A 72,089-nucleotide genomic window follows, 5' to 3' on the forward strand; every position below is an offset into this window, starting at 1 on the left:
TATACAGCAGCAGGGATGTGTAGCATTAAGATTTCAAATAGGAGGGAAGAGCCTGAAGCCAGTGAAAGATGGAGAAGACAGAAGGCATGCACACAGGAGGCAGTCAGTCCAAGGTCAAGGAGAGATGTGGGGGAGTGGCAGCTGGGTCAGGTGACTTGGAGAACTGAGACAGGTAATGGGCTACTAGGAGAAGTCAATAGGGAGCATTTGGCTGCAGGGAGAATAAAAAACTGTGTCATCTGCCTACCCTTTGTTGATGGTTGGCTTTTGAGTTTTATAATTGCTACTTGGTAAAAAGAAGAAGAAGGAGCCTCAATGGGTAAGGAAACATTTATTACTTCTAAGGGAAAATGCATCTAAATAGGTAAGAAAGGGAGTAGAATAATAACCAATAATGTAATCAGAAGAAATTGTCCATAAAATAATGGCAGGGCACACAAATAGCAAGGAAGGAACTTCTACTTATGTCAAATGATAATTACATACACATGATTAGAACAAGTGTGACGATGCAGCTTCTACCTACCTTCAGCAATCATGTAGAAGAAAGAATAGATAATAGTTGTTACTCAAAAAGTAATACCACAAGTGTTTCAAATACATCACCACCAACAATAAAAAGTTACTTAAGGTTTTAAAAACCAAAAACCTCTCACGCATATATGAGGATATCAGTTAATCAATAAAAAGCTGTCAAATAATGAAAAATGGCTTTTATCCAACTTCTTATTGTCATCAACTTGGAAATTTATGAGGAAAAGGGTAGGAAAGATATTGAATTTCAGCAGGTAACCTGTAGTAGAGAGTTAGAGGATGCAGATGAGAATGTGAAAAGAATAACTACTAATATATCAATGTGCAGATTAAATGATGCTGAATAGAAATAACAATGACAACAAAAGAGCCAAGAGCCCACACGATAATATATACAACAAAACTTCAAGAAAAAGTGACAATTGTGGTAAAGAAAGAATGTAGTTCCCAAGAAGATTTAAACATTTTCTCAAATGACTGAACTTCAAAAAAAAATTACTACTTTAATATTTTATATTTACCTACTATTCTTAAAATATCCCTGGGGAACAACTATAACTGATATGTGCAGGCATTTAAAAATATGTGGTGTCATTTTTGTATACAATTTTGGATCATTCTGCTTTGAAAAACGACTTCTGTCTGACAATCAGCTTTTAGGCCTTTGTTCAGGGGAAGCCGCATTATCACATTAAAACCCAAAGGTCAGACATCTGTGAAACACTGTGTTAAAAGCCAAGAAGCTAAGGCAGAAAAATTCTTTATGCTTCATCTCAATATAAATTGCAGATCAAACAGTGTTCTAGATTGACACTGGCTATCCAATCTGAAATGAACTGTACTAGGTTTAACATCTAAAATGTCATACTGGGCATTGCGTATGGTTTTAATTTTCAGCTGCCCAGCCTTGTACTTGGTATTTGTACTTTCCAAATGTGCTTTTTGACCTTTAGATGATAGGATTTTATACCTAGAATGAATATGCAAAAGCTCTGTTACATTCATTGTAGCCAGTGATTATTTACTTGCTTATTCATTTTTTTAAAAATATAGCCTATTTTGTGAATAAACAATAAGACATATAATTTTAACTGATTTTTTTTAGCAGATGGTGACTTACAAAGAAAAATACTTGCAGCATTCTGTGCAATGGGAAATATTTGAAAATGGAAACTTAAAAACCATTTTTTAGCAGAATCAAGAATTAAGAGATGTAACTCTAATAATTATATTTATTGTCTCTGCCACATACTATATATTAAAGATTGCTAAGCTTCACAACACAGTTGTTTCAAATGTTCTCAATTTTGTCATTCTCTGTAAAGAGCAGTTTACTATGAAGATAAAATAAAAACCCCTACAGAAGTTCATCTTGAAAAAGGAAAAGTTTTTAAAAGGAGAATGTTTTATCTCTTGCCCTTCACATCAGATTTTTCCAGATTCCTTTCCAATATCTGTCCATCTAAAAGTAATGTTAAGGGGGAAAACTTTATTTGGAGCTCCTATTAATATAAATGAAAGCTAAACAAAGGGGGAAAAAAAACTTGAATTGGAAGTGATAGTCATGGAAGAGATGACTGTAAAAGGCAATATACAATAAAGTTAGATAATAGGCTATGGATCCTAGTGTTTGAGAATTAAGCTTATCAATTATTAGTTTTGTCAACATAAAACAATCCACTTCTCTGAGCCTCAATTTCCTCATCTGTAAGATGGGTTTGACAATGTTTACTTCAGAAAACGGTTGCAAGAAATATATTCGCTAATGCCTAAAAGCAGATTATACAATGTAAAATCAAGATATGTATTCTTACAGACTGGTGGTTGCCAGGGGAGTGGAGGGTGGGAAGGGATAGACTGGGATTTCAAAATTGTAGAATAGATAAACAAGATTACACTGTATAGCACAGGGAAATATACACAAAATGTTATGATAACTCACAGAGAAAAAAATGCGACAATGAGTGTGTATATGTCCATGAATGACTGAAAAATTGTGCTGAACACTGGAATTTGACACAACATTGTAAAATGATTATAAATCAATAAAAAATGTTAAAAAAGATATGTATTCTTTTCATACTAAAATCATTTCTTTAAATGAATTGCATTTACTGTCCTGTAATCAGGATATGAATATCTTTCTCACTATTGTCTTTGAATAGATTGTATCTGAATAGAATGTTCTACCAAAAGGAATAAATCAGCTATCCTTGAAGAAATGGCTGATTTAGGTGTGGTCAGAATGTGTACAAGAAGTTCGACTTATAAAACCAGATAACAAAAATGATATCAGTTATCAGGGTCATGTCAAAAAAGTTTCAGAGACCAATTTGAAGAGCCTCTCCTTGGATAAAACTTAGACAATTAGAGCATCAGTCAGAATGATAACATCAATAACTGAAATTCATCAAACATTTAAATCTATACGTACATAATGATATCAAAACAAAGCCAAAACCAACAAATTAAAGAAACAAACCAACACAAAACAAAAAAGCTCATTGGTCACTATTAGGGAATGACAGTTAACTAACTTGTTGTATTAAAAACTGAGTAATAAAGAAAAAGAAGAGTTTATCTTTCTTTAGTATAAAAACTATAACAGTGGAAATAAATAATTGATAGGAAAGCTATTTGTATAAAATTATGGCAATTACTTTTTAATTAAGAAATGATAAAAATAGAATATCACTATTATCCCACTCCTAGCAATGTAATGGCTTCTAGAAAAGATCAGTGGCTGTTAATACCACATAAAGAGAGACAACTAGATATCATGTATCTCCTGATAGAAATGCCCATCACCTAAGAAATGCTGTTGTGAAAAAATGGACCTGACTCTAAATCTAATTTCATTTTTCCCAGAAATACAGGAGACAATGTAACACATTTTCAAGGAATATGAGTAACTCTTACCATTTGCTATGTCTTCCACTATAATTTAACAAAAGGATGTCGAGTCATGGCATATGAGATGAGATTCTGGCTATCATTTATTAAAAACAAGAAATTTTGAGCAGGTTGCCACTTCTCTAAGCCACAGTTTCCTCTAAGAAAGTAACTGAACTCTTGGTCACCCCCTGTATTATGAAATGATAGGAAAATGAGAGGAGAAAAGTGTAAAAAGAGAGTGAAACTCTGTTACCTCAATTAGAGAAAATCACAGGAAAGACTAAAAATTAAAGGGAAAGTAATGTTTAGTTATTAAAATTGCACTGCTTATACTTTGGATTTAATAACCTGGTAGATGTAACCAGATTTGAAAAATGCTCAATATTTCTATGGAGTTTAGAGGTTTAAAAATACTTTCTCAGTCATTTCTCCAGCTGACCATCACAAAAGCCCATTAAATATGAAAAAGTCACAATATATTCTTTTTACAAATGAGAAAGCTGAACTTCAAATATTAATTAGCCCAATACTCACAAAGCTATATTTCATATTTTTCATTGAATTCATTTATGCATTCATTTACTTAATTAGCACAACTTTATTTAGTATCTTTTATGTTCCAGGAAGTGTACCAGATATTAGGCATATAGTGGTGAGCAAAAAAGACAAGGTATCTGCCTTCATAGGACTGATCTCACATTCTAGAGGGAGATGTGAACAGAACAAATGTAAACAGACAAATACATATACTATTATAATTTACAGACAAATTATATTCAAATAAAAGAAATGAGTGCTACACAAATAGCTTATGAAGGCCTTTGTAAAAGTCTTCTGTTGAGACTGAAGAGACAAAGAGAAGCCAGTCAAGAGAGGAATGAGAAGAGTACTGCAGGCAGGAGGACCATCATGTTTCAGATTCTCTTATCTCCTATTTACTAGTCTAGCCCAGCACTATCAGTGCATTGTGTGCGTTTGTTTGTGTCTGTTGGGGGAGTCTTCAGGTCTCACTTCCTCAGACCATAGCTTCCTAGCTAAGTTTACTATAAAGCTTTGCATGAGACTATAAAGTGGGAGAGACTGAAAGGGAGAAAGGTGAAAGGGGTCTTGTCTAGTATTCTTGGGTATATGGTAAGGAAATCTTGACTCCAGAAAACTTCCACTTACACATGGATTTGCTGGACCAAACTGCCTAGATTGAAGAGACAGGGGCCACATCAATAACATTTTCCATATATGGTGGCTCAATTCCACAAAATGTGGCACTCAGTAAGTTCTTTTATATTACATCAACAAGGTGAGATACCTCAGTGGGGTTTTCTGCTATGTAGAATATTTTCTCTCTCTTTTTTCTTAAAAACTGTATTCTGCACTAATCAACACTATTAGACTTGTCATAAAAATCATTGAAAATCTGTGTAAGTTCTTTGAGATTTCTTTCACTATATAACAGTCTCCTCTACCCCTGCATCAGGGAAGATAATAAAGCATTTTGGGTGAAAATGGGAGAAATGAAAAAATGAAAACAACTGTTCATAAAAAGTACCTCATTCTCATGGCAGTCAAATCATCAACATTTCTAGTGTTTTATTTCAAAGGAAGTTATGTCTGAGGAAGCAAAGAGAAATTTACTGAAATGATTATGTGCTTCCAGTAGGCATCTCCAACAGCAGCTAAATGTACCTTGCGAATTATGGAATTATGAGCACAGCAGCATTTTATATATATATTACTGAGACTGAGTTTGGGATTTGAAACTCCAGTATGGCAAACCTGAGGGAAATGATTGCAGACAATCACAGATGGGACAAGTGCCCCTTATCCATTGTATACAAACAGTTTTGCATACAGACCCTCAAATCTGGTAACTGAAAAATGGATTTGATTAATTCCTGAAAAATGACCTAGCCTCAATATTTGAACATTCCTACAACAGAAAATGTTAAATAGGAAAGTGTTATAGCCTTTAACAAGCAGTTTCTAACACAAGCCTAGAAGGATTTGTGTTTTTCTCTCTCCCTAGAAATTTCTGCCTCTTACTTAGTCTTGGTACTCTTGTCATATGTCTTTGTCTGTCTGACAAATATTTACTCATCTTTCAAGAATCAGTTTCAGCATCACCCATATTTTGACACTAAAAAACATTTCTTGCAGTTATTTGAACAAAGGACACATAACAGTTAATTTTACATGTTAACTTGAGGGGTGTTTTGGTTGAGATTAACATTTACATCAGTGAACTTTGAGTAAGCAGATTGCCCTCTATAATTTGGGTGGGCCTCATCCAATCAGTAGAAAGATGACTGAATAGATATAAGACTGGCCTGTTAGACTTTCTCTGACTTGATCCTGAACGAGGATTCACTAGTTATCCTGGGTCTTCACCCACTGGCCTTCTGACTAGAACTGCACCATTGACTTTCCGAGTCTTGAGCTTCTTAGCCCACTCTGCAGATTTTGTACTTCCTTGCCTTTATAAATTTGTGAAATGGAGACATGCTCACAAAAGAATACTGACCATGTGCTTTGTAAACATGGCAAAAGTAAATGGGATGGACTGAGACATCATCCCTCACTCTTACATTATTATCGGTCGTATTTGTATAGTACTATATTAGAACTTATCTTTTTATTATTGTATTAGGGTAATTTTTATATCAGTTTTTTTTTATATTTTTCATCATTTTGTTTTTCTTATTTCTGTGATGTTTCAAATAACTATGAGTTTTTGTTAACTTAAATTTACAGATAATAAACCTAAAATGCGGACTCCGACATTTATTCCTATAGGAATTTCTCATATTTGACAAAATATGATAGAACATATATACATACACACATACACACAATACTTGGATACATTTATAATCCACAAAATAGGTGGATTAACCCAAAATAGGGGTTAATTATTCAATATGGATTTATTAACATTTTTAGTACAGACCTGACATTTTTTGAACTTCTACTGGTTAGGATTACATTTGATCATGAGTAGCAAAGATTTGAAAAGTAGTGTCTTAACCAAACTAGACATAAATTTTTCTATAAAAGAAAATTGGATAATTTGGAGTAGATATTGTCAGGATGGAAACATTATTCTCTCTTGCTCCCTGGAAAAGTCTCCACGTAGTCCAGGCTGGCTATTAGAGCTTTAGCAATCACATCAACATTCTAAGCAATAGGTAAAAGGGACAGTTCCTCTTCCCTTCTAAGGAAACTTCATGTTACTATAAAGAATTTCTATTTACACTTCAACAGCCAGCCACTGCAAGAGATGCTATGAAGGATATTCTTTTATTGTGGTGGCAATGTCTCCAATATTTTGTTTAATTAACAAAAAGCAGAGATAGGATATGTAGAGGAATCCAGTAGTTTCTGCCATACTGTTGGGAGAATTCAAAGAAGTAAATTTCTCACAATTACAGAGAAATTCAAATCTAGTCAAGAAGTCAAAACTATAATGTATGAATCTACTTTAAAAGTTGAGTTCAAATGTTGTAATATGGATCATGAGGGATGGAGAACTTCACAAAAAAAAAAAAAGAGAGAGAAGCCTGATATGAAATATCAGCAACAAAATTTAGGCCCTGAATATATATTTGTCAAATGACTGAATTAGTAATCCAAAGGGTATTCTCAGCATCACTGCTGAAAGTGAACTCAAGTCCATCTCAATGTAATACAAATCTGTGAAAAACCACAGATAGGCAATTCATCTTGATGCACTGAATCACCTTTAATATAAAAATGTTGGCTCTCAGAACTACCTGACACCTCAAAAGAACATATAGTATAATCCCCTACATTTAGTCTAATAATGAATTAAGATTCCTATTTTAGAGGTAAGAGCCAGAGATATCAAGTGACTCAGATGTGGGAACACAGCTAATAAGTCATCACTTGGGATATAGAATACCTGGTTTGGGTTTATTCTTCTTTTCATTTTATTGCTTATTCAGTGAGTTATTTTTTCTACTTCATTGTTTGTTCAGATGTGTTAATCCTATTTGGGAGCTTTGGGTAATAGTTATGCTGAATAGACACTTATGAAAGTTGTATTAATCACATTATTTTTGAAGTGTATGTTCCATCTTTTCCAAAAGGGAATAAACGTGGAAAATTTTCACCATTTCTAAGGGATATGGTCAGCTATTAATTAGTAATAAATTTTCTAATGAATAAAATCCTTCCTTTTACCATATACAATATTATTTCTATTTGATAAGGCTTATAGCATCTCTAGAGACAAGTCCAATAGTCCAATATGTGGGAAATTAAGTACACTTCATTAATCTCTATGATATATTTGTGAGGGAGATTACTATTGGCATAAATTGCACATAGAGTGGAAACTTCAAAACAATTACAGGTGAAATTAGGGTTCAAAAGCCTTTTTCTCTTTATATCCGTTCTTCCTCTCAGGAAGAGTAGTGAAAAATAGGATGGAGAATAAAAATAAATTAATAAACAAAATGACACCCTGTATCAGTGTTCATATTTTTGAAAATGTTCAAAGTTTACTTATGACATCCCCAGCATAGTTAACTCATTATCCACGTTCCTTTGTGCTGATGGCTTTATTTTTTACAGATGACTGATGATTACAGTGTTAATTGAAGATTTTCCCTGAGCTTTGCATTGATTTCATAGGAATAATTTATTCTGAACACAGATAAGAAATTGCTTTTGCACAAAGATGAAAATTAGAGGCACTAAAATTTTTATTTGATGTTGCTTTGCTAGTGGACAAATTTTTCAGTAGACAATTTTATACTGTCTGGCTCAAGTTCTATAGCAACTCCACTAGAGTTTTAGAATGTGGTTCTCATTACACTCACTAGGTACTCCTTTGAAATTTTAAAGGGGAAACATTGTCAGAATAGAGGACAAATGAAAAGTAATAACATTATCAGTTGTTAGAGTCTAAAGTTCTTTAAAGGCCACTAAATCTGCTTCCTTCTTTTCGTACTTGAAGGCATTTCAGCCTGTGGAGGTGCAGCTCATTCAAAATCATGGAGCTGGGCGAAGATGGATCCAAGACTAGGTACCAGTCTCTTAATTATGGATCCAGTTCTCATTCTTGTTAAGGAAATAAAAATATATTTAATTTAACAAAGCACTAAGAAGATCATCAAAGATATCAGTAGAAACACTACACCCCCACTTTTCATTCCTTACAAAGTTTGATTTGTCCAGAAGCAGATTACCTTCTCCTCCTCTGTTATTTGAATTTCAAAATATTTTGCCCTTGTTTTCCCTTCACTTAGTTTATATTTTCATTGTGTTTCCATTGACCTAGGAATCTACAATTATGACAGGTTAGAATGTGACATACTCTCAAAACAATACAAGACAGATATGGTAGGGATATAATTTCATTAGTAGAAAGTGAATAATTATATACTGAATTTCAACTTGAAAACTGTTCAGTGAGAGAAATGCCTGAATACATTCCTCATTCCATTTCTTCATTAATTTGGGGATAATTATATTTATTTTGCACAACTAGATATATTTTCCATGAGAAACATATAAAGCTTCATAAGTATTAACTGTACCATTACATATATTTTTAAATTTAAATTAAAATATGTTGTTTCCACGTTTTTCTATTTAAATCCCCTGTATGTAGAAACATACATCCAATTGCCTTCCTTCTCCTCTATTGAGTAACTGAATGTGTGTGTTTAATAAAAAGAAGTAGTTATTAAGTAGGGGGAAGTTTTTAACTCAAGTTAAAAATCCTCAGTCTTAAAACACAAACTATTCTTTGTTTATATTATTTTTACTTTTAGTGTCCTTCCATGATCCATTTTTCTGGACTGGGCAGTTAGTTAAAAGCATTCCAATTACCTATAACAGGAAATACAATTTCATTTTCAAAGAACAAACAAAGCATGGTAATAAGACGTTGTAGGAATAATAAAATGACCTGATCAATTATTAAATAGTTAAAGAAATGTGGCCTTTGGGGCTATGGTTAGATAACTGTAGATGGTCCAAAGCTATAGAATCACATTCTGTTTCAAATTTCCTAAGCATGTGTGTTGGTCAACTCAGGCTGCCATAATAAAACACCACAGACTTGAGTGGCTTAAACAACAGAAATTTATTTCTCATAGTTCTGAAACCTGGAAATTCAAGATCTAAACACCAGCGAGACCGTGTTTTTGTGAGGCCTCTCTCCTGGGCTTGCAGATAGTCACCTTCTTGCTGTGCCCTCACATGCCCCTTTCTCTCTGTGTGACACTCCTGGTGTTTCTTCCTCTTCTTATAAGGATAGAAGTCCTATTGGATTAGAACCTACCTTTATGACCCTATTTAACCTTAAACACCTCCTGAAAGGTTATATTGGGAGGATTGAGTTTCAACATATAAATCTGGGGGAGACACATGGAATCCATAATAGTATGGCCTTAAAAAAAATCCTTATAAAGTTTTGTACACTATGTATCAAGAGCAGTGATTACAATTTGCATTTGGAGCCAGTACTCTTGGACTATCCATATGCATGTAATTGTTATTGTCCATCCTCCCACCAATTTTAATCTATATATGTCTGCCTAACATTGTCATGGCATTCTGGGTATATGAACAGTATAGCATGAAGGAATCTGAACTGTTAACTGATATGCAGATAATGACATTAGTATCTAATATTACGAACACACTGTGTGCCAGGCACTCTGCTAATTTATTTATATTTATCGTCTTATTTAATTTTCCTAACAAGTGTATCAAATCTTTGAAGTAGAATTACGTTCGTTGATTTATATAAGAAAATAATGATGCTTAGAGAAGTTAAATCCCTTGTCAAAAGTACCACCTCTACTTCTCTATGGCCTATGCTCCTGTTAAGAGTTTGCCCAGACCCTAAAACTTTGATAAGCCCTTGGCCCCTATTTAACTGATCAAAATCCAAAATGTAAAGCTCAATTTCTATAGGATAAGTCACTTACTTGTTAAAACCATCAAAGGTCAAAGCATCACAGTTTAAATTCTCTTTCAGATCCAGCAGTTAAAAGTCAAATACACATGATATGGCACATTCCTCTACAAGCATTTACAGTGCCCTCTCCACCCACTAAAATCCAAAATCCACAAGCCCTGGACAAATTAATTCCTCGAGTACTACATGTGTTCTGCTTCCCTAAATGTGAGTTTTACCCCATAAAATTACAGACCTCCCCTATTTTGCAGGGATGGGGCCTAGAACCATAAACCAGATGGCATGGACGTCACTCCATGAGCAAGTTCACTCTTACGAGAAGAAGTGAAAGGAAGGGGCAGGGCCAAATATCCTCTGTTTTTCTTTCTAAACTCACCAATTAGATGATAATCCTATCTCCCTTAAAGTGAAGTGTGTGAGAAGGAGAAAGAAGCCAGTAGTGCTCACATGAAAGGGAGCATCAAGTGCAGATAATAGGCATGTTTTCTTCAAAATCCTGCCTCTGTAGTAAGCACAATTTACACAGATTTATATTTACATAAATGCCGAAATTTCATTTAGCCAGAATTATACAGGAATTACATTAAAGAGATGAGGAAAGGGCTATGCTGTATGTGTGTGTGTGTGTGTGTGTGTGTGTGTGTGTGTGTGTGTGTGTGTGTGTGTGTGTGTCTGTGTTTTTAGGTCAGGTCATATAAGAGAGTTGCATCTTCATCTGCCATAAATGGATATAGGACGATTTTTAAAACAGAAAAATCAAATTTAAGCATATTTTACTATATGAAGGGAAAAACCAGAAGAAATAGATGAAGAGTTCAAAGAACTTGCTTCAAAGGAGCATAACTTGGGTGGAGCAAAGTACTTGTTAGGAAAATATCTTGTTTATTTTTTAAGCTTTGTAGTATTATTTGACCTAAATAAACATACATCTTTGCTTTGATACAAATTTTAAATACCATGGAACAATAACAGAAAGATTGAATCTTTGTCTGTTTTTCTAATGTTTACATATGGCCAAGAAAATTAAAAAAAAAAAACAAGGGAACAAAACAAAGCAAAACAAAGACGACTGGTTCTGGTAGTAGATAGAAACTTATGGCTAAGATTAAGACAACAACATTTCATTTCTATAGGTTCTTTTTTATAGAAAGGAAAAAACATAAAATGTTGCAATATTTTCAAATTGCATTTTCAGAGACCCATGCCAGCTCTCAAGTCCTCTAGAGCCGCACTGTCCAATATGATAACCAGCTACATGTGGCGATTTAAAATAATTAAATTTAAATAAATTTTAAAATTCTATCCCACACATTAGCCATATTTCACATGCTCAAAAGTCACATATGGCTTTTGGCAACATTTTCAGATAGCAGAAAAAAACATTTCCATTAGTGTACACATTTCTATTGGAAAGCACTGCTCTAGGTCTTGCTGTTTACACACTGAGTTTGCAGTAAGACCATGTCCTGAAATCCACTGTCTTGAAAAGAAAAGAGCAAACCTGCTAAGGTATCAATGTCTATATAAAGCCAAGTATTTTTGTATCACTTAGAAACAAGTCTGAAGTTGTAACCCTGAACTAGGAATACTTCATTCAGATTCTACAGATACTTGTTGAGCACCAATTCTGTGCCAGGCAGTGTGATGGATGCTAAGAAAACAATGTCACTCAAGATGCTCAAAATCTGGAAGAGTAACATCAGCAAAACGATAGAATAGAAAGCCTGAGACCTCAGAGCACTATAGAAACATCAACTTAACATCATATAGCCCCAAAAGCCTCTACAAGAACTCTAGAAACCAGTTTGGAAAATGTAGCACTCAGAAAAGCTCAAATTTAAGAACAGCCACAATGAAACAGGTAAGAAAAGTTGTTTCATTTCAACCATGTCAGCTGCTCCCCAAATTGTACAGTTTACAATTGGGAGGAAAAGCCCAACTCATAGCTTCTCCTTTGGGAAGGAAAGAGAAGTACAGAATGCACATTCAATGTCTCACCTGACTCAGAGCACTGACAAGGAACTGACATACCTTGGGTGCCAAGGGGCTGCAGAGAACAAAAGAGAATTCAGCAGCTTGTGGCAGCACTAGAGAACTTGCAATACTGCAGACAGAAACCACCATGGTTCACCACGATCAGGAGTTAGCACCCAGTTTGTGTCTTCCCCTGGAGAGAAAAAGAAAAGAATAATGCATGAGTCTAATGTTCTGGCTTTTGGGGGAAAACCTGAGGGACTGGTTTCCATCTCATCTGATGTGGCACGCTGACAGAAGAGTTCTAGCTTGGATACCTGGGGGATGCAGAGGGTTCAGTGGCTTGAGGCAGAGGAAGAGGCAGAGAAAAACAGCAAACCTTTCTAACTGGGAAATTACACGCACAAGCCTAGAGAAGGTACATCCTCAGAAAAAGTTTGAAAAAACTCAAAATCTAGCTGAGTTGACTGGTGAAAGTTTTTCCCTACATGAAGTCAGTCCATAAGACTGGGAGAGGTGCCTATTTTTTTTTCAAATATGCGGATCCCAACGCAAAATTATAAAACACATGAAGAAACAGGGAAATATGGCTCAATCAAAAGAACAAAATACATCCCCAGAAACTGACCTTAAAGAAAGTAGTACCATATTGTTAACTGTGTGCACATTATTGTAAAGCAAATCTCTAGATCTTATTCGTCTTCCTTAATTGAAACTTTATACCCAATGGTCAACTCCAATTTCTCCCTCTCCCCTACCGCTGGCAACCAACACTCTACATTTTGCTTGTAAGAGATTACTTTATTGATTACATATATGGTATCTAAAGGTAGAAATCATGTTATTTTTTTTACCATAATTTTAAAAAAAGGAATTAAAAAAAGATGCTCAGGATCCATCTGGGCTTTGAACAGTTAAATAAGACTATACACTATTGTTTAAAACAATGTAATAAGAGCTATTATAGGACAGTATACAGCGATAAGGGAGAATAGAGGAGAAGCACTTAGCTAACATCCATGCCTGTCAGGATTATTAGGAAGGCGTTCCAGAAGAACAAAAGCTAGTGATAAAATACTAGTGGCCCTTTCCATGTGAACATGCAGGTTTAGAACATGAGGTAGTATTTATTTCAGTCAAAAGGAAGAGCAGGTAGGAAAGATTAAAGGCAACACAAAGTAAGTTTTAACTTGTAGTGAGACGATATGGGGTGGAGGGAATGGTGAAGTGAGAAGGAGAGAATAAAAAGAAAAAAAAACTAGCAAAAATTTGTAATCAGGGTCTGTATCATGCAGGGACTAATAAAATACTACAGAGTCTGGTCACCCAAGCATTCATCTAATAGACTGAGTTTTCATATTTGTTTTATTCACACCCTGAAAAATGCTCTTCACATCATATACCACATGTTGCATGTTTTAAATATTCAATAAGGATACACTGAAAGACTTAATGTGGTAATGTAAATAAATGATTAGATTTGTATTTTAGAATGTCCTACTTATATTTGGGAAATGAGATTGAAAAAGGTTATCATAACATTAATTCTGAACAGTCTCTGTACTTGCATATGAAAAGAACAACCATAATACCAAGTATATTATAATGCATACTACACACCTGTCAAGGCTAATATATATATATATCAAAAACTATAGCTGAATGTCTGCATGCATGTGTATCAAATACGTTTATGATGCTAGTATAATTGTATTTTAATGATGTATTTATACATTTCTCCTCTGTTGACAGTTTTATTCTTACTTCCAAGATTTGTATAGCACTCATATATAAGGCCATTAGTGAGTTGGGGCAAAGAGAGTAAACACATGCACCCTCAGCACATTCCTAGTTACTTCTTGCATTAAAAGTTTAGGCGTTAATGGTATATCAATAAGGCAGAGTTATCAGTTAAATGAAATATCCATTAGACTGGGAACAGAAGTTCCAACAAAGGCACAGACTGCATTAACAGTTGGATGGGCATTATCCATGACATGTTTGTCCTTGATGTTCAAAGATAATAGCCAGTGGATGGTTTTCTCTTAATATATGAACATATTTGGAAAACCACAAGTGTGTGACCAGCTGCTCACAGGTGAAAGCACTATTGAGCTCTTCATTTTTGGCAGCTCAACCTCTTTGACTCATGCCCTGCATATGCCATTGATTGGGGAAATGTACAGAATCCCCTATTGTTTTACACTAATTCAATCGACTTGCTGCTGTTTCTCACTACTGCACAGCTGTATTAAAGAGTTTGCATGTTGCCTCAGGGATTACAACTATAAGCTTTATAGCAGAAAAATTTTAAGTAGAGCATCAATTGTGACTTTCAGAAAAACTGTTGGAGAGCCACAGCATACCATGACTGGAAGGGATCATAAATTTTAAGCAAAGCCTTTTATTTTATAAATAAGAAAATGTAAGTTTATGGAATTTAAATAGACAGCCAATAGTTCTACAATGATTAGTTACACAAGTAAGACTGGTGTTCTATCCGGTACATAATGTTGTTATTAGAGTAGTCCATTGACAATAGTATTCTTCCTTTCCTTTCCTTTTCTTTTTCCTTCCTTCATTCTTTCTTTCCTCCTTTTCTTTCTTCATTCCCTTGTTTTATCCTTCCTTCCTTTTATTTAGGCAGCCACTCATTTGCTAATTCATTTAGTCACCCTTTTTTGTCAAGCACCTAGTATGTTCCAAGATCAATGCTTAGAGATAAGTATGTAAAAATATAAGTTATAACCACAGGTATAAAAATAATAGCTAAGGCTTCAGGAATAAGATGATACAGACTCACTTTTCCCTGTTCCTTCTCTCTAATTACATACCCTGGAAAATACTACACAGCTGAGACATCTGAAAGCTGAAGAGAAGAATGTGTACAGGCTAGAGCATGCAGGATTAGAGCAATAACAACGTGGTAACTTCCCTAGGTTTTCTTTCCATCTCCCATATACTTTGGACTGGACAATGAATAGGACTGCCACAAGAAATGACCAACAGGCATAGAAGAAAAAAGAAGAAGGAAGGAAGGAAGGAAGGAGAGGAAGGAGAGGAAAGGAGGGAGAAAGGGAAAAAGAAAGAAAGACTACTCTTTCTAACCAAAGGTCTAGGAAAGTAGAAATCCAACAGAAACCTAGTGAAGAACCCCAAGTACTTCTCCATAAATGGGGTCTCTGTTGATTATCCAGCTCACCAACAATGGCAAAAGTGAAGCCTCAGCCATCCCAGCCCCTGCTCCATAGCTCAGGCCAGATGAGTGGTGTGCTCTCCCAGCGATTGCAGAAGCAACTTCTAGCCATCCTATCCCCTAGTCCAGAACCAGGACCCAGAGAGTGGTCCCATCTTCTCATATCTACTGCAGTGGAAAGCCCTGTGACTCTCTGTGGTATAAAGGGACCAGTTCCAGTGGTTTCCTGCCTCACTCCAGAATGCACAAATGGCACCAGTAGGGACTGAGCAGGAGTCCCAGCAGCACCAAAAAACAAAGCAGACAAGACTAAGACTGCAAAGGTTCAGAAAATAAACTTCCATAGGAATTAAAGCTCAGAGAAGTAGACTACAACTTACACACTAAACTTAAACAGGGCAACTGTCTGCTAAAATAGAATACTTAGATAAGAACAAGAGCCCCTTAACAAAATAAACAAAATGTTCAAGATACAATTTAAAAACACTCATTATACTAAGAAACTGGAGAACTGAATTTAATGAGAAAAGACAATCAACCAATGCCGATATGGAAATTAATCTGATACTGAAATTATCTGACAAGAATTTTAAAAGTAATTATCTTAAAAAATGCTTTAGAAATCAATTAAAGTTTTCTTGAAACACATGAAAACAGAAAATTGACACAGAAATAGAAGTTATATAAAATAACTAAAAGGAAATTATAGAATTAAGAACTACAAAAACTGAATTTTTTTAAATTCACTAGTTATACTCCATAGAGGGTTGATAAAAAGGACAGAATCACTGAACTTCAAGTCACACCAAACAGAAGTTTCCATAGAAAAATGTAAAAAGAGCAAAAATTCATATTATCAGAATACAGAAGAAGAAAAAGAGTGTGGTACTGAAAAAGTATTTGAAGAAACAATGGCTAAAAACTTGCCAAATTTGGCAAAAGACACAAAACTACATATTCAAACATGTGAGAACCTAAAACAACCTAAAAGAAATCTATACCAAAACATAACATAATTAAAAGTCAAAAAGTTAAATAAAAAGGAAAAAGTCTTAAAACTAGCCAGAAAAAAAGAATGCATCACCTATAAAGGAATACCAATTTGAATTACAGAGGACTTCCTATCTGAAACCAAGCAGGACAGAAGGAAGTGGCACAGCATTTTTTTTTTAAGGTGCTGAAAGAAAAGAACTGTTAATTCTAAGAAAGAATCAGAAACTCTATATCCAGTGATATAGCAATCCATCAGTCAAAAGAACACTTAAGATAATTTGTGCTAGCAAACCTACTCTTAAAAATGACTAAATAAAGCCCTCTAAACACAAACAAAATGGTAACAGAAGACATTGTTCTCTTGATAAACACGTAAGTAAATATAGTAGACTATTCTTCATCACATGAGTTTCTTTTACTAAATATTCTGATTAAAATAAAAGTTATAAATTTCTGATGTGGTGCTAACTGTATGTAGAGGAATATTTAAGGCAATTATATTTTTAAAGTGGAGACGGTAAAGAGACCGAAAGAGAAGCAAACGTTTTACACTTCATTCTATGTTGTAAAACAATGACATCAATAACTTGTGGTAAGCTATATATGTGTATAGCAATACCCATAACAAAGGTAGAAAATTATACAAATCAATATACTCAAAACCATCAAAATAAATAAAAATGTAACTCTAAAAGATGTTTAAGTAATCTAAAGAAAAGCAAGAAGAAAGAAAGAAAGAAGAAACACAGGAACAAATAGAAACAAATAATAACAAAATTAAGCTCCAACATAGACATAATTACTTCATATGCAAGAATGTCTAAATACACAAATTAAAAGGCAGAGATTGGCAGAAAAGATCCAATTCATGACTCAACTATACTCTATACAAGAAACTCACTCCAAATGTAACAAAACAGATCAAAAGTAAAAAAATAAAAAAAGTGGGAAAAACAATGAACATGCTAATAAAAATTACAGCTGTGCCTATATGAGTATTATAAGAAACAGTCCTCAGAGCAAATAAAATTACTAGGAACAAAGATGGACATTACACACTAATAAGAAGAAGCAATCCTAAATGTGTATGCACCAAACAACAAGAAAAAAATTGATAGAACTGAAAGAGGAAATAGACAAAACAAGTACAGCTGGAGCCTTCACAATTCTACCTTTAGCAACTGATAGAATGACATGACATTAAGTTAGCAAGAACATAGGAAATCTGAACACTATCAACCAAGAGGTTCTATTTGACATTTATAGAATACTTCAGGAAATAATAAAAATAAGAGCATAATGCATGGTATTGAAAATACAATCTACAAAGAAAAATCAATAAACCCAAATTCTGAAAATAATAATCTACATACTGATAAAACTCCAGCTAGACTAATCAAGAGGGAGCAGAGACATCATTACAGATCCTCAAGACATTAAAATATGATAATGAAGACTGTTAACCATTTTATGCCAATAATTTAGATAACTTAGATGAAATGGAGAAAATCTTTGAATAAAGTAATAATCCTTGAGTCATTGGCTTAGGCAAATATTTCTGAGATGAGATATATGAAAGTATAAATCATAAAATAAAACACTGATAAACTGGACTAAGATCAAGACTTTTGTTTTGTTTTGTTTTTTGTTTTTAAATTTGCTCTTTGTAAACGCCATGAAGAAACTGCAAAGATTAATGACAAACGAAGGAAAATTTTTTACAAAACATATATCTGACAAAAGTTTTTCTTGAGTTCAGAAAAGGTAAAGAATACTTACAACTCAATAATAGGAAGTCAAACTCAGTTTTTCTAAATGGACAAAATATTTCATCAGACATTTCACAAAGGAGATTCTATTTTTGCCCTTCTTAAGATACTAATTTTCCCTAAATTCTCACGCTAAGACTACTTCATTGAGAAGGACCATGATTTGATAGAGCCTATAACTAGCATTTTGGAAAACATAAATTATTAATTGAATTAATAAAAGATGCTTAATCTTATTAGAAACAAAGAAAAATATAATTAAAATAATACAATAAACTTGGAAAAATTTTAATGAGTGGAGGATTTTTTGTGCACATTTGATTGAAAAATTCAACACAGGAAATAAGTATTTGTATATCTTAATAAAAATATTGATATCTGAATATTTAATATTGACAAAATAACTGGCAAAAATACCAGTAAATCACTAATTTTAAAATGTCATAGAACCTTATGACACTGAAAAAATGAAAACCTGTATTGTAATCAGTGATTTAAAAAAATTTATTTACTTGGAAACTAAAATAACTAAGTCACTGGTTTTGAACATAGTTTAATTATGTGATATAAAGAGACATGTAAATGAGGAAAATACCAGAAGTTAGTTGAGTTTTATTTTTTAATGCATTCATTTAATGGAAATATAAAGTTACCTGAAGATTTATGACTTTTTTTCTCATCACGTTTAAACAGAAAAACATGTCAAATAGATGAGTAATTTCTATAGCAATATTGTAGGGTAGATGGATATGGATGAAATGAGGGGGAATCCCTAGAATATGCCTTTGTTATTCCCCTTGCTTTTCCAAGTCACCCACTCTGCACCAATGAGACACGAGCTGTCCCTGGCTGAATCTCCATGCCTACTGCGTGGTAAAAAACAAATTTAGCACTTAGTCTAGTCTATGAAGAGAAACAGCTAACTCTTCTTGAACTGAAAGGGAAAGATTTATATAGATAAGGTGAAATTATCAGCCTTTAAAATTAGAGGAAAGCAATGGGAATAATCTAAACACGATTATAAGTGCAACAGATACATAACAATAAGTTTGAGAATTAAAAATAATCCCTTTAGCTTTCAGGCTTTCATCATGGTGTTTTGGTTCATTACTGTCAGAAAACAAAAAGTAAGAAGCTGGAGGGTTAGAGATAGTGATTAGAAAAGATTCAAAAGGCTTTCATGGGCATTTACTCCTAGTGAGATATTCTTTCTCATGAGGATCTTTCAATTTAGTTCTGATGGTCCGTATCCAAACTGCATGGTTGCTGAGCATTGTAAGAGGAATGAGACTGAAATAGGGAATTGAGCAGAGTGTAAGACAGAATCTATCCATCTGGAACTAGCAAACCAAAGCAAGAATTGCCTTATGATCTGCAATTTAGATGCTAAACATGAAGATTCTTCCTAAAACGAGATGTAGTATGTTGATCTGAAAATTCCAGCAAAGCACAGCTGTAGCTAACATCAGACTATCACTGATGATTCTGAGAGTTATGGAAAAGTAGTAATAGCTTTATGTACTAAATGTTAAGCCTTTGGAAGGTCATTTCTCAGTTGTTGTTCTACCGAAACCCAAAATTAGACTTTTAAGTTTATTGACCAAGTTGGCATTGAAAAACAAATAATAGGAAACTGTGAAAGGTAAAAATTGTAAATCATGTTAAACATTAATGCAACTAGATGAGATATAGTTTATTGGAAAAAGTCTAATCCGTGTTGTATACATTTAAGCAGTTACTAAGTTATTTGCAGTTATTCATGTTCTGGCTTTATTTAAATATGAATCCCAAAAGCAGCTGATGGAAGTGGGAACTAAAATGTTAATAATATCCTCTGTGTTGAACATAGAGCAAAATATTTTCCAAAAATTCTTTTACCTGGTTTTTCACAGAAACCTGCTCATCATTATCCCTATTTAATAAATGAGAAAACAGAATTCTTGATTTCATTTAAATTGCCCAAGGTAGTGGAACCGAGAATGAACCCGAATCTCTATTACAAAAACCATGTTCTTCACCTTTTGCCATGAATTGTGCTATAAGAAACATGAATTTCAGCATCTGCAGGGAACAACTGATTTTGCCTGTTGAAATATATCTCTCTTAGCTAAGTTTAGGCTTTGATCATCTCAAATGCATTCCCTATCCCACTCACTTTCCCTGCAAAACATTTATGGAAAATATAGCTGAAGATGTACAATGTTGAAAATGCTGGTCATTGTAATGCTGTAATTGAAGAGTATCTAAAAATCTATTTGTCCTAAGATATGACCTCTCTCACCTGTTTTAGTGTCTGAAATTCTCAATAAATAAAAGTTTTTATAGTTTCAGAAATCATAAATATAAGGCATATATATTTTGGAGGTAAAGCACTACTATCACATGTAGGTAAAACAGAAGAAAAACAAAATAACAAAGCAATTTCAAGTCAATTTTAAAAACATTTACTGAGAACCAAATAGAGAATAAGATGGTAATGACATAGGAAAAACAGGTCTTCAACAAAGGCTGAATTTTACTGCTGCATACCTCTCAGGCCTAACTCCAGTTAGTTCATGTAATAGAAAGAGCTAAATCTGATGTCAGACATATTTGTTTCAAATTTAGCTTTGGACCTTACTAGCTCTGTGACCTTGGTACTTGGTTAGGCTTTCTCGAACTTCTGTTTCCTTTCTATTAGTTTGGAAAAATAAAAGCTAGTTCAGAGAGTTTCTATGTGGCAATTAAAGGAGAGAATGTTTATTTTTTAATATCTAGTTGAGTGGCTTGGATTAATAAATGTGAATTTCATCCATTCAGGACAAAATTCACACAGATGCTAGGTTAAAGGAGGACTTAATCCATTTTCTTTTCCAAATTTTAAAATTTGCACATTAGTTTAGAATTTGCCATTGCTTTTTTCAAAACACTAAAATGATTAGCACCTGAAATTTTCAGAGGGAAGATTTTCTTATATTTTTGAAGGAAAAAATACCTAACTGTGTCAGAGCAAATTATCTAGCTTTGCCAATATAGTATTACTGTATTCTACTAATGAAGTATTTAATCTTCTTGCCTGCTTTCCTTTAAACAAGGTAAAGTTATTGTGTCAAACTCATTGATTTGAATATTAAATGGGAAAGAAAGCTAAGTGGTCTACCTCTACATCTGTATTTAAGATATTTACTGAATTCAGTTTCATCAGTTTCAGAGAATTCCTGGGGACACTTCGCTGGTTCACTGACTTATACATAAGTATGCCAAGTATTCTCTGAAAATTATTGGCAGCCAAGTTTGTAATAACACACAGTAGTAAAAATTAAAATAAATTTATAAAAGAGACAAACAAAAACCATAATCCTTAACTTCCCACCTAATACAATGTAATTCATTAAAAATCCCAGTAGGCATTTTGGTAGAAATTGATAAGCCATTCCTAAAATGTACATGGAAATGCAAAAGATCCAGAATAGCTGAGTAATATCTGTGAAAGAAGAAAAATGTGGAAGATGGACACTTCCCAGTTTTTAAAGGTACTATAAAAGATGCAATAATCAAAACAATGTGGTGCTGCTATAAGAATAAGAATGTTGATCACTTAAACAGAATTGAGAGCCTTGGAAACACAGTATGTTTTTAACCAATTGATTTTTTTGAAAAGAAGTGCCAAGAAAATTAAATGAGGAAAGAATACTTTTTTTAACAAGTAGTGCTAAAACAATTGGATGTTCATATATAGAAAGATGAACTTAGACTCTTATTTCACATTGTACACACAAAAAAATAACTCAAATGAATCATAAATATAAGAATTAAAACTAAAAAGCTTTGAGAAAAAAACAAGGAAAAAAACAGAAGATGTCATACACACACACACACATATACATATATACCACACACATATACAATGGAATACTACTCAACCATAAAAAATAATAAAATAATGCCATTTGCAGCAACATGGATGGACCTGGAGATCATCATACTAAGTGAAGCAAGTCAAAAAGAGAAAGAAAAATACCATACAACATCACTTACATGTGTAATCTAAAAAAAAGGACACAAATGAACTTATCTACAAAACAGAGACAGACTCATAGACATAGAAAACAAACTTATGAACTTATGGTTTCCAGTGGGTAATGGGAGTGGGAAGAGATAAATTGGGAGTTCAGGATTTGTAAATACTAACTACTATATATAAAATAGATAAGCAGTAAGATCCTACTGGGACAGGAAACTTACTCAATATCTTGGAATGGCCTATAATGAAAAAATACAGTATGTATGTGTGTATAAATGAATCACTATGCTGTACACCAGAAAATAACACAACATTGTAAATCAACTATACTTCAGTTAAAAAAAGATAAATCATTCTTAAAAAAATATTTTCCGGGAATGTTCACAGCAGCATTATTCATAAGTCAATCACTAGAAACAAACTGACACAACATTGTAAACTGACTATACTTCAAATACAGATGGGGAAAAAAAGTAATAAATCTATCACAAAACAGTCCAATTTCCATCAACTAGTGAATAGATAAATTGTTTTTGTTATACCAACACATTACAATGTATTCATCAATAAAAATGAACAAATTACTAATGCATGCTACAACATGGATGATTCTCAAAACACTATGCTAAGGCAAGGAAGCTAAATAAAAAAACCAAAAAACAGAAAACCTAGATATTGCATGTTTCTGGAATGTCCAGAAAAGGCTAGTCTGCAGAGACAAAAAATATATCAGTGCTGGTCTGGGCTTGGGGATAGGATCAGGGATTCACTGCAAATAGGTAAATTGGATCTCTTAGAGGTGATGGAAATGTTCTAAAACTGACTGCACAACTCTATATAAATATAATAAAATCATTGAATTTTGCATTTATAATGGATAAATTTTATGCCATGTAATCCACACTTCAATAAAGCTGCTTTAAAAATTAAGTAAACCAATGGGAATTTCTTTTTCTGACAGCAAGACTGAAAACACACACACACACACACACACAAACCAGAGTATATACTCACTGGTTGATAAAAGCAAAAGTATTTTCTTCATTAAGAGTTTGAGTCCCTATGAACACTTTTTAATTAATTATTTGTATTGTTTGCCACATGTTTACCTTACTTCATAGATATTTCAATCAGATATGCAATTTGCCTTAATGCATTAAAACATGTACACCAAAGGAATAGTTATTGTCAAATTTTTAAATAAAAATTTCATAATACATTTTGTATCATATTCTAAAGAATTACTATTATCAAAAATAGCTTTCTTTTTTAAATTCAGCTGACTAAATTATTTAATTTCTAGGGTCTTGTTTGGAGAATAGTTGAAATACAGAAAAAACACCCATCAGCTAATGGTCTAAAGTGATATAAACATAGAAATATTCTGATGTTTAGGAAGGTAGCAAAGAGGAGATTTTTTTTTGACAGTTTTACCATAATAATGAATACAATTTTAATACTTTTTAATCATCTTTTGAAAATGTCCTAGTACATGTGTTTTATTTACCTGAACTGTTATTGCTTTAGCCTCTGAATTAATAAGTATCACAATGGAATTACATTGTAGTAACCTGTGAGTGATTATGACATGGAAAGCAAAAAATCAGTGATGCTATAGAGAAGAATGGCTAGTGTTAAAATACTAGGAGAAAATTAAATGGATTTTAAAATATTACTTTTTAGCTAAAGTTTATAGTGTAAGATATCCAAACACAAGTATGAACATATGTGCAGAGATATATAGATGTATATGTATATATGAATATACATACCTATTATATATAATGTTTTATTCATTAAATTTCCCATGATTCATTTAGATGATCTTGCAACAGGGCAGAGAAGATCTGGAAATACAACTTCAACTCCTAAAGCAATGCTGGGAGAACTGGATATACCAAACAGAAACTTCTGTACAATTAGAAATTTGTCTCCAAAGCATAGCATTTTGTTTTGCATCTTTTATAAAGTACAGGAGGTATTTTTTTTCTATAGACAATTGCAAACATATGCCTTATCTCATTACTTATATTACTTAAATACTCTATGAATATGAGATGAATCTGCCCCATAATCATTTCACGCATCCCAATAAAACAGTTGATATTTCATTTGAGTGATAATGTAAGTACTATTTTCAGAACCATTTCATATGTTCTATACAATAGAAGCTTCAAAATGACGAAGGAAATTTTCTATTTCTAGGGACATATGCTTCTTTTTAAAATTTTCCACTTGTTCAATGACTGAAGAGATGTTTCCATTTTAATAATGAAAATATAATTACCATATCAACTATATGCTTAAAGGAATTTGCTTTACTTACTTGCTGGTTGTGCTATTGATTTTCTGCAACAGGGGAAGATGATGAGCAATAAAAAATTTTCATATATAACCTATGGAGGGTATTATACTTTGACAAGCTGCAAACAAGACCTCTTTAAATTTATAATTACATACAATTTATATATTTGCAACTTCTATACTACAAATATAACTCTTCCTTAAAATTACGGATTTTTTTACCATTAGTTTTGTTGAAATTAGAGCAAATGTAAATATTTGTACATAAGTACAGGACATACCTATATAATGTACCTAAACGTTTACTTGAATCATCACTCTCCAATTGAACTTTCTGTTGGTGGAAATGTTCTAAAATTTGCACTGTCCACTATGGCAGCCTTTAGGCATATATTGCTATTAGGCGCTGAAATGTAGCTGATGGGTCCTAAGAACTTTCTATTTTACATATCTCCATTTCTTTGCTTTAATGCTTCTATATAATCTACTTTATATTCACTCTATATAATCTGTCTTCTGTGTTCTAATCACTTTATTGAACATCTCTCACAATGAATACTAATAATAGACATGTTGCTAAATTCAATTAGTAACTTTCATCCCATCTTACTTGACCTCTCAGTGTGATCTGGCATAGTGAGCTCTCAAATTTTTGAAAATTTTCTTGTCCCTTGTCTGCATCATATCACACTCAACTGCTTTTCTCTATATCACTGTAGAATTTTCTCTCTTATTAAAAGCCTATCTTTTCCCTGTAAATCCGTAAGATGACAACTATACTGGTTCCAGCCATCTGTTCTTTTTCACTCTACACTCTCAACCTAGGAAATGGCATCCATCTCCATGGTTTCAACTGCCTATTTGTTTATAACTATCAAGTGTGTATTTCCAATTCCACCTTCTTTAAACTCTAAACCTACTTGTCCATGTGTCTTTTTTTCAATGCCCACTTTGATAGAAACACATCTAATTAGTAGGTCAAGAGAAACAAGTTAAGGATCTTTCACAGACAGAATTCTCTTCCAGGAATCACTATTTGAATAAAGTGCAACACAATTCATGCAGTTGCACAGTCAGAAGCCTAAGTATCTTATTTGGTGATCAGTTTAGCAACTCCAATTTATCAGATCCACTAAATCACAAAATCTATAAATGATCCTACCTAAATACTTCAAGTTATTTCTGCCTTCACTGCCACTTCACCAAATAGAATCGCACAATCCAAAACTGTTCTCATCTTTCACTAAGACTACTGAAATAATATTACTTCCTAGACTTTTTTTCTTTCCATCCAGAATACAGGCTTAATTGGACTACTGAAATTTGACTTGTCATCTAGTAATGAGAAACCTTCCATAGCTCTCTATTACTCTTATGATAAAACTAGCATCCTTAAAATGGCCTACTAAGAGCTCATATAAACTACCCCTTATATAACAAATTATTATTAATAATTATTTACTAATAAAATTATTATTAATTGCTTACTATTAGTAATGAGCAAAATATTAATTGCTTAAAGGAAATTATTGTTTGAATACCAAATAATTGCTTAAAGCAAATTTTTATTCATTGCTGACTATTAGTTACGAGCAAAAGTATATCAAATTCTTGCCCTCAATAAGCTTACTGATTAGAAAATGAGATATTAATCAAATAATTCTACAAACAAATATAAAAATGCAGTTATGACCAGGATTTAGAAGTCCATAGAGCTTTGTGATCCTATGATAAAGAGGCTTGATCTAGCTAGGCACATAGGTGAAGGAAGCCTTGATCAATGTCTGAAAAAAACTGAGCAGAAAAATATGGAAAGATGAAGAGTTAATTATATTTTAAAAAGTTAAAAGGACTCCTTCCTTGGAGTACTAGTCATTTATATTTAAGATTCATTTTATGTCCCATAGTATGGGTTTGTTTGACTGATGTGCACTGGGAAAGAATGAATATTCTGTCATTAGGTTCAGTGTCGTATCAAATACTGTAAATGGCTTACTGAAATCTCAGCTATTACTATGGATTTGTTTAAGTCTCCTTGCAAGTCAGCTATGATTCATGATTTTGATTCATGTATTTTGAATCTCTTATTAGGTGTGTATAAACAATTATGATTATTAAATTCACATGATGAATCGGCCTTTTTATCATTATGAAATCATCTTTATTTCTGGCAAAATTTTTCCTCTAAATATACACATATATGTTAAAATAGCCATTCTAGGCATTCTGTTAATTAACATTAGTATGGTATATTTTACCCTTTTACTTTTATCTACTTATGTCTTTATATTTAATGCATTTAATATAATTACTTTTTCTTTGTATCCAATCTGATATTCTCTGTCTTTTGTGTATTTAAGGTACTTACACTTAATGTAGTTATTCATATATTTAGGCTTAAAGTCTATCATTTTGCTTTTTGTTTTTTATTTGTCTCACCTGTTCTTTGTTCCCCTTCTTCCCTGTACTGCCTTCTTTTGAGTTAGCTGGGTATTATTTAGATTCGACTTTATCTCTTTTATTGGTTTATTAGCTATAGCTCTTTACTTTCTTATTTTAGAATGTACTTGTATTAGTTTTCTACCACCACACAACAAATTATCACAACTTAGCATCTTAAAACAACACACATGTTATATCAGTTTCCATAGGTCAAGATTTCACGCAGTTTCCATGGGACAGAATTTTGCATTCAACTCAGGAACTTACAAGGTTACAATCCAGCTATTAACTGGGGAGTATCCTTTCCTGGAAATTCAATTAGGGGAGAATCTGCTTCCAGGCTTGTTCAGATTTTTTGCAGAATCCAACCTCTTAAAGTTGTTTGACTGAGGGCCTCAACTTCTTACTAGCAATAAGCTAAAATATATTCCCAGGTCCTGGAGGCCACCCTCAGTTCCTTGCCACATGATCCTCGCCTCAGGCAGTTTATAACATGCCTGTTTGTTTTTTTACAGCCAGCAGGAGAATCTCTCTCTTCAGTTTGCTATGGAGTATTATATAACTAAACGGTATCAGGAGTGACATACCATCACCTTTTCCTAATAAGCAGCCTAATTAACACAATGATACCCTATCACCATTCTATCATTTAAAAACAAGTGCCAGGATCCAACTGCACTCAAAAAGAAAAGATTATACAACGAAGTGGCCACCACGGGGTGTAAAAGCACCACTGCTTTGAGACTATTGTATACAGCTTTGATTTATCATAGTCTACTTCCATCTGATATAGAATTTTACATAAAGATGTGTAATTTACTTCCTTCTCCCCTGCACTTTTTGCTATATTTCACTTTCACTTGTTATAAAACTTACATCACATTATTGCTATTTTTGTTAATAGTTTCTTTATTATCTTTAAAAAAAGATTTAAGTATTAAGAAAGACATACGTTTTTACTCATGTAGTTACCATTCCTAGTGCTTTTCATTCCTTTGTACACATTTAGATTTCAATCTAATATCACTTTTTTCTCCTGATTAATAGACTTCTTTCACATTTCTTGTAGCACAAATTGACTAATGATAAATTCCTTCAGTTTAGGTATGCCTAAAAACGTCTTCATTTAATTATTATTTTTGAAAGGTATGTTTCCTATATGTAGAAATCAAGAGTGACTTTTACTCTAACAATACTTTAAAGATGTTGTTAACACTGTCATGTTCCTTGCAGTTTCCAGTAAGAAACTTACTGTAAGTCACAATACTTTCGTTTCTTCATATATAACACGTTCCCCCCACCCACCAAGCTGCTTTTAGCAATAGTTTTGAGCTATGCAATTAAGTTTATTGTGCTTGGGGTTTGCTGAGCTCCTTGGATTTGTGAATTTATAGTTTTCATCAAGTTTCAACTTCTGTGTTCATTATTACTTAGTTTTTTTCTTGGATACATACCTAGGAGTGGTTCATGTGGTCACTCTGTTTAACATTTTGAGGAACTACCAAACTTTGTTTTTCAAAAGCAGATGCACCATTTTACATTCCTACCAGCAACATGAGCAGTCCACTTTTTCCACCTCCTTCTGTCTTTTTGATTATAGCTCTGCTTATCTTTTTGAACAAAACTGGTTCAATATCCTTGTCTGTTGATTATAACATTTATTTCTATTCTGATCAGTGATTGATTTTTCTCCTAAATATGGGTATTCTTTTCCACTTCTTTTTGCCAAGTTTGGTCGTTTTCAATCGGATGCCAGACATTGCTAACTACACCTCACTGGTTGCTGGATATTTTTGTATTTCTATAAATATTATTGAACTTTGGTCTATCATATACTTGGGTTTTGTTAAACATTTGATCCATTTGGGCCTTGCCTTTAAGATTTGTTAGATGGCACTAGGGCTAATGCCCTATTAAGGCAGAATCTGTGCACTCAAACCAAGGCCCCACGGATTATGAAGTTTTCCAGTGTGACTGGTGAAAAGAGTTACTATTTCTGACCCTAAGAGACGTCTGGGAATCCTTAAAACCCTTTCGGGGTAGTTTCCTCAGACACATGACGCTCAGTACCCAGCAGAATACCGGAGAAAACTCTGCAGAACTCTGAGTTCTCTCTCTGAGCAACCTTCTCCTTTCTCCTACACTCTCTAGGGAACGTTACCTGCCTTGGTCTCCCCCAGAACTCCAGCTCCGTCCTGTCAACGCAGGTAATCCTCTGGACTCTGCTTAGGTTTTCTCTCCCTGCACCGCATCCTGGAAAACCGTTTAAAGGCAGTATGCTTTTTGAGCTATCATTTGTTCTCTGGGTCTCTAAGATCACTGTTACTCGTTACTGACGTCAAGCAACTTGAAAGAAAGACCCAGTGTTCTCCTACAGCAGCAGAATTTTTTTTTTTTTAAGGTAATGCCGAGAGTTGCCCCGAAAAGTCAAACAGCACAACGCTCCTCCTCTTTCGCTTAGTCTGAGGAGAACTGGGACGCGCGCCGCGGAGCGAACTCAAGCCACACCTCCAGCCTGCAGCACGGCCCAAGGGCTACTGCGCAGGCGTAGATCTTCTGCGCTCCCGCCGCGCTCAGCAGCCACTGCGCCTGCGCCAAACAGCTGCGCGCCAACGAGCGAATCTGCGCCTACCAATGAGAGCTTACGATGGTCCTTTATTCCCGCCTACTGACCGGATATCCAATCGCTTGCTTCGGCGCGCAGGCTGTGGTGCATCCAAAGTGGACAGAAAGTAGAACTGAAGCGCGGCCGGGGAAAGATGGAGGCGGCGGAGACTGAGGCGGAGACTGCAGCCCTAGAGTAAGTCTCCGCCGCCAGGTGACAGCCGGGGACGAGATAGGGCGGACCTTGCGCCCCCCCCCCCCCACCACGTAAATTCCTTGATACCCATCTATTCCTTACAGCTGTTGGGGTACGACTCTGCCGTGATGTCCCAACACACTCTCTCAGTGGGTCATTTAATCCTCATTCCTGCCTCCTAAAGGACCGCTCCAGCCCCTAACAAGGAAGATCTCTGGAGAGCCTAGACCGAGACATCCAGTGCCCTGTCCTGAGCCCCTCCTTAAGTATTCTGAGACCCCGCCCGCCCCAAGGCTTGTGTCCTCTTCGTGGAGGGCTCCTCCATTCTCTGTATATCTCCCTGACTGCTTTCGGAAACTTAGACGGTTTCTCTTCAGTGAAACATTCCCTATTTAAAATCACAGCTCCGTCCCAACATTCCTTACTCCCCTTGCTTTGCCTGTTTTCCTCAGGGCACTTATCTCCGTATGTCCTCCGTGCACTCACCATTCCTGCGCCTAGATGGCCCCCCCCCCTTGCTTTGCCTGTTTTCCTCAGGGCACTTATCTCCGTATGTCCTTCGTACACTCACCATTCCTGGGCCTAGATGGCCCTTCAAGCCTGTTTGCAGATACTAGTCAGGGCAAGATTCAGCATTAATATAAATATTCACATATGTGCATGTGCACACAAGTTCTCTAGAACTAGCACCCCAGGGGCCTTCAGTTTTCCCTGTTTTCTTGCCCCTTCAGGGCCCTGGCCAAGGTGGCAGACATCCTGGAGCCTATTGGTCTGCAGGAGGAGACAGAACTGCCTGCTCAGATCCTGGCTGAGTTTGTGATGGTATGTGCAAGATAGAAGCCAGCCTTTCAGAAACCAGGGACTGCTCCTGTTTCCTCCTATTGCAATACCGGGCAGCAATGATAGTGCAAGGAGGTAAGAATGTTCCCTGCCTCTACCCTCTGTCTAAACAGGACTCCCGGAAGAAAGACAAGCTCCTCTGCAGCCAGCTTCAAGTAGTAGACTTCCTGCAGAACTTCTTGGTTCAGAAGAACACTGCCCAGGGCCTGGACCCCTTGGCTTCTGAAGACACGAGCCGTGAGTAGGCAGGGGCTGCCCTGAGTGAAGAAGAAAGGGGAACATCAGTCAGGTCAGCTATTTGGCTGATGGGAAGACTGAGGCTCCAATGTTGCAGGCAGATAGGCCAGGCTAACTTATACCCTCATTCTATGTGGCTCTTCTCAGGGCAGAAGGCAATTGAAGCCAAAGAGCGATGGAAAGAGCTGAAGGCTACCTACCAAGAGCACGTGGAAGCCATCACAAGTGCCCTAACCCAGGCACTGCCCAAGGTGGAGGAGGTCCGAAGGAAGCAGGCACAGCTCCAGGAGGCCCTTCAACAACTCCAGGCCAAGGTGAACCCAGGATAGGGGGAGGGAAAGGCAGACAGAGAGGAGGAGGAAAAGGGTGAGCATGCTGGGTTGGACCCACTGGCTGTCTTTTAAAATCCAGCCATAAAAATACACTCTTCTCTTTGTTCCCATCCTTTGCTTACCTGCAGAAGCAAATGACCATGGAAAAACTCAGAATAGCCCAGAAGAAGTGGCAGCTGCAACAGGTAGGTCCATTCCCCTAGGAAAATATCTTTTTCCACCACTATGCCATTCCAAGGGCCAAGTCCTCTGCCTGGAAAACCTTCATCCTGTTTCCTCCTGTGAGGCATTATAGTATGGGTGCCAACACAGACTTGAATCTCAGCATCACCACTTAACCACTGGATGATCTTGGGCAGTCATCTAACTTTCTGTGCTTCTGTTTCTTCATCTGTGAAATGGAGGAAATAGTAGCATCTACCGTATAGAGTTGTTATGATGATTAAGTAATTAGTACAGGAAGTGCTTAAAATAGTGCCTGGCACATAACAGACTAAGTAAGTATTATCATCATCTTTATGCCTCTTCCCTCCAGAATGTCTTGTGCTGAAATAATTCATTCAGACCCTTTTCTCTAGGCCCCTTGTCCTGCCTAAAGTGAGTAAGGCCCCTCTTTCCATCTGAGGCTCTGAACCCCCAGCTAGGTCTAAGCTGGAGGAGTTGGGGGAATGACTCTAAGACCTCAGCATCTGAGGAACCATGTCTACATTTCCATTCCTGGTAGGAGAAGTGTCTGCAGCATCTGGCAGAGGTTTCTGCAGAGGTGAGGGAGCATCAGAAAGGAACTAAGCAGGAGCTTGATCGACTGTATCAGGAACTTGGAACTCTTAAACAGCAGGCAGGACAAGAGCAGGACAAGCTGCAGAGGTGAGGCTGGGAGCATGGGCTGTAGACCAGGGGTGGTCCAGCTGAGGTTCCCTTTCTTCACACCCACCTCCTCCTTCCAGGCACCAGACCTTCCTCCAGCTGCTATACACCCTACAGGGTAAGCTGCTGTTCCCCGGGGCTGAGGCAGAGATACCACAAGAGCTGGATCTTCCTAAGGATAAGCCCCAGCAGCTGACCCAGCCCCAGAAGCAGAACACTCGGGACACCATGGGGAGAGACAGAGATGTGTCATCCAAGGTGAATGAGAGATGGAACAGATGGGCAGGGAGCCAGAGATAAAAGCTGAGATATAGGCCTTACCCTCTGTCCATACTGTGTCTCTCCAAGGCTGACGGCCCACAGCCTGCTGGAGGTGCGAGCTTGCCATGGCTTCCTGGGGAACAACAACATGGGGAAGGATCTTAGAACAGATCAGACTCCAGCTCAGACCGTGGTGTCCTTGGACTGCAGGTATGGCAGGAGGGAGGGCCTCTGTTGTACCTGTCTCTGCTTCTGAGCTCCACTGTTTATGGAGGGGATGAGATGTGGGAAGGAGCAAGGAGTTTATCTTATGGTTGAAGTTTAGTACATTATCCCCTTGCCCATCCTACCCTGGGCTAATGTGTCTTCCTCTTTCCCAGCCGTCAGGCCCCACCCACATTGCAGGATGGACTTAAATTCCTTGAGGGCAGTCTGATTTTTGATTACATTTCAGATTGGAGCAGACTCTGGATTCTGTTGATTAAAAGCCCTAGAACTCTCTCAGCTGCCTGTTTGTTGATTAAAAGCCCTAGAACTCTCTCAGCTGCCTGTTTGTCTGTTTACCTTCATAGGTTGATGAGAAGAGTCGCACTCAAAGGCCAGCAACACCATAGGCACTGGGACTGGTGTGAATACAGAGGGTGTAGGGGGGAGGAGGCCCTGGCCTGGGGCCTAAGGGGTTGCTTGCCCAAATCGATATGACACAAACATGCTGAGCTTAATTTAAGGAGAAGGTGAATGCTTTATGCAGGTGGTTAGATATGGGAAAATAATTTTAATTACTGATCCAAATGTTTATTTGCCAGGTGCCTGTTTTGTGCCAGGTGCCTTGCCGTGAATGGGAGCTACAGCAGGGGGTTTATCTGACCAGTCCCTGGCCATGTGGAACATAATGAAAATGAACAAGAGAAATGGTCAATAGGATGATTTCAGAGTGTGTTAAAATAGGGTAGCAATCTAAAACAGAATAAGAAGATACAGAGCAATAGTGAGAGAATATAGAGACCCCATCTGTCTGTATTGCCTTGTGTCTATATGAGTTAGTATTTCTAATTGTCCTGTGTCTATGGGAGTTAGTATTTCTATTTGAGTTAGTATTTCTATTTGAGTTAGTATTTCTATTTGAGTTAGTATTTCTTCTTGTGTTTGTGTCTGTTGCTTTCAGTCTCCATTCCCCTGAGTGTCTGTTGCTGGGTGTGTGGACAGTGGTGGGGCACTGTTTGAGAAAGAGATTGCATCCCTAATTGGGAGTGTGGGAACTGCTGTGTAAGAGAAAAAGAGAGATCAGTGACAGTTCTCAGAGAGTGGAAAACTCCTTTTCCTTATAAGAAAATGACCTTCCTGTGCGAGAAGGACCTCAATATCTCCATGAGAAGGACACTGGAACCTTTTGTTATTGGTCAAGAGAGTTTCAAGAGACAGTGTTCCCTGTTCTGCCTCAGACTGGGATGCCTTCTCTCAGGTGAAGATTGAGATCCTTGTACACTCTGATGGTTTGCTCTGCTTTTCTGAGTTTTCTCTAGTTTTCTCTCAAATTGTCCTTTTAAATGTGTTGGCCCCATTTTTAAGATATGAAATAGGATAGGTATCAGAAGTCTTTGAGGTCCTGCATCATTATTGAATGAGGGGCTCAGAGAGGATTGAGTATATATTCTCCACAAGGGACATAAAAATACTTAGAGAGGCTTCCTCAATCTGCCCATCGTCCTCCCACATGGTCCCTTCTGTAGCCTTCTAGCAACCCACATGTGCAGTCCCCCATTTTTCCTTCCCTTATCCCTACAGTCTGTTTTGTTTGTTTTTTTCTAGTCTCATATATCCCAAAATGCCTGCAACAGAAAGGAGAGCAAGAATATATATACATATATCTGTCCCAGAAAATAAGTGTCCATTAAGGGAGACTGGGGTATGGGTTGGGATGGTATGGAGTTTCCCTATCTTTGCACACATAGTGGCTTATGGGAAGGAAGAGAAGATACTTATATGGAGCTAGGGGTGAATGATAATATCCTGAGATACTCTAAGCCAGGGGACAGGAGAAAGAGATTGGGCAAACGTGCAGTAATCAAAAGCAGAGGTCTGCAAAACTGCTGGGAACCAAATTTTTTTCAAGGAGTATGGAATGCATCAGTCCACACTGAGGCCAAAGAGTAGGGGAGGCTTGAGTATCTGTTATGTTTAAATCCCCTGAATTGTCCATGTGGCTGGAGCCTCACATTGGCCACAATTGTCTTGAATTACAAGCTTAGGATTTGGAACTTGGAACTTGCTTTTAAATAGAAGCTGGACTTCAGCTTCCAGCTGTTCTTGGCTCTCTCTTAGGCTCCCCTAAAAGCTATACCAGTTCATTGTTAGTTGTGCAAGGTAGATATGTGCAAGAAGGGAAACTACTCCTGGGAACTTGTGATCTCTTGCACAAAAACCTGGATTATGATTCTACAGAGACTGCTGAAAAGGCCCTGCTGCCAGCCAGAGATGGTTTTTTTTCTTCCTTTTTTCTATTCAAAGGAGGGGCACAAACCAGTGAAGAGTGGAGAGTGGGAGTGGGGAGGGGACTGGGGACTTGGCAGTGATTCAGCACAATCAACACTCTATTAGTCTGTCTTGACTAGAAGTCTGTTTGATAACCTAAAGTGAAGATTAAGCTTACTTTGTGAAACGAATAGGAAAATTTTCTTTCTGTTCTCTGTAAGAATAGTATTTTCCTTTTTAAAAATACTTTCTTTTATGGTAAACATTTTATTTATTTTCTTTTAGTTTCAGTTTCATATTTTCTTGGTATTGTCAACTTTTTCTAGTAATTTTTCATACCCAGTTTTTAAGTTTATTGGTATAAAGTTGTCATCTTTTTTACCTAAATCTGCTGCCTGTTTTAGGATGACCTAATGTTGTGTTCCTGATACTTTTTTTGTGCTTCACCAAATTTTTTCTTTGATCCATCCTTTCAGATTTTCGTTCATTTTCAAATATTCAAGTATTTAAAAATTGGCTTTTGTGATCTGCCATGTATGTTTGTTCTGATTCATTAGTTAGTAATCATTTCTGGATCATTTTCTACCTTATGTTTTTAGGTGGAGAATATGTTTTGTTTTGGTCTGGTCTTTTGGTAAACTATTTTTATCAGATAATAAACTTGTATATTTGCATCTTTGTTTTCGCAAATAAATGTTTAAGGCTATAAATTTCTTCTGATTTTCTGTTAGTCATTTCTCAGTCATTTGATTCATAGAATTTTTTATTAAAATTATTTCTGTGATTCATGAGTTTCTTAGAAAAATAAATTTGAAATTTTTTACTCTATGTTTGTGAGAAGATAACCTTTCTGTTTATTCTAGTTTGGTCAGAAAATGTCATCAATGTAATAAAAAACTTTGAAATTTGGTGAGGGAAACAGCTGTAACCTTGAATGAGTTGTTTTATTCCTTTTTTTTTTTTGTAAACTTTTTCATATGGATTTTAAAAGAATGTTTTAGAATTGTCATGTGTAATGTTTTCTGTATGTTTATTGTATTATGCTTGTTATATTTTTTTTACTTTATATCTTGTATATACTTAATTTTTTTGTTTCCTGAGTATCTTTTGAGAGAGGTGTGTTCAAGTCTCCATATGATAGTGGATTTGTTTATTTTGTTAACTTCTGGTTTATTTCAGCAAAGCTAATCTCTCTCATTCTATCTTTACAATGTTTAAATTTATAAAACTAAGTTCACTTCAAATATTCTACTCCATCATGAAAAGAAACTGTCTTACCATTTTAGAATCTTTCTGTACTTAACACATCCATTCCTGTCTTCTAGAATTATGTAACTTCTTATATTGCAATTCTTATGTCTCCTCTTTGGGCCAAATAAGTGTATATTTTGAAATACAAACAGTGTGAAATTAAATAACCTAATTTAATTATTATTTCCAGCCTAGTGTTTAAATGACCCTTTTGACACTGTGAACATTGGGCTCTGAGGAATTTAGTGTTTGAGTTTTGATACACTTTGCTCTTGAAATCCTCAATAACCTAGGCATTAAGTCTGAGAACTGGAGTCTCAGGAATCAACATATTTTATGTTTGTTTTGAAGCCTTTTAAACTTGTTTTGGGAGGGTGTAAATTCCTCTGTGTTGTTAAATTGAATTGTATAACTGTTGAAATAGTTATTAAAAAACTGATTAATCTTCATGGAGCTCTGCATTATACAAAAATTAGATTTTAGATGTCATATTTAAATGCATTTCTAAATTTTCAGTTGTCAGATGGACTTTAGCAAGTACACCTATGCAAGATATGCATAATGCATTTCATCATGCATTTTATAGTGATTATACCCATGTGAAAGTGTTGATACTTATTTAAATGAGTTGATTACTGCATACCTAAAATCATGTTTGAGGATAGAAAAAAGAAGGGGAAAATCTAGACATGCTTTCAGAAGGTGACAGAATTATTGGAAATAAGAGATTGTCACAAGAAAACATTTTAAAAGGAATAGACCATAAAATACATATGTATAACCTAGTACACAAATATTTGTTTTTATGTACTATAAAAAATCATAGGATGAACAAACATGAGTTGGAGTAATCAAAATGGGGTTTATTTTTATGGAAGAATGAATGAGTTTGTTTAAAATATCCTATAGAGTCTCCATGTTATGAAATTGTATTGTAAAACCTTTGGGCCTAATCTTAACCAATCGTAAACAGTAAGTGTGACAATTTTATTAATTAAAATACTCGTTTTAAAATTAGTTATATTAAATTTTCATTCTGTATATAACTTAGTAGACAAGAAGTTACGCTTTACATGTGTCTTAGAGAGAAAATACTTCTCTTTAGGGACAAGCCTGTCCACAGTCTCCAAATATGTGAGGCTCACATTACCCTGGCTAGATAGTCTAGAAATAAAAAAGGAATTTGAAGTAATTTGTTTCTGAAGTTTAGCATTTTCTGTGGTTGTTTCATTTGATTACTCCATGAAGATAATAGACTCTGGGGTTATAACGTGCTGGTTTCTTGTTTGAAAACTCTAGATGATGACTAAAACATCTAGCTTTATTCCAGTGTGCCATTTTCAACATGAGAAAGAAATAAGGGGAAAAAGAAAGAAATGGTAAATTTAGTTGAGGAATTCAGTCATAAAATACTGAACATTTGTGTGTGTGTGTGTGTGTGTGTGCATACATACATACACATACATGCATATATACAGACATACATAAAACTGGCAGGGAATGTAGATTAGCTGGAGGAAGTGAGAGTGACTGCATTATCCAATATATGGATATCAGGCCTTTTTTTTTCAGATATAGATTCTGTCATTAACCATTTGCTCTCTGTAATTCCTCTCTACAAGAACGTATATATCTTTGCATCCACAAATGAACACACTCAAATGCCTTCAAATTTAAAAGTAGTTAGTAAATGTTCATTGGATTATCTTTAGGGAAGACTTCCCTAAGAGCTGCCTCTTGAGTTCAATTTCAAACAAATAAAATTATCCAGAGGCAGATTTCATCATTTATTGAATGTTAGCTTTGTACTGAATATAAAGTTCTGAGAATTAAAAAAAAATGATAAAGACAATCTGAGTTTAAATTTGGAGGCAGAAAAGAAAAATCTGAAAAACTAATGCTAACAAAAACTGTTTGTCATTGTTTAGGACTAAGAATTGAAATGTTTTGGCAGCACCAAGGATAATCATGGGCACTAAGCAGAAGGAACATCATAAGTAAACGCAAGTGGCCAAGCAGCACTTAGAACATAGTATATGTTCATAGATTACAATATTCTGTGTCTTTGAATTTAGTTGCTGGAGCGCTATCATTTTCCCTTTATGATAGCATATTTCTTTGACTTTTCATGGCGTTTGAGGATATGTGTTTCTGCTTTTGCATTTGAAATAGCAGACAGCTTCCTTAATTAGGCTTTTTTTTTTTTTACTTTGGATCTATTAGAAACCTTTTTTATTGCAGAAAGTGGCACAGGTTTGTGGTTTCTCCTATAGGAGCTGGCTCTTGGGGAAGCCCTCTGGAGTGGGCACAAGGAATCAACCACAGAGTTAGGAGGGGTGCGGATTTAGCTCTGGGGTCTTGGGGGTGTCCACAGGGCCAGTAGGGGGATCTTCAAGTGGGGCCCACCCAGACGTTCATGAGTGGATCCTGTGCTGAAGTCTCAAAGCAGACTGCAGGAGACATGGCACTTTGATTTTCTTGTCAGCTTCCTTTCCCTTTCTCTTCCTCTCCCCAGTCACAGAGATCTCTCCTCAGAAATCCAGCTGCTGCTAGAGAGAAATGGGCCCCTCCATCCATAGTCCTCACAACTAATGTTGATATCACTCTTCCAGTAATGAATGAAATGATTCTGGCCTTTGAGATACAGAGATACAGATTTCCTCTATCTCTAGAAACTTAGTTCCCAGCAACTAGAGTGCAATGTAAAGGAACTATCTTTGTTAAATGGCTTTTCAATAAAACAATTTTGTCCATTAAACATGTAATAATATTTAATTTCAGTTTGGAAACTTAGGTTATAGAGCTGTTTGATGTTGTGTTTTGTTTTTTCTTCCTAGCTATCTTGAGCATTAAATATTTTTTTGAATATATGTGCAGTTACATGTATTCTAAAATGTGAAGTCAGGCATCATTTTCTCTTTATAAGTTTAATTTAATTTATTTTGTGTTATTTTTTAAGGAGTCATTTATTTCAATCATGAAGACACCTGGAATCTACAGGAAACTCATCTCATTTTGTTGTAGTACTGATTGCTATCAACAGTTTGCTATTTTTCACCTAAGTATCCTGTTTATCTGTAAAGAAGCTAAATGACAGCCTGGTTCATTTTTAAATTGTGTATTGGGAACAGAGTTCACACTTAGTACTGACTTAGAATTCAAAAGATGTTTGCTTCCTGGATGTTTGTCTTAGTTTGGCAGTGTTAAAGTTTTGTGATGAAATGTGTACTTGTTTTGTTCAATCTCGATGGAAGTTTATCTAATATTTTCTATATGGTTAAGTATATGAAATTATACATAATATAAAACAGAAAAATGGAAAATCTAAAATCCAGGCATCACTGTCTTCACAGAAGTATGTTTGTTTGGCAGATATCTGGGTAAAGAATCTCCATCCTTGTAACAAGTCGTCCAGAAATTTCCATAAAATTTCATACTTTAGTCCCCAGTCCCTTGATTTGCAATTTCTTTAACCCCTTGAGACATTTTGTATTAACATGTAATATCTGTCTTGCTGTCTCCTTGGTTTTATTCCTCCTGTGCTACTGAATAAGAAACCAAACTCCTAGTATTGCTAATGCTTTGTCAAGCAGTGGTTACTTGCTTCTTTGCAGATGGCTTTTGCTGAAGAGCCCATATCTAGGAAAACAAAGAGAAAATAACTTTCTAATTCTCTTTGCTTATTTAACCTATGTAATCCTAAGTATATCTAACGTGAGAATAGCTCTGTGAAGACCATCAGAGTCTCTTGAACATTTTATTTCTCTTCATGAAATGATCTTTCAAAAATCCACTTGAATGTCCTGGACTAAAAGAATGAAGGCCTGAGAGAAGTGAGTTAACCACTTACGGTATAACTATAACACAAACAATTCAAATGCCTTTTGATCACAAACATCATTGAGTATCTGGCAATAGGTTTATAATTTGAGTTTAAACAAAAAGTTGCTGCCATATTATGGTGTGCCGAATTTTAACTGGCTTTGATCCCTCTAGGTGTAAATTGTTCTGTATAAAAGCTAGCACTAATCGCCTTTCTCAGCTCCCACTGGTATAACTGACATCAGTAGTCAATTCTAGCTCTTGGCCCTAACGGCCATAAACAGGACAGACCATTTTTTCCCATCTCCCCTTCCACATTACCCAATTTAGTTATTGCTAATTATTAGATGTTGGTATATAACATAAAATAGTTTTGCTCTACCTACTAAAATATGTTAAAAATCAACCTACCATAAATAAGCTATAGAAATACGTGAAATGGGGAGCTTACTCCACATGAGGTGGAATAGTTCCAGAGAATGTTTTGGTAATAGTGGGATGTGAGACAGGACTTTGTAAGTGGTATGTTTTGTCAAGGAGTTTTAGAGTAAACTACATTCTAGACAAAGAGAAAAAAATTCAGTTACAGGATATAAAGAATAAGAATATGTCCAGGAACAGCAAAATGGTAATGTGGCTGAAGGAAAGATGTGTGTGGATGTGTTACTGGGACAGAATTGTAATTGGACTGGAGAGGCAGTTGAACAAATTGCAGTAAATAATGTCCCCAAAAGTTTGAAGGTTAGAGACAAAAGCAAATCAGTATTGCAACTTTAGTTAAAAGTTTATCCATTTGCCTTCTTAGTTTTGATTTTGTCACCTACTTGATTGTTCTTTTCAGTGAAAATAGCAGGTTTTTATCAGTTTACAATTTTTAAACAGTATGGTAGTCAATTATAGGTATTGAACATCTCTATGCTTTAGGCATTAACTAATTTATTATTGTTACCATTTATAAACTAAATAACTAAGGATTAGATGCTTTGCCTAAAACAAACAAACAAACAGCTATTCAAATTCTGGGCCATTATGCTCAGTTTCTTTCTACATGTCATTGTTACCACACACAAAAAAACTTCACTTTCTGAAAAGTCACTGTAAGAATCCAAATATGTTATCTAGGAAGACAGTGCAGCTAAGCCTTTAGTTTGATATGCAATAGAGTCATGTGGAGGTGGGTTTTTTTTTAAGTTATAAACCCATATAATCCAATGTATTTTTTTTAATTGAAGTATAGTTGATTTACAATGTTGTGTTAGTTTCTGGTGTACAGCATAGTGATTCAGTTATACATATATATTTTTTCATTAGAGGTTATATTATAAGCTATTGAATATAGTTCCTTGTGCTATACAGTAGGACCTTGTTTATCTGTTGTATATATAGTAGCTTGTATCTCCTAATCCCAAACTCCTAATTTATCCCTCCACCCCTGTTTCCCACTTGGCAACCATAAATTTGTTTTCAGTGTCAATGAGTCTGTTTCTGTTTTGTAAATGAGGTGTTTTTTAAAATGTCAGTTTCAGTCCTCTGTTGAAGATTCTAATTCCCAATTCCTGGTTCAGATTTTGCATATTTAACAAGTGCTCTGATCATGATGGAGTGAATTTACAAATCATTTTGTGAGAAACACTACACTATTTTCCATTAAGACTTTAGTATACATTATATTATCAACTTGCTGTGTAGTCCATAAGACTATGAAACAAAAGATAACATTTTGAAAAGGACTGGAGATCTAAAAAGGAATTTAGAATTCTGGTATACCAGGAAGTGTTGGCTATTATGTTACAATGATGGGAACACTAGATTCTATCATAAGTCTGAAGTCAAAAAAGAGGTGTAGCCTGAGGCAGAAGGCTGATGATAAAAGAGTAATGCAAGTGAAAACAAACTTCTGCTTTAGAGGGTATTGCAAAGTAAATTATTTAAACTCATACGTGTATATTCCACACACACAAAGGCCAGGAAAGCAGACACATTTGGGTAAGGTACACAATTTTGTATATAAATTTTGTTTTGTTCTCACAGAAAATAAATTCAGGAAATAAAAATTTTGCGTAAGAAGAGAGAAATTGCCCAAATTGTTGGTTGTTTGCTCAACTCCCACAGCTAAGCTGTATTTCCTGCCCTCCCTCCTTCAGAGTAGGTGAGGCCATGTGACTGGACTATAGCCAAGAAGATGTGGACAGAAATGATACATGCTACTTCCAAGCCTGGCTCAGGCGACCCTCCCTCACACTACCTCTCATCCTTCTCTGTCTGTTTGGCTAAATGGAGAGGACAGTGAGGATCTTGAGGAAAGTAGAGACAAAAAAAATGGAGGAAGCCTGGGTCCTTGTTACTTGGATGCAAGCAACCTGGGTAAGGACAGCTGTTTTGGACTGCTCTGAGTAAGTTAAAAACCAAAAACACCAAAACATTTTGTACTCTATGAAGGTACTGAAAAGTTGAAGTTATATCAAATAGCTTAAAGCTTCTGGATCCAGTTCTGGTTTCCTCAGGCAAATATTTCAGGAAAATCTCCTTTTACCTTTGGTAATAATAGACGTTTACTTGTCTGGAAAAAGCCACTTCTCAAAGGATTTTCACCTTAAGTAAAAAAAGAGAAGTGTAGGCTGCAAATAGAATTTTAGTCAAAGGGATGGATACTAGTTTCATTATAGTCTCCATTTCCCATACCAAAGTTGAAAAACTTACTACATTAGAGCTTCTCTCACTATTCCATCTCTTTCTCATTCAGTGCTTAAATCCCAAAATGTACCTGATTTGAAGAAATGATTGCTGAACTATTTATAGCTAAAAATAGTCATAAATTATTAGTGTTCTTAGGAAAACTGAACAGTTTGAATCATTTTGTCTCACTGTTAGAAGATACACAATGTTTACAAACCCTCTCAACATGACTGATGAATTCTCCCCTGTACCGACCCCTGCTCTAAACACCAGACAACAGTTTTGTTTGGTAGGTTTATAATATGCTTAGTTAAAACTAAATCAGGCAAACTGCTGAATGTTGCTTCTGAGTTTAAAATATTTTCTTCTAGCTTCTTTGGGAATTTTCTTTTGTTTACTCAGTTGCTGCATTTTCTCTGCTGAGACATTTAATTACACACATTCATACCAGTATTCATGCTCCCCCTTTTTACTTGCATCACTTGCAATACTTTATCTCCTACCTCTCTGTCAGACTCCTTACTCTACCCTGAAGAATCTATGAGAGGATGAATGAATCACCATCATAAACAGTTCTCAAAATTTGTTTTTAAGAAGTACTTGCAGTATCATAATTCAATGTTATTGTTTTGAATTCAAGTACATTTGAAGATTTCATGCTTTGACAGAAGTTTTTTTTTAAGGCTATAATTTTCTTTTGATCTGCTTTCTAATTTTCATAATTCACATGTCATTTTTTACATTTTAGTATTTTCTTTGCAGTTACTTTCCCCAACCCCTCTCTGCCCTCACACCTTCCCCTCTGCACCATCAAACATGCACACATGGAAATGAAAACTGTTCAGGATGGTGGGGTTTGGGCATTTTTTCTCTGGAAGAGAAGAAGCTGGATCATGTGATAATTCTGTTTAATTTTTGGAGAAACCACTATATTGTTTTCTACAGTGGCTGTACCATTTTGCATTTATTCAAGCAATGCACAAGAGTTCCAATTACTCCATCTTCTCACTAAAACTTGTTTTTTTTTTCTTTTTTTATTATATCTACCCTAGTGAGTATGAAGCGGTATCTCATTGTGGTTTTGATTTGTTTTTCCCTATCAATTAGTGATGTTGAACATCTTTTCGTACGCAAATTGGCCATTTCTTTGGAGAAATAACTATTCAAGGCTTTTCTCTTTTTTAATCAGGTTTTTTGTTGTTGTTGTTGAGTTATAGGCGCACTCTATATATAGTCTTAAATATTAATCCCTTATCATATGTATGATATGCAAATATTTTCTCCCATTTCATTGTTTGCTTTTCATATGTTGAACTATTCTTACATTCCAGGAATAAAGCCTTCTTGATCATTGTGAATAATCCTCTTAATACACTCTTGAATTTGGCTTGACAGTATTTTGTTGGGGATTCTTACATCAATATTCATGAGAAATATTGCTCTATAGCATTTTTCCCCCCTTGTAGTGTCTTGTCTGGCTTTATCAGAGTAAATGCTAACCTCATAGGAAGGAAGGTTGGGAAGTTGTCTTAGTCCATTCAGACTAAATAAACTGGGTGGCTTGTAAACAACAGAAATTTGTTTCTCACAGTTCCGGAGAGTGGAAAAGCCAAAATAAAGGTGCCAGAAAATCCAGCGTCTGGTGAGGGCCCTTTTCCTGGTTCATAGCTAGCACCTCCTCACTGAGCCCTCACCTGCTGGAAGGGAAAACGGATCTCTGGGACCTATTTTATAATGGCACTAACCCCATTCATGAAGATTTCACCATCATGAACTAATAACCTTCTAAAAGCCCCACCTCTTAATACTATCAACTTGGGGGTTAGGATTTCACTACTAGAATTTTGAGGAGACACATTCAGTCTATAGCAGAAATGTTTCCTCCTTTTCAATATTTTGGAAGCATTTGAGAAGGATTAGCTTAATTCTTTAAATGTCTAGTAGAATTCTGTAGCAGCACCATCTGGTCCTGGGCTTTGCTTTTCTGGGAGGTTTTGAGTACTGATTCAAGCAACCTCCTAATTAAAGATTTATTCAGATTGGGTGGCATAAATGTGTGAATATTCAAGTTCAACCAGACAGAATAAAGAATTGTTGGAAAGATTAAATAATACATCTATGTCACTTGAATAATACATTCTATAAATGTCAGTTTTTGTGATCATCATTATGGTATTCTATTAATGCTAAAATGCTCACTTTTACATTTTAATATCTCTAAAATCAGTATAAATCTTATGACCAATTCAATTTGAAAAATTGACATCTTGATTGATAGCTATTCTCTTAATTATCTCATAGTGAATCCTCATTTTGGTATACATGTGCTATGTCATTCATTCCTTTGTTTCCATGTTTCTGTCTCTGTTGTATATAGAACATAATAAAACAGTGATTTGCTGAGGTCTTAGCTCTGTCATTAACTTACTGTGCTACCTTAGGCAAGTCACTGAAATCATGTGAACTTTAGTCTTCTTTCATAAACTAGGTAGTCAAAACTTCACACTCCTCATCTGTATATTAGGGAGACCAGTTGTCTCTTCAGATCTAAAGTTTTACAGATTTGATGAAATATTTGAAACAAGGCCATGTCACAGTAAGGCATGTAGACATTTAAGTTTGGAGAACTGGTCGGGTAAGAATCTCCTGGAGAAACAATTTTGGACAATAAGTAACTTTCTGGCCTAGACAGAATGAAAGAAAGAGAGGAGAAAACATAATGGCACCAGCAAAAAATAATTCGGATCTTTTCCTCCAGCATCAGTGAAGATAATTTTGAAATCATGTTAGTTTCCAGGACAGAGTATGCCAAAGGGAGAATAATCACTGTGCAGCCTGTGGGTTTCCCAAAAGTGAAAACAACGATATCACAGTCTTGATATAACTAAGAAGTTAGGAGAATGAGTGTAGAGGATGGTTCAGCTGGGGTACATATCACAGGGTTTTGGCTACTTCTAGGTTTCAAAAGTACTAGGTTTTGGCTACTTCTAGTCTGCCAAAGTTTCAGTAAAACTGGGAGATTTAATAGAAAAGGCAAGTGCATTTACAACTTACGTACTGCTTGGAATCAGAAATAAAGCAATAGCGTTGTTTTCTTAATTTCATGTCTTAATATGCTTTATAACAAAACATGTGTGTCTCATATTTCAGATATTCCCTGAAGTATAGAGGTGAAAATAAGTCACCACAGAGGATTTCATATCATTAATTGTCTTTGGTTCAAATCCCACTAAAGAGACCTCACGATAATATTTGAGTACAAGTAATTTGTCTGGGGGGTGGTCCTAAGAAGCTTTGGATTTGAGTGTGAAATAAGAGAGGGAAAGGAAGGAAGCGCATACATAGTATTTAGTGAGCATGTTAAGTGTTGTAGGTAATTGGGGCACACACCAACTGTGATCTCTGGGTAATGATTCAGAATTGTCCTAAGTGTCAGGAAAGCTGGGATAAATATGCGACATTTTCAACTGTTATGCTTTGGGGTCGTTCCCAGAGGTATGAATTTCTTAGTAGTTACACTCTGCCCTGTGCATGGGTAGAGTATGTTCTCCCAGACAGAGAAAGCTATTAGCATCAGGCACAGGACAAATTAGTGCTAAAAATTTTTAAGTAGAATGCCAGCAGTTTCTTCTAGTCTACCACTTGCACTCCTTATATCTATCTGTGTCTCACATTGTATTCCTCAATCTTACCATTGCTTTTGCAAAATCAAGGCCAGTCAAAATTTTACATATTTACAAGAGAATTTGTGAGGTAAGATATAGTGAATCCTAAACATTTTTTCCTGATTATTTAAGACATGAACTCTTAATTTTGAAATAATAATTGAAGATCACAGTTTTAAGAAATAATATAGACATTCCATATTTCACCCAATTTCCTCCAATTGCAATTAGCTTAGAATCTATAGAATTATTTTTCCCTTTTATATAAGATTCCATCCAGATTGTTTTCAACCTCAATCAATACATCTGATGATCTAGATTGCTTGCTTAACAAAGTAGTTTAGATATTTAACCCTGAGGTACATGGACATCTGGTTACTATGAATTTTTAAGTCTTTTGATTTCTACAGTTGGCAATTTAAGGTCATCACCAAGCATGGATGTACCAAGAGGTGCCCCAGTGAATTTTCTGAACTCAATATATACACATGTTTGTCTTTGCTATGTCACAATCTCCTAAAGATTAATTACTTCCAGTAGTATAGTATTTCATTTCTGGCCACCTACAGGTCTACTGGCAAGGGAAAATAGAAAGGACTAAATTGTTGTCATAGCACTTTTTTTTTTCTTTTAGCAAAATTCATTTCTCTTCTAGGAGGAATATCACTTTGCCCAACCTCCTTCCAAAAGTGAACCTCTAGTTCCATAGTTTCTGATTTTATAGTAAGAAGTATAAATTATCCATTGGGTCACTGGAAATGACAGTGGGATAGGTCTCTTCTGCCACACCACTTGCTTCCTTGACCCATGTGCTTTAGCATCAGAGATAGAGCACCATTTCTGCATAAAACTCCAACCCCACAAGTGTCGTTCCCAAGCTATCGACTTAGCTTCATCTTGAAAATACGCTTCCAATATTCTACTAAGAAAGAAATTTCTGTGTGATAAAGTATAGGCTAGAACAAAAGTGAATCCTATGTTTATGGCCAGTCTGGGGTTCTCAGAAGCATCCACTCAAATGTCCTCTGCCAGATATCAAGATCTCAATGCTTCTCTATCAGAGCTCTGACTTTAGCATAGGTGACTTATTGGGGTAGGAGTTCAACTTCATTGTAACTCCTCATTCTAACTAACAATAAATTTTAATCTTGATTTTCAACACATTCTACTCTTTGACTGTAGGAAGGGAAAATGAAGTTCTTAAATCCTTTAAGGGAGGTCTGTCTTGCACAACATGCCCTGGGTTAAATGGCTGGCCTGAAGCTAGCTAGCTAGCTAGCTAGTTATTTATTTGTTTGGTTGTTTGTTTGTTTTAATTTCAAGGATTCTTTGGCAGTTACCTTTGGCTTAAAATCTTGTAATCTTTAGAGACATTATAAAAGCTATTGCAGCCCCTTATACCATACCTCATCCCAGTTCATTAGAGATGTCTTAAAACTTTTTTGCTACACTATTTCATATGTTAACACCATGCAACTTACCATTAGCAGTGGCAACCCTTAGTGTTCTGTTGCAAGATCCCATAACCCTATTCTAAAAAATCTGATTTCTCAGACCACAGGTTGCATCAACTGTTTTTGTTTGGGTCTCACTAAAAGAGATCCCAATACATAAATTTGAGTGCAGGTAATTTGCTTTGGTGATGATCCCAAGAAGAACTGTGAGGAACTGGGTATTTTGGATCTGGAAAGGAATGAAACAAGTACAGGTACACTAGTGAACATGGTACTTTCATAGATGACTGATACTCAAACTTCTTTTGGGACCCCAGGGAGACAGTATATACAGTTTTCTCATCTGAATAATGAGGAAGTTGTATCATCTTTGGCTGAGAACATGTCATCATCTTGGCAACTTCGAACTGCTTTGCATCTGTGCCAAGAAAGTTTCCTTGAGCAGAGAGAGTCATCACTTATAATAGAAGGAACTGCAGGTTCTTACAGTAAGGAAAAATTAATATGTATAGAAAAGATATGAGTACATATGGACATGAGATTATTAGTATCTATCACTCTACTCTTTAAACAAATTAATGAAAAATTTTCTAGTTGGAAAGTTATTTACTTTAAATATAACAAAGAGATGGGAGTTATGCTTTGTTTTACACCTTTTATGCATTCAAGTGCATTAACCATCACAGTACTTTTGAGGTGAGCTAAAATTTCTAGCATCACAAGTAAGGGCAATAATCCTAGGATAATTGAGAGCAAGTAACTAAGTATAGATTTTCACCAAAATTTGTCTGAACTCAATGACTGAACTCAGGGGCCAGGTCAGATCATTTTCATTATGTGATATTAAATTATGCAATTAATTATTTCTTTTTCGATAAAGCTGAACACCATAAATAATTAAGGAAATTGTTTTTTGTCCAGTTTAATAAACTGGAAATATGAATTTCAGATTTTTAGACTCATTGGTGACTGATAATACAAGGAAAATGATCCTGGTAGAAAAGATTCAGTCTTTGCAACTCAGAGTTTTGTCCATTTATCCACTGAAGTCACAGATTTCCCTTGGTGGAGAAAAGACCTCAAGAAATATCAAATGTAGGTGGATGTGAAAGGATGTATGTATTTAAAGTAAGGTTTCTGAGAGAGAATTAAAAGGATACAAAATTCTTAATCGATCTTGCTGTACATGGTTTCTAAATTTAGGAGCAAAACATCTTCAGGGATTTTGTCTTTATAATCAACATCATTATCATCAATCATCATCATCATTGTCATATCAGAAGAATGTTTAAGTGATGATAAAAAATAGTGAAGAGAGACATCTGCACTCATGCAATTGAATCTGAAATTTAACAACCAGCCTTTGAGCTCTTTCTATCTGGATTTCTTGTATCTTTATTTCACATTTCCAGACTTGTTTGTGTTTCTGTTGACTAGCTCTGCTGGAGAAATATGCATGTTTATAATTTGGGCCAATGATTTGCTTTACCAAGATCCCTTTGTTTTGATTTGCTTAAATATACTTAAATACAAGCAATAAAGGTATTTACTCTTGTAGCAAATTCAGTGCTTAAGAAGTGTGATGCTCTATTCTTAACACTTGAGATACAGTGACAAAAGCAAAGAAAGTTCCTGACTTCAGTGATTTATAATTTAGTGGAGGACACTAAGCAAGCAAACAGAAAATATGGATTATAATGTGATACCATATCATGAAGGAAAAAAAATGAAGCAAAATTTAAAGGGACATCATGAAAAACTTTTATATTACATAGATGGTAAACACTGATAAGGTGACAATTGAGCCACCTTGTCATTGAGAGACAAGAACAAAATGGGGCAGAAATTCAAGTATGACTGAAGGAATTAGTGCTCTGGAAGGAGAAAATAGTGAAGCAAAGGCCATGAGACAAGAGAGTCTTTCATGTCTTTGTGGAATAGTAAAAGACTGTGATGATTAAAGCACAGAGAGTAAAGTGGACAGAAATACAGAATGTTTGAACAGAAGCTCAGGACCAGCTTATAGGGAACTTTCTAGTCCATGAGGAGTTCTAGTCTTCATTTTGAGTGAATTAGGAAAGTGGTAAGAATTTTGAGCAAAGGAGTGAAATGGTCTGACTGATAGTTTGAAAGAGCATGGGGAGAATAAAATGTAGGAAGGCAAGAGATGATGGTGCTTGGATTGGGTAGTACCATTGAAGGTGGTGATAACTTGTGAAGTTACAGACATATTTTGAGATTGTAGCTGACAGGGTATACTTGTCCTTGAGTCTTGGCATGTACATAGCCATATTAGTGTTTTATAGTGAACTGAGGGCATGCTGTGGCCCTGCTTTATTTGTTAGAATTTATCTAGCTAAGGTCTTGGTATTCCTTCTCATGACACCAGGTGGCATATCCAAAGTAATGAATAAGATGAAATAAAAGAGCTAACAGGAAGAAACAGAACAGAGTGTTTCTCAAAATTGAGAGAACCCTGCGACTGGAGAGAAGAGGATGAAGTAACTGTAATTTAGGACAACTTCAGGCTGTAGCTGTCAAGCCTACCTCCTATCATTGCTAGTGATTCCCTTGTCTTGGTTGCTGGAAGTGAAATCAGCTGGGTCTATGATTAAATGTATCTTTTCTTCACCTTGACGTTCAAGGCTGATAAGGGAGTCTTGATGAAATGCAACCAGACAGGCATTTAGATAGGGCTCTGTTGGGGAGAGAGCCTGCTGAACTTCCAGATGTAGGTCAGCTTCCCCCATCACTCATCAGCATTGAAGCAGCTGCTCTCACTGACTAATCACATGCCTCAGGAGATATCTGCCTTTGATACTGAACTGTTCCAATTTTCAGGATCAGAGAATCCTGGAATTTAAGTGCTGAGGAGTATCTTAGAGGTTATTTTATCTGATAGAGACAACAATTAAGTTGTAAATACCAAAGATAATATTCTATCACCACACAGCGGGATAAAGCCAGAGCTGGAACCAATGTACACTTTCACTGGCATATGTAGACTTTCCTTTAAGAACCAATCTGAATTTATAAAGATTTAACAAAGCAGGAGTTGTAAATAAAGGGTAAATGGGACTGAATTCTATCTTTAACACCGGAACATGTAATCATCATATGAGTTTGTTATTCCTAGCTTTGACAAGAACTATTTCATCCATCTATTTAGACACATGTCTGAAAGTATAGTCCAGATTTTCCCCTTTGTCTTATTCTGTGCCTTGCTGAGAATTTTAAAGGAAATAGGTGCTATGATGGAATCTGTCCAGGTCAAGACGACAACATAGGAAGGTCTTGAAATTCTTTCCTCCAGTGGACCCACTGAATACGCAACTACACACAGAGCAATTCCCTCTGAGAGAAATTCAGGAACTAGATGAATGACATAGGAGTACCTAAATATATAAAGTAAATATTAATGGATCTCAAGGGAGAAATAAACAAAAATACAATAATAGTAGGGGATTCAATACCCCACATTCAAAAATGGATAGATCATCAAGACAGAAAATCAGTAAGAAAAAACTGATCTTAAACTACAAGTTAGATCAAATGGACTTAACACACATATGCAGAGCATTCCAACAGTGGCAGAATACATATTCTTTTCAAGCACACATGGAACATTCTTCAGGATAGATCATATATTAGGCCAAAAAACAAGTGTTAATAACTTGGAGAAAATTTAAGTTATATTAAGTATCTTTTCTGACCACAGTGGTTTGAAACTATAAATAAATTGCAAGGGAAAAACTGGAAAATTCACAAATATATGGAGAGTAAACAAATGCTACTTGAACAATCACTGAGTCATCAAAGAAGTGAAAAGGGAAATCCGAAAGTATTTTTAAACAAAGGGAAATGGAAACAAAATACCAAAACTTATGGGATGCAGAAAAAAAAAGTTCTAAGAGAGAAGTTTATCACAATAAATTCTTATATGAAGGAAAAATTTAAAATCTCAAATAAACAACATAACATTACTTCAGAAGCAACTAGAATAAGGACAAACTAAGCCAGACATTTATAGAAGGAATGAAATAACAGATCAGATCAGAAATAAATGAAATAGAGACTAGAAAGATAATAGAAAAGATCAATGAAACTTAGCTGGTTTTTTTTTAAATAAAATTGACAAAGCTTTGCTTAGACTAACAGAGAACATTCAAATGAATAAAATCAGAAATAAAAGAGAAGACATTACAACTGATACCACAGAAATACTAAGGATCATAAGAGACTACTATGAACAATTATAAGTCAATAAATTAGATAATCTAAAAGAAATACATGAATACCTAGAAACATACAGCCTACCAAAACTGAATCATGAAGACACAGAAAACTTGAACAGATAAATAATGATTAAATATATTGAAGTGTAATCAAAAACCTCCAAACAAAGGAAAATCCAGAAACATATGACTTCACAGGTGCATCTACCAAACATCTATAAAGAACTAACACCAGTCCTTCTCAAACTATCAAAAAACTGAAGAGGAAGGAACACTTCTCTTCTACAAGGTCTGCATTACCGTGATACCAAAACCAGACAAGGATACTACAAAAGAAAACTTGAGATCAACATCCCTGAAGAATATAAATGCAAAAATCCTCAACAAAATATTAGCAAACTGAATTCAACAATTATTAAAAGGATCATATACTAGGAACAAGTGGTGTTTATTCCAGGGATGCAGGGAGGGTTTAATATTCACAAATCAATCAATGCAATACAGCACATTAACAAAATGAAGGGTAAAGCTCATATGATCATCAAAATAGATGCAGAAAAAGCATTTGACAGTATTTAACATCCTTTTATGATAAAAACTAAAAATTTGGTTTAGAAGGCACATACATCAGCTTAAGAAAGGCCATATATAACAAACCCTCAGCTAAAATCTTCCTCAGTGGTGAAAAGCTGAAAGCTTTTTCTGTAAGATCAGGAAAAAGGCAAAGATGCCTATTTTCACCACTTTATTCAACATATTACTGGAAGTCCTAGCCAGGGTAATGAAGCAAGAGAAAGAAATAAAAGACAATAAATCGAAAGGAAGAAATAGGATTATCTCTATTTATAGATGATATGATGATATACATAGAAAACCCTAAAGACTTCACCAAAAATCTGTTGACACTAATAAGCAAATTCAGTAAACTCATAGGAAACAAAATCAATGTACCAAAATCAATTCTGTTTCTATACACTAAAAACGAACTATCAAAAAGAGAAATTTTAAAAACAACCCCATTTATATTAGCATCAAAATCAATAAAATACTTAGAAATAAATTTAACCAAGGAGTAGAAATATGTGTACACTGAAAACTAAAATGTTGATGAAAAATTAAAGAATACACTAATTAATGGAAAGATATGTATATTCATGGATTGGAAGAATTGATATTGTAAAGTGTTCATACTACCCAACAAATCTACAGATTCGATGCAATTCCTATCAAAATTCCAACAGCAGTTTTCACACAAAAGGAAAAAAAAAACCTAAAATATTTATGACATTACAAAAGACTGCAAATAGCCAAAGCAATCTTGAGGAAGAAGGACGAAGCTAGAGACATTGTACTCCCTGATTTCAAACTATATTACAAAGGTATAATAATCGAAATAGTATTGTATTGACATAAAAAACAGACACGTTGGTCAATTGTGTAGAACAGAGAGCCCAAAAATAAATCCACACATATATGGTAAATTAATTTTCCTCGAAGGACCCAACAGTATACAATGAGAAGTCTCTTTAATAAATGATGTTGGGAAAACTGGATATCCACCTGCAAAATGAAATTCAACCTCTATTTTGCACTGTACACAAAAAATCATCTCAAAATGGCTAAAAAACATAAGACCTGAAATTATATAACTCCTAGAAGAAAACAAAAACTTGCAAGTCAAGTATCTGGTAATGGGTCAATATTCAAATATAAAATAAACACACAACTCAAAAAATAGTGAAAAATGGGCAAAGGACCTGAATGGACATTTTTCCAAAGAAGTCCTAGAAATAACCAAAAGGTACATGGAAAGGTGCTCAGCATCACAATCATCAATGAAATGCAAATCAAACCACAATGAGCCATCACTTTAAAACTGTTAGGATGTCTGTTATCATAAAGGTGAGAGATAAATGCTGATGTGGATATGGAGAAAAGGGAATACTTGCACACTGTTGATGGGACTGTAAACTGGTATAGCAACTATGGAAAATAGTATGGATTCCTCAAGAAATTGAAAATGGGACTACCATATGATAAAGCAATCTCACTTCTGGATATATTTCCAAAGAAAACAAACTCATTATCTCAAAGACTTACCTGTAACCCCCAGTTTATTACAACATTATTCAAAATAGCCAGGGTATAGAAACAGCTTAATTATCTGTTGAAGGATGAATGATAAAGAACATGTGTTATATGCATATATATACACAATGGAATATTATTCAGACTTGCAAAAGAAAGAAATGCTGCCATTTGCAACAACATTTGACAATGGACAGCATTATGCTAAGTGAACTAAGCCAGACAAAGACAAATACTATATGGCATCACTTATATGTTGGATCTGAAAAAAAGAAACTGCACTGATAGAAACAGAGAATTGAATGGTGGTTGCCATGCCTGGGGTGGGATGAGGGAAACAGGGAAAGTTTGGTGAAAGGGTACAAATTCTCAATAACAAGATGAATAAAGTCTGATGACCTAATGTATAAGATGACGACTCTAGTGACAATACTGCATTGTAACTGAAATTTGCTAATAGCGTATAAGTTAATTGTTCTCCCCTTGTCTCCCCTAAAAGATAAATATATGAGGTGATAGATGTGTTAATTAACTCTATGGTGAGAATCCTTTCACAATGTTTACATGTATCAAATCATCACATTACACACTTTAAGTATATTACAATTTTATTTGCCAATTACACCTCAGTAAAGCCAAAAAAAAAAAAAGAGGAGCAAAAAAAGTCACAATGTACCAAATTTCCACTCTCCTAGAAAACTGTACATAAAGTCCCCAGAAAATTCATATTAAACATTTACAAATCATTCTGTTTTTGTGGAGAATTGGAATGTGAAGTGAATACGTACGCATTAGGGATCACTGGGTACAAAATTTGTGATAGCCCAACTCTGTCTCAACTGTGAGAAATAGAAATAATTACCAGTATAATTTGCCCAAACTGTCCATAAAAACACTTTGCCTCAAGGCCAGGATTTCTATCTACCAACCCAAATTTCCTAGAAGATATTTTTCCCAAGTATGTTGTGTAGAAAAATGTAAATTAGTTTTTTTATCTTTTGACCACTCATGTTCACTCTGGTTTGTCAGAGCCATTGTGATGTAACGTGTCACATGCAACTCAAATGGGGCTTTCAATTATGAGTTTTTTCATTTGTTTCTTTCATTCATACTTGCAACCACCAATAATGGTATCTTGTCTTGCTTTTGTGTGTTGGCACATGATTTATATTTGAAATAGTAATGTTAGGTAAATTAATTGCAAAAAATCACATTTTACGGAAGAGATGAATAACCAGCACTTATCAAAGAGACCTGAGAGTGGAGATGACAGAAAGAAAAGCTGGAGTACATCAGCAACCGAGGCCGTGGTGACATTATGACATTATACAAATAAGTACCCAAAAATGTGTGCTTCCTGTGTTATCTCCCAGAGTATTCTTTCTCATTTTATTATGTATTATTTATTTTGTAAATAATGACCCATTAAAGTAATATGGAAGGTCAACATTCACTCTTTTTCTTAGTCAATAACATTAAAATTGCAAATGAATGTTATTACCAATATTCATTAACTTAAGCTAATAGCTATTTCTTAGATACCTACATCTATGAGCCACACTGTGCTAAATATATTACATTCATTTTATCTGTTGCTAGTTCAAAATTTAAGATATTTTACCTATATCTTAAAGATAGAGAAACTGAGGCTCAGAGATGCTATGTAGCCTCTTCTGAGTGACCAGTTACATGATGAAGCAGGAATTCCAATTCAAGATTCTGACTCCAGTGCCTACTTTGTTTTCCCCTAAATTTTGTAGGTTCCAATGAAGTCTAAATACAAAAGAAATTATTCCTTGAAGAGCTGAATATTCAGTAATTAGTTATATAATTTAATGAAACTGCTAACAGCAAAACATTATTTTCTAAGCATCTTCAGGAAACTTATTTTTGTGAGGAAAAGTCTATTTTTTCTACTTCATGTATTAAATTCTGTTCTCTTCTTTGGTCTTAGGGGAAATAAGAGAAGCCACGTAAATTACCACTCTTGAATTTTCCTCCTGAAAGTATGGCCATTTAGTTCTTCTTGCAAATTTATAACATAACCACAATAAAGGTCTTTAGCTCATAAAAGCTAACTCCATTGTGAGGAATCAGACATTTGGTTGCATTTTCCCCAAAGAATCTATGAGGTGTGGTATTTGAGAGCAAGAGAAGCTATTTCCCCTCTGACCCCATGTGATCCACAGTTTTTACGTTGATGCTTAAGATTTTACCATCAGAATTTAAATTATTTTCCTCAGAACTTTTAAGAAGAAAAATGCTAACTTTGTCCAACTTTGTCCTTTTATATGTCATAAATATAGATGACCTAGGAGCTGGATGCCAAGTAGCAATGAAGGATATAATCAAACACACTGAGGTATTTTAGAAGCCCAAAGATAAATTTACCCACTATACAATTTCATTTCTAGCTGCTCAGCAAGTCGCTGTCCTGCTGAGGAAAATCTGGCTTATTATCATAAGTAAAAGCCAGGTGTGGAGGAAAGTGAGGTCTCCCCGCCAAGTGATAGACCAGCTTGTACTGTAGGAGTGGGAACCCCCTCAGCTAAGCATGACTGTTGGCACATTTGCCACATCTCATCTTTGTTTTACATTAGACTCTGCTCATTTGTATAGTATCTAGGGATATACTTACTTGCCAATCATACACACAATAGCAGAACTTTTCCCAGTAGCAATTTGTAAAAATAATTCAAATGAGAGACTACTTTCAGAATTGTTAATGAAGTCAGATACAGAAAATGTCATCTTTTCCCCCCAAACAGATATTCTTTTTATAATGCCAGAAAGCTTTCCCTAATATTTCTTGTGCCTAAATAAATATTGCAAAGTGGGGGTAACTATATAAAATATACTCTAAGTATTAGCATACTGTGGTACTGGTTTTTACTTTCTTTTCTAATATTTTCTTTCCCATTTTCTTTTCCAATATTTTCTATATGATTTATAACTTTAAAAAGGAACTCCAGTCAACAAGTATTGAACCAAAATACCACTGCAGAAATGTGATTTTTCTTTTTCATATTTTTCAGCCTTATTTCCTTCCTCACATCACTTCCTAATTCTAGGAGCTCGTTAAACTAAACTCCCTAAGTGGTAGTTCTGTGTTCAGAGTTTCTTACCTTTCTCTTCCCGTACTCTTTTGCTTACATTCTAGTGCAGATATTGAAACAAAGTAATAAATAAAATACAGTGGCAAAAGTGATATGAATAAAAGTACAGCAGGGAAGAGGATGAGGGTGTGCCAGTTATGAAAGGGGTCAGAGGAAGGACTGTTGATCAGAAAAATATTCAAAGAGGGGCTATAAATTTTTTATTGTCCTCAGGAACTGAAAATAAAAGTGTTACCTCACACTGAGACATAGAAGAATGTTGGAAAGTAGAGATCTGGGCCGTATAAAAGGAGTTCAATTTTGAATGTAGTAGGATTAAGGTATCATTTAGAAATTCAAGTGGAGTGGATAAATAGGCAGTTGCATTCGTAAGTCTGGGAATCAGGGTTGAGATCCAGGTTGGAAATACAAATTTTGAATGTTTCTGAATGTAAACCTTATTTTTAATAATTAGAGTAGATGTGATCAGCAAGGGAGGGAGCATAGAAAGAAAAGAGCAAAACACCTAGGAGGACTCCAACATCTAAGGATAGGAGAGATGAGGAAAACTCAAGGAAAGAGAATCTGATGGTGTGGTTAAGGAAGGAGAAAATAGGGGAGATGTGGTGGTTGATGATGGAGGGTCTTCTGGAGGCTTTTATTGGTCCAGTGAAAACAAACTCATCAGGTTTTTACACAGTTATCTATGTGTGTTGTATTTAAAAAAAATGAAAGAAAGAAAGAAAAATTATTGTCCTGGGGGATAGACATTTTATCAGCTGAGAATGAGCATTGAAAGGAAGTACTGGACGTTTGAGAAGAGAGAGGAAATGTCTAGGAGAGTTAAGAATCATTGAATTATTGAAATACAGTAAAATTGCCAGTTGGCACTAAGGGCCTGATTATGCCTGTTGGCTATGTTCTGCTGTTCAGGCATAGGTCCTCGAAGGCTAAGAATTTTAATTCATCTAGAATTATGGTCTTGATCAAGAAAAAAAAAGTATGATTTAAAAGGTATACCCTTGGAGATAGGCATGGCCATATGATTTGCTGCAGCCAGAGAATTACTCCACCTTGGTCAGAAGTGATGATGCTCATTTAATTTGCTTTTCTTTTATCATCTTTTATCTATTATGTAGTCTTTTTGCTTTGCAATTCTTACTCCTATTATGTGTATTTCTTCATTGGCATCATTAATATTGATCCCAGAATTGTTAGTGGAATTATCAATATATTATTTAATCTCCTTCAATTATCTAAATAGCATATTTCTAATGATTACAGAGGATGAATTAATTTCATGCTTTTTGGGGGAGAAAATTATGAGTTTTTTGTGTTCTTGCATGTTTTGTGAGCAGAGGAAGTGATTTCTTAATTGACTGTCTTTTCAAGGATATTCACATGGAGACTATCTTTGGAAGACAGATGATGTTGTCCTTTAGAGCAAAGAGCATGTTTGCTTACAATCTTGGAAGATAGACATAATATCCAGAGCAAAGGATAGGCATTTCTTTTTAACATTTTGTATTGATTTATAATCATTTTACAATGTTGTGTCAAATTCCAGTGTAGAGCACAATTTTTCAGTTATACATGAACATATATATATTCATTGTCACACTTTTTTTCTCTGTGAGCTACCATAAGATCTTGTGTATATTTCCCTGTGCTATACAGTATAATCTTGTTTATCTATTCTACAATTTTGAGATCCCATCTATCCTTTCCCACGCTCCACTCCATTGGCAACCACAAGTTTGTATTCTATGTCTATGAATCTTTTCCTGTTTTGTTTATGATTTGTTTCTTTTTTGTTTTTTTTTTTTTGTTTTTTTTAGATTCCACATATGAGCGATCTCATATGGTATTTTTCTTTCTCTTTCTGGCTTACTTCACTTAGAATGACATTCTCCAGGAGCATCCATGTTGCCCTAAATGGTGTTATGTTGTCGGTTTTTATGGCTGAGTAGTATTCCATTGTATAAATATACCACTTCTTCTTTATCCAGGCATCCATTGATGGACATTTAGGCTGTTTCCATGTCTTGCCTATTGTAAATAGTGCTGCTATGAACATTGGGGTACAGGTGTCTTTTTGAAGTAGGGTTCCTTCTGGATATATGCCCAGGAGTGGGATTCCTGGGTCCTATGGTAAGTCTATTCCTAGTCTTTTGAGAAATCTCCATACTGTTTTCCACAGTGGCTGCACCAAACTACATTCCCACCAGCAGTGTAGGAGGGTTCCCCTTTCTCCACAGCCTCTCCAGCATTTGTCATTTGTGGATTTTTGAATGACGGCCATTCTGACTGGTGTGAGGTGATACCTCATTGTAGTTTTGATTTGCATTTCTCTGATAATTAGTGATATTGAGCATTTTTTCATGTGCCTATTGATCATTTGTATTTCTTTCTTGGAGAATTGCTTGTTTAGGTCTTTTGCCCATTTTTGGATTGGGTTGTTTGGTTGTTTCTTATTGAGTCGTATGAGCTGCTTATATATTCTGGAGATCAAGCCTTTGTCGGTTTCATTTGCAAAAATTTTCTCCCATTCTGTAGGTTGTCTTTTTGTTTTACTTATGGTTTCCTTTGCTGTGCAGAAGCTTGTAAGTTTCATTAGGTCCCATTTATTTATTCTTACTTTTATTTCTATTGCTTGAGTAGACTGTTCTAGGAGAACATTTTTTGAGATGTATATCAGGTAATGTTTTGCCTATATTTTCTTCTAGGAGGTTTATTGTATCTTGTCTTATGTTTAAGTCTTTGATCCATTTTGAGTTGATTTGTGTATGACATAAGGGAGTGTTCTAGCTTCACTGATTTACATGCTGCTGTCCAGTTTTCCCAACACCATTTGCTGAAGAGACTGTCTTTATTCCATTGTATATTCTTGCCTCCTTTGTCGAAGATGAGTTGACCAAAAGTTTGTGGGTTCATTTCTGGGCTCTCTGTTCTGTTCCATTGGTCCATATGTCTGTTTTTGTACCAATACAATGCTGTCTTGATGACTGTAGCTCTATAGTATTGTCTGAAGTCTGGGAGAGTTATTCCTCCAGCCTCTTTCTTTCTCTTCAGTAATGCTTTGGCAATTCTAGATCTTTGATGGTTCCATATAAATTTTATTATGATTTGTTCTAGTTTTGTGAAATATGTCCTGGGTAATTTGATAGGGATTGCATTAAATCTGTAGATTGCCTTGGGCAGTGAGGCCAATTTAACAATATTGATTCTTCCAATCCAAGAGCATGGGATATCTTTCCATTTTTTAAAGTCTTCTTTCATTTCCTTCATAAATGGTTTATAGTTTTCTGTGTACAATTCTTTCATCTCCTTGGTTAGATTAATTTCTAGGTATTTTATTACTTTGGTTGCTATTTTAAAGGGGATTGCTTCTTTACTTTCTTTTTCTGTTGATTCATCGTTAGTGTAAAGAAATGCAACTGATTTTTGAACGTTAATCTTGTAACCTGCTACTTTGCTGAATTCTTCAATTATTTCTAGGAGTTTTTGTATGGACCTTTTAGGGTTTTCTATATATAGTATCATGTCATTTGCATATAGTGACACTTTTACCTCTTCTTTTCCAATTTGGATCCCTTTTATTTCTCTCTCTTGCCTGATTGCTGTGGCTAGGACTTCCAGGACTATGTTGAATAGGAGTGGTGATAGTGGGCATCCTTGTCTTGTCCCAGATTTCAGCAGGAAGCTTTTGATTTTTCACCGTTGAGTACTATGCTGGCTGTAGGTTTGTCATATATAGCTTTTATTATGTTGGGATATGTTACCCACCCTCTATACCTACTTTGGTGAGAGTTTTTATCATAAATGGGTGTTGAATTTTATCAAATGCTTTTTCTGCATCGATTGAGATGATCATGTGGTTTTTGTCCTTTCTCTTGTTGATGTGATGTATTGCATTGATTGATTTGCATATGTTGAACCAAAAGGGTAGGCATGTTTACTGCCCATTATAAAACATTCAGTTTCTCTAATGTCACTGTTTCCGTCTTGTAATGAAACTCGCTGTGTATGCACCTGTCACTTGGTCCTTTCCATGTAGCCCTATGAGAACTGGGGCCTGGGGAATCTGTGCAAGAAAATGTTAGTACTCAGACTACTGTTATTTCTGGGAGAAATAAGGATCCTTTGTCTCTGACCAAGGAGTTTTATGTCTTCTGCTATCGTTCATGACAACATGGTAGACAAAATTCTTGTTTGAAAATAGGGTAAAATCTCAGATTCTTTACAATTTTGATTTGTCAATAACTTGCAAATCTAGGTTGAATGGAATTATTCATTGTAATAAGTTTCTACTGGTTTTAAATCATTATTAATGTGTGACAGCTATGTAAAAAGGGTATTTTAGAGCACACTGGTGTATTATGACAATTATTGTAGCATCTCTTGAAAATGAGTAAATGGAATGAATGAAACATTTTGGCATGCTATGCTGAATTGATAATCAAATTTAACATCAAAGTATAGAAAGAAAGGTGCTTACCCACTAAGTCCTGAGGAAGTTTTTACTGCTTGTCTTACCATTATCTCCAGGATATATCAAAACATAGGTAGGGGCAGGAGGAAATAGCCTCTTGGATAGAGAAAAGTGACTGATCCTTTTCTTCTTCAGTTCTTTCCAGTAGCCCCTTTTCTGAGGAAATGGATAATGTGAACAATAATAAGATGACAGAACTCCCGTGTTCAGACATTCATTCCTAAGAAGTTGTAATCACTTTAATCAAGCAACCTGACTCCCAGACAAATCACATTTGTTCTTAAGTGGTCTATAACAGATCAGGCAAAGTTTAATCAATGTTAATATGAAAGGCAAACAGAAGTAGCTTACACAAGAAATTTTTGTGTTTCCTAGGGCACATTGTTTTTAATCATTGAGTGCTTCTGCATCTTCATCTGTAAAAGGCAAAATAGTAGTACAGTTGATCCTTGAACAACATGGGTTTGAACTGCAGGCGTCTACTCATGCGTGGATGTTTTTAATAGTAAATACTATGGTGCTACATGATCTGTGGTTGGTTGAATCCTTGGAAGTGAAGGAAGAGAGGTGTATTATTTTCCTATGACTGCAGTAATGAAATACCACAAACCTGATGGCTTAGACCAATAGAAATTTACTATCTCACAATTCTAGAGGCTAGAACTATGAAATCAAGGTTTGGTAAAGCCACACTCCCTCTAAAAACTGTAGGGAAGAATCCATCTTTTCATGTTTTAGCTTCTGGCATCCCCAGACATTCATTGTTTTGGGGAAATATAATCCCAATCTCTGCCTCCATCTTCATGTGGTATTCTCCCTATGTCTCTTCATCATCATCCCTCTATGTATCTGTGTCTATGTCTAGATATTTCCTTTTTATAAGGACACCATAATATTGTATTAGGGCACACCCTAACTATCTCATTTGTAGTTTGATTACCTCTGTAAAGACCCTATTTACAAATAAAATCACGTTCTGAGGTACTGGGAATTAGGAGTTCAACACTTTTTTTTTTTTGGCAAGACATAGTTCAATCTATAAGAAAAAGAATTATGCTACATATGCAATAAGTAGTATGGATATTTTATTGAAAAATATGCACAGAAAATATAGGAATATGTTCCTGAAAACCTACCATTACTTAAAATTAGAATATTTTAGAATAGTTGACAATGCACAGAGGAAACTTTGTTTGTTAGTTAAAGTGATAACCACCCGTGTGACAACAATGTAAATACAATTTACAATTTAATTCACTTCACCACATTTCCTTGAAATTACAGGACTGGACATCACGGGAGGGGGACAAAGTTTAAAAGATATAAAGGTTTTTGTATTAGGTAAATTTTTCTTAATAGGCAATATTATATTATATAAAATTAACATAATTTGATTGACAAACTACAACTTCACTGAGCAGCTTCAGCACACTGAATATATTTGTAAAGAGCCAGCCTTATTGTAGGTGATAACAATTGAATCCAAACATTTTTGAAGTCTCTGTATCTTGACATTGAATCCCACTAGTGAGATTTGTTATATTTAATATGATCCTGATTAATTAGTGATATATAAGAATAACTACTTAGGTCTTCAAATCATATTAATTTGGTATAAGAGAGCTCAATTCACTCAGCTATGAAAAGAAGACCTAAAGATATACATTAAACAATTATTTTTGTCACTTTAAATATATTTGGGTTTAAATTTTATCATTGTTTTCATTTTCTGTTTGCAATCACAGGCAGATGACCTCATTAAGAGTGCCAAAAAATATAGTCATAAAAATATGCCCTCAGAAGGAATGAAATAATTCTCAGGCATTTCATTTTTAATTCTTCTTTGTCAGTGCAGCATGAATTGGGGAAAACACCTGACCCCAGATAATCAATGCTCTTAATCAAGTATTCTGGCAAAGAGAAACATAAAAAGGATCAAAGAATATATTCCTTTGCCTCAAAATCTAGGCCTCTATAGAATACGCACTGAAATAATTCAGATGTTTTACCCTAAGCTCGATCGAAGAACCACATGGTAGATAAGTATTGCTTCTTCTCCACATTTTCTCAGAATGAGACTTCTCTCAGAACTCCAGAGATTGAATTCAGTCATCTACAAAAGAACAGAAAATTTAAGAATACATGAAGGTGAATATATTAGAATTTCATGGGTAGAATATTCTGAGTCTTTTATATAGTTTAAATTTCAAGTTGATTGGCAATGAAAGATCTAAAGTATGATTTAGAGTGAAATTATTTTTTAACAAATTCAGATTGGTCCAAGGTGGGGCAATCACTGTGCTGGAGTACCATATTATAAGTCTCTTTTGTACCACCAGAATCATAGATCAATTCCAAATATGCAAAATCAATTTGAATAAGGCCTAAGGAAAGTTACTGAAATGTTGAATTTGCCTCTGCGATGATAGCCTAATCATCTAAGGCTTGAGGAAAAAGGGGATGTCTGGGGCCTGAGCTTGGCTTAGGAATATTATAATTTTCATACATATATAATAATAAAATAATTATAGCCATCATATTTTGAGTAGTCCATATGTGTCAGACATTGTGAAATATTTGGGTGATAAATCTTTCATCCAAAATGACCTATTAATAGTATTGTTTTCAGGGTACAAACGAGGAAAATAAGACTTTCCTGTGTCCAGTAATTTGTCATAGCTGAGAAACTTCAATTTAACATCATCATAAAAATTATTCAAGCAGGAGAGAGCCATTAAAATCATCCATGGTACCTTGTGAGAAGTCCACAAAAAACATGATGCCATTAAATTGCAGGACATTGGGAACCAGAATCCAGCTATCCACAGAATTAGCCTGGAAAGAGATATAAAAAAAGATCAGGACTCCAACTAATTGTGGTGAGGTAATGAACAAGAGTTCTGTCTTACTGGGAGTCAGAGTGTTAGACACAAAAAATTAGTCTATTTAGTAGTAAAATAATAACATCAACCATATGTTATAAACATACTCTATGAGCAGAACTATGCTGTTCACTTAATTTATGACAAAGGAGCTAAGAATATACAATGAGGAAAGAACAGTATCTTCAATAAATGGTGTTAGGAAAACTGGACAGCAACATGCAAAAGAATGAAACTGGACCATTATCTTATACCAAACACAAAAGTCATATCAAAATGGATTAAAGACTTGAACATAAGACTTGAAACCATAAAACTCCTGGAAGAAAACATAGGCAGTAAGCTCTGTGACATCCATCTTGGCAATAATTTCTTTGGATTTAAGAACAAAAACAAGAACAACAAAAGCAAAAATAAACAAATAATTACTACATCAAACTAAAAAGCTTCTTCACAGCAAAGGAAACCATCAACAAAATGTAAACAACACCTACAGAATGGGAGAAAATATTTGCAAATCATATATCTGATAAGGGGCATATATTTAAAATATATAAAGAACTCATACAACTCAACAGCAAACAAAATAATTTGATTAGAAATGGGCAGAGGATCTTTACAGATATTTTTCCAAAGAAGGTATACAGATGGCCAAAAGGAACATAAAAAGGTGCTTCACATCGCTAATCATCAGGGAAATACAAATTAAAACCACAATGAGGCATCACTCATACCTCTTAAAATGATTATTATCAAATAGACGAGAAATAATAAGTGTTGGTGAGGATGTGGAGGAAGGGGAAACTTAGTACACTGTTGATGGGACTGGAAATTGTTGCAGCCACTATGGAGTTTCCTCAAAAACTTAAAAATAGAACTCCCATAAGATTCAGCAATTCCATGTCTCAATAATTATCTGAAGGAAACAAAAACAGTTATTTGAAACGATATATGCACTCACATGTTCATTGCAGCATTAATTACAAAGCCAAAGTATGGAAACCACCTAAGTGTATATTGATATGTGAATGGATGAAGAACATATGGCATATATATATATGAATACTTTTCAGCCCCAGAAAAAGAAGGAAATGTTATTTGTAATAACACAGATGGGCTTTGAAGACATTATGCTAAGTGAAAGAAGTCAGACAGAGAAAAACAAATATCAAATACTTTATGATCTCATTTATTTAATTTATTGGAATTTAAAAAGCAAAATTATTGGAATTTAAAAAGCAAAACAAAGAAAACACAAGCTCATAGATACAGTAAGCAGACTGGTGGTTTCCAGAGGTGGGGCGGTCAGGGGGTGGGTGAGTGAAACTGGTAAAGGGAGTCAAAATGTGCAAACTTCCAGTTATAAAATAAATGTCACTGGGATGTAATGTACAGCTTGGTGACAGTAGTTTATAATAACTATATTCCATTTTTAAAATTTGCTAGAATAGATCTTAAAAGTCGTCTTCACAAGAAAGAAAATTTTTTATAACTATGTATGCTGGAGATGTTGACTAGATTGACTTAAGGTGATCATCTGAAATCATACAAATAATGTGTAACACTTGAAACTAATGTAATGTTATATGTCAGTTATAACTCAATAAAAAAGAAGACAATGTAGGGAAATCATATACTCAATTCTTTTTCCTTTGTTGAAGTTTCTCTTAATATGTATTTGGTCTGAGAATTAAGGCCATTTTACAAAGAGAAAATTGCTATGTCTAAAAAGAAGGAGACTGAAAGTTATGCAGAACAGATGCAAAGTTTTTATTATCATCTTCACATATATCTTCTAAGCAAATATTAGATTGTTTCTTTTATATAATTTTACCTCCTTTGTCAAACTGCAAGATTTTCAAGGTTAGAATCCTTCTCTACTACTATTTAATAATTTCTTCTGAAATTACCATAATTTGGTACATATGATTTTGTAAACACTTCTAAACACTTTCCAATATACCTTATTTTGAAAGTACAATTATATCCCCATATTTACATAAGAAAACCGAGAGCTAGAGAGTTAATTAACATATTGTGCTATATAGCCTGGGAGTACTAAAATCAAAATTTGAATTCATATCCATTTGACCCAAAGCTATTTTATTAACCACTATGTTAATGGAGCCATAATCACTACTTAATAAATATACTTAATATATTTTAAATAAATATACTTAATTAGTATATAGAGTACACTTAATGATATACTTAATAAATATACTTAAATAAGATACTTAATTTTAAATTATTTTAATACATATATTTATTAAATATACTTAAGTATATTTAATAAATACACAGTACCTGATAAATATATGGTAATTGTTCATTGATGCATTACCAAGCATTTTTAAAACTTATTTTTGGCTCCTGTGGAAGAGTCAGAAATACTGTTTTATTTAACCATAATTTAAATAATACACCTACCTATCTGACTATCTTATACTAAATTTCTTTAAAACATCTTAATTATTTAGGAATATAGTTAAAATACTGTACTCCTTGGCTCTTCTTTTCCCAAATGGCCAATATGAAAAATGTTCAATTCATAGTGTGTTTGGACTAACAACAGTTTACTTTTTTAAAGGCTATGTCCTGGTAACCTCAAACTTCTACATGATTCAAAAATAAGAAATTATTGAAAAGAAACTAGAGACAGCCATGGTAGGTAACTCCTTTAGTTTTCATATTTGTGTAATTTATTATTTAAAGGTGAACATAAAGTTCAGTACCATGTAACGGTTTGGCATTTCACTGAAACACGTACTGTAAACAAGACTAACAAGTGAAGAGAGAGGCAGAGCAAGGGACTAAGCCCAGACACTATCCACATCCACATGCAGTGTTACGCTGTTGTTCTTTAATTGTTATGCATAGAAAAATGATTTATAGAACACCTTGCTACATTAGATATGTTAACTATTTACCAATGTGGTAACAAATAATAGGATTTACAATGGTATTAAGATCTATTCCATAAGAACATCAAGGATCTCTTATAATGTATTTTCCAAGAAAAAATTTAAATTGCAATTGTGGACATTAAAGTACATTGAAGATTTAAAATTTTATTTTTATATTTTTTCTAATGGAGATGCTGGTGATTGAATCCAGGACCTCATGCATGCTACTAGGCATGTGCTCTCGCACTGAGCCATACCCACTCCTCTATTGTGTACATTAAAGAATTTACTTTAATTACATAGAACATTCACAACTGCTGATTCACTTGTTACCCAGGAATGGAAGACTCAATCTACTATACTATTATCATTCATATATAACAATCTCTAGATTTACTTAAAAAAAATCAGTGACTTTATTCCAGGACAAATAAAGAATTACAATTTATGGTCTGGAGGAGGAGTTATCTAACACTAAAATCGTAGGCACACAATTGTATACATATATACAAACATACACAGACATACATATAAGCCCATACATTAAAAAACAAACTCAGAATAAATATTCTGAAACAATTTTACAACTAAAACTGAATTGATTCTTCTCCTTCATAAAGGTATATGATAGATGTCTGTAAAAACTCCAAGAAATCTGCTGTCCAGATGCATGTTTCCTATTGTTAAATGTAAAACCTTCCCTTGACAGCTGGTGACTGCAAATGAGTTTAGGAAGCAGATGATAGCAATAAGTTAACTCAGTACAGAAATCCTCATAACAGTCAGCTACTCTTAACAGTTCCTGTCAGACTCCATCACCCACTGCGCTTCCAAACATGACATAAAAGCTTCTTTCAAGAAGTTTCATTTTTTACTGAGCTCAAACTAGATGCCATGCAAGCACCCTGTACTTCTCATAGGGATCTCATTATAGCTGCCAGATGACTCTGTTGGAATTTAGGCCTGAAAAGAATGTACACTATTCCTCAAATCCTCCAGGCTATTCTTTCTCAGTAGCATTTACTTATATCATACAGAATATACTATGATTTGACTTTCCTTGAACTTCATTTTTGAGTGAGTAAGGAATAGTGTGTATGTATGTGCATGTGTGTGTTTTAATATGTACTAGAAATGAGTAATTCTGTGCATTGTGGGGCTGAATATTCTTTCTTCTGAGTTCATACTCGGAAGTGTGACGTGGGAAGTTGAGCACAGCTTTAGATTCTAAGCTGGAAGCTTAATGTCTAGCAGACTACCCTTTAGCCATTAAATTTATTCCCATTTTTCTGCTACCACCCCCATCTATAAATGAGTGTTGTATCATCTGTAAAATATGCATATTGGACCTGATGGGACCTAGTTCAAACAAGTTATGGGTCACCCTGAACTAAGTGTCTCATTCAAGTTCAAACAAGTAACAAGCAATGAGTCAGAATTAAGTGTGTATACCTTGAGGGCATGAACAACTTCCTGTATTTTCTGTAAAGTACCCCAGCACTGGGTAGCATGATCCTCTTGGGAGATTCATTCATACTTGTTGGCCTGTTGCTGTAGTGCTGGAGACACAATGGATAAATAGGGAAACAAAAAGTCTACCTTTCATTTTCTTTGCTATGCTACATCTTCAACAAACTAAACTAAACTCTCTCAAACATGCAAGCTTTCACCATCAGAAGATGTAAAATTAGATAATAGATTTAGAGATGTCATCATAATTATTTGAAAATAATTTTAAGCTACAACAAGAAGAGTATATATATCTACATATTTGAAAATGTGTCGTACTCTAGTTCCCCAGGATAAAAAGTGCTTAATAAAGTTTTGTTGGCTTGCTTTATTTATTTAATTAGTTGATAATGGCAATTATGTAATAAAGTTAATGAAGCAACACAACTCCTGGAAGATTTTATAATTTGCATTTGAAGAACTATTTTAATGCTTTGGATTTATGCTTCATCTGAAAATATCAAGTTACCATATTTGATCTTGTCTTCTCTGTTTGTGTCCTTTGGTCTTGTATCATCCTTTGTACAATACAGCCAAGAGGACAGAAGATTTGAAAATATCTTAAGAATTATGTTAACAATACAGCCAAGAGGACAGAAGATTTGAAAATATCTTAAGAATTACGTTAAAATAGCTACCAATTTCCCTGGAAAGCTTTGATGCACAGAATTACCATTCTTCCAGCCTACTAACAGCTAGAAAAACAATGCACAAAAGTGGAACAAGTACAAAAAACACCTTTAGGGATAACAGACGAACTGTTTTCTAAACAGCATGCAAGCTGGTACTTTCAGTAGAAAACTCTTGGAATAGTCTAGCTCAATCATAAACATACAAAGCATCTTAAATGAATTAAATACCTAGCATAGTAAGGTAAATCTGAAAGTTTTAGTTAAGTACAGGTCTGACTCTAGTTGTACCCTGCACAAAGATTTCTTGCTGAGCTCCAAATGCATGAAGAATTGAAAACAAAAAAAATCTCATATATGCATTTTTAAGGTCTAATAAGTGAGAACTGATCTTTATAATTATCACCCAGATGGCTGCAAGATATCAAAGAGCCTTGAGAAATTTTACGAAAGGTGTAAACTTGGTTTAGTTTCATTCCTGAGTTAAGCTTATTTTGTTGAATCCCAGTATTCTGATGACTGTCAAACCATGAAGAATGTTTAATGCTGCAAACATTTATAATTGGTCACCTTCTATGTGCAAAATAATGTGCTATGTTATTTGGGGATAAAATATAAATGAGATACTTTTCTCTTCCAAGTTGCTTATAATTTATTAGTGAGTGTCAGTAAACACATAACTATTTTATGTATTTGTGTGATAGTAATAATTTGAATTTTTTTTATTTTTAAATAAGATTAGAAGGTTGGATATTGGTAAGTCTCATTTTCGAACCATGAAATAAAACATTATATGGTTTTCTTAAACAGATTTAATTCAGCCTCAAATAAATCAAAAGTAATCTTCACTGACTCCCCATTGCTTTCAGAGTCAATTATTGACTTTCCTACTTGTTTCTGAAAGCTTCTTATATCACGACCCAAGATTTCTACCATTATCTCCCAAGACTGCCTAAATAAAAGCCTAATAAAATAGACTTTAGATTTTTATTCCCTGACCACAATCTGTGCTTTCCTGACCATGCCTTTGCCTATGCCCTAGAGTGTCATTTACACTACTAAACTTTTTCTCTCTTTCAAAGTTTAAGTCAGTGTCCCACCTTGATGAATCTTATTCTATTAATCTTTGTTCCTCTTTCAGAATTGCAAGGATACTTTGCTTGAATATCTCTTTCAAAATACAAATTAGGCAAGTTGACCTTTCAGATAATCAGATATAACATAGACATTATGTATAATTAATTGAGACTCAACAGATACGGGCCAGTGAGTTAGTTTTCTATTGCTGTGCAACAGATTATCACAACGTAGTGGCTAAAAAGAAAACCCATTTATTAATTCAGTTTTGTAGGCCAGAAATCCATCATGGTGTGGCTGGATTCTCTGTTCAGCATATGACAAAGCCTAAATCAAGGTTTTTGTCAGGCTGGGCTCATATCTGTAAACTCTAAGGAAAAATCCTTTGCCAACCTCATTTAACTTGTTGGCAGAATTCAGCTCCTTGAAGTTCTAGGACTGAAGTCCCCCTCTTCTTGCTAGCTGTCCGCTGGGGACCTCTTTCATCTCCTAGAGGCTGCTTTCAGGTCCTTCCCCTTTGGCTCTCTCCATCTCAGAAACAAAGAATCTCCCTCACAGCAATGCCTCTCATGCTTTGAATTTCTTTAATTTTTTCAACTGTGACCAGCTAGAGAAAATTCTCTGCTATGAAAGGTATCATGTAATTAGATCAGCCCTACTCAGATAATCTATTTTAAGATTAATTGATAAATAACTGTGATTACATATGGAAAATCCTTTTTGCCGTGTTATGTAGTACAACCAAGGGAGAAAACCAGGTGGTATAGATCATGGGAGCCATTTAAGAATTCTACCACAATTAAAGTTGCCAATATGCCAAACATTATTGCCATACATAGTTTAATTTAGATGTAAAGATAACTAAAATTAATCAACAAATGATTTTTCAAGAATATTTTTTGTTGTATAAATATGTTTTATAATAATTATAACAGGTTATGTCACTATTTGCTATTAATCCAAATTTAGGTATAGCATATACTGCCCTAAATACACAACTTTTTTTGTGCTTGTATGGATTTATACTTGATGGCTACTATCTTTTTAGATGAAAATAGCTGTTTTTATTTTTTTATCAGTAAACCTGTGGACCTTATATCAACCATCAGGATAAGCTCTACCCTAATATCTTTGATAGTTAAAAAGTGATATATGTATCACATAATACAATTTCCATTTGCATAATACAATCTACTGGATTCGTAGTTCTAAGCATGGGTATCATTTATTCACAAACTCAAATGTAAATGGTGACTTAACTTATGTGACTGGCAGGCTATCTAGAATAGCTTAGTTTTATTTAGAATATGCAATGTATTTTGTTTCCTGAAGTACACTAGTCCCTTGAGGTATACCTTATCAAGACAAGACAAATGCTGAGAAAGTACATCACTTAATCTAAGGTTGCTTTTAATGTATACAGTATTGATCCTCCTGTAT

At 34.8% G+C, this 72,089-nt stretch overlaps 1 protein-coding gene across 12 annotated transcripts; it reads left to right on the top strand.

Moving 5' to 3' along the window:
- The first annotated feature begins 29,774 nt into the window (after positions 1–29,774).
- Positions 29,775–41,388, top strand: ZWINT (ZW10 interacting kinetochore protein). 12 transcript variants are annotated; one of them, XM_015243416.3, is made up of 9 exons: positions 29,775–29,859; positions 30,591–30,681; positions 30,813–30,936; positions 31,084–31,250; positions 31,397–31,453; positions 31,993–32,135; positions 32,216–32,393; positions 32,484–32,606; positions 39,079–39,216. In XM_015243416.3, the coding sequence occupies exons 1-8, from the start codon at positions 29,819–29,821 to the stop codon at positions 32,559–32,561; spliced, it is 879 nt and encodes a 292-aa protein (XP_015098902.2). In that variant the 5' UTR covers positions 29,775–29,818; the 3' UTR covers positions 32,562–32,606; positions 39,079–39,216. The 12 variants fall into 12 exon arrangements, with proteins under 12 accessions (XP_015098902.2, XP_072827607.1, XP_072827608.1 ...); XM_072971506.1 differs by lacking the exon at positions 39,079–39,216 and adding an exon at positions 38,635–38,701; XM_072971507.1 differs by lacking the exon at positions 39,079–39,216 and adding an exon at positions 38,048–38,307.
- Positions 41,389–72,089: the final 30,701 nt, after the last annotated feature.

Source organism: Vicugna pacos, chromosome 11 (genome assembly GCF_048564905.1).
Source record: "Vicugna pacos chromosome 11, VicPac4, whole genome shotgun sequence".
Taxonomy (NCBI): Eukaryota; Metazoa; Chordata; class Mammalia; order Artiodactyla; family Camelidae; genus Vicugna; species Vicugna pacos.

Excerpts from the sequence above, each read along its gene's own strand:
- ZWINT (XM_015243416.3), top strand. The coding sequence starts at position 29,819 with ATGGAGGCGGCGGAGACTGAGGCGGAGACTGCAGCCCTAGA. Across the intron at positions 30,682-30,812 it reads TCCTGGCTGAGTTTGTGATG|GACTCCCGGAAGAAAGACAA; the intron begins GTATGTGCAAGA and ends CTGTCTAAACAG. Across the intron at positions 32,394-32,483 it reads ACAGAGATGTGTCATCCAAG|GCTGACGGCCCACAGCCTGC; the intron begins GTGAATGAGAGA and ends TGTCTCTCCAAG.